Here is a 72,089-nt window from a genome sequence, read left to right as displayed (position 1 = left end):
TACACAGAGAAGTTTGCAATCCACACAAATGCATATAACTTCAGTGCATATAAGTTCAGTGCATATTATCAGTCTTCAATTCACACAGTTCATAGCACTACATAGTACATGGAATCCTTTAGATTGCAGTCACTACACACTCTAGTCCTTCACTAACTAGTCCCCATGGGTGTCCTGCACCACTGTATCACAGTCTCTACTAACAGCCATACATAGTCCTCGATATCCTCCGGGTCGCAGCCGGGCACCATATCCACCTGGTTGCAGCCGTTAAACACGCTGTGGATGTCAGGCCTATTGGCTCCACTCTGCACAGCAACAAGCACCAGCTCACTCTGGCCCTGACACACCTGAGACTCCTCAGACCTGCTCAGATCTTACTAACCCTTCCCTGCAGGGCTTTTATCACAGAAACCTGTGGCTTTCAGCCACATGGAAAACCTGGGTCTGGAATGGAACAGACCGCAACACTATCCTACTGCAATCTGTTTCATATGTAAGGGGGTGAACAGGAACAGTGTCATCCATCCAAAATACACTCTGAAGCCGGAACTATCTGGGCCGTCATCACTGTTGCAGGGGGATGACTTGCCTGGGCGGGGAGAGCTAGAGCACGTGACTGAAGGGGGCGTGCCCCTCCTTGAACGAGACCCATGATGGGTAGTGCAGCAGACCTGCCAACCACTCCTGAGCATTGTGATTCTGTACGAAGCCTTGTCACTCCTGCGGCCTGTACGGAGTGTTCTCCCGGTCTACCGCGTCACACTTTAGGAACCCACAGAAGGAACTGTATTCCCTCTCCAACGGACCCATGATCAACGTACCCAAATTCAATGGACCCAAGTTCAAGGGACCCAAGACCAACTGATCTGGATACTTCGGCACTGTCAGGAGACAGTGCATCTCATTTCTACACAGCAGAGCCAGAGACTTTGTTCACGGACTGCGACGCAGTCGGGAACTGTTCCAACCACTCTCCAACAAGAATTCCAATCGATAAGCCATTACCTTCACTTTTCCCCTTCTTGTTATGTTTATTGTATAGTTCACCATTTGCCTTAACACCTCCCTGTGTGGAGGTTTCCCTGAATTCATAAACAGTAATTGCTTAAGTAAACTTTTGTTAACCTCTTCTCTGCCTCCTGCTGTTCACTGCATCCGATGGACCTTAACAGTTTGGTGTAGTTGGCAGCATGCATTATCTCCTTGGGTGTTAGAATCTGTTCAGTTTGTGACTATCCGCCATTTTCTTGTAGTGTTCTGGCTAGGCCCGGATTGGTAATCTGGCGAACCGGGCAGATTCCCGGTGGGCTGGTGTTATGTTACACAGTGGGCCGCCGGCCCTTTAAAACATCTTACTAGAGGCCCTGTGCGTGCGTGCTTTCTCCTTGCAGGCACCGACAAGAGCCGCTGTGGCACTTGACAGACAGTACGTGCTTGCAGCGGCGGCCCTGTGTCAGTGTGTGCAAGCAGGTGTGCGCACACAGGGTATTTTGAAAAGGCCATCGCGGCGCGCGCAGGGCTCTTCAGTCTGACGCTGGCCAGTACCAGGCTACCAGCGTCAGAGCAGATTTTTTTTTCCCTGCGCTACTCACCACCAGCCCCAACCAGGGATCTGCTTCTCTGCAGAGGGGCATATGCCCCCCATGCGACTCCTCCAGCAGCTCTGCAGGGACACAAGACCAGCTGCTTCTTCCCCCGGGCCAGCACTGCCTATGTGCATGTATGCATGTGAGCATGTCTGCGAGTATGTCTATAAGCGTGTCTTTATGCATGTTGCAAGCGTGTCTGTGGGTGTGTCTTTAAGCATGTCTGCATGCATGTGTATAATCATTTCTATAAGCATGCCTGCAAGCTAGAATGCATGACTGCTTGCTTGCATGCGTGTTTGCTTGCGTGCATGTCTGCTTGTGTGTTTGCTTGTGTGTGTGTCTGCTTGCATGCGTGCGAGTCTCCGTGCGATTGTTTATAAGCATGTCTGTCTGTGTGTGTGCATTTATAAGCATGTCTATAAGCATATCTATGTACTTATCTAAGTGAGTGTGTGACCGTCTCTGTGTACATGTCTGCATGCATGTCTATGAGCGTGTCTGCGAGGGTGTCCCACTATACACTATATACACAGCTCCACTCTATATTCCTTACCACAGTATATATTGTGGAGCTGTGTATACTTCTGTCCTGTATACATGATGTAATTCTCAGTATCTGCACTAATTATGTGTGTGTCTGTGTGCATCTGTATGTATATATGTGTATATATATATATATATATATATATAATATATATATGTATAATCACTCTGATAAATTGTGGAAAGCGGTTGTCTCTTTATTAGCCCATGTGGCAACGTGTCAGATCCATAACATAACCTTTCTCTGCTGTGGAACTAAACTGTTGCAACATGGGCTAATAAAGAGTCCGCCCCTCCCCGCTTGCTCAGGGCCCCGGCACTTGCGATACTTACCTCTTCCCGCTCATCCGCTGCGGCGTCTTCTGACTGTGATGTTTCAGGTCAGAGGATGTGATGAGGTCACTTCTGTGCGCCCTCTACCTGAACAGTTAGGGTGTGTGCACACGCTGTGGATTCTGCTGTGGTTCCGCAGCGGATTTGGCCCTGCGGATCCACAGCAGTTTCTGCTGCGGTGCACACTACCATTATTCCCTATGGGAAATGGAAACCGCAGTGCAGATGCTGTGGAATTTTCCACCCGGATTTTCTGCAGTTTCTAAACCGCAGAAAGAATTGACATGTCAATTCTTTCTGCGGATTTCGCAGCGGTTTACCATCTCCTCCATTGTGGAGATGGTAAAACTGCAGGGCAAAACTGCAGGATAATCTGCAGATAAACAGGATCACAGTACAGTACCAGGGAGGAGACAGAGCGGATAATCAGGGCCAAGCAGAGATCAAAACCAAACAGACATAGGAGGTACCAGGCAGAATCCAAAGCGATATCCAGGGAACAGACCGAGTCATACACAGAGAATCAAGCAACCAGAACACAGCACTAACTGTAGAAAAATATATATATATATATCTTCTTGCACGGTTGAGAATCAAAAGTAAAGGCAATGTTGAATTGAGGATAAAATAAATCTTGTTTTTAATTGTTCATTTCAAAAAGTGATTACAAAAATGAAGAAAAGTAAGTTCATGACATGCAATAATTATTTGAAGAGAAAACGAGCATTGTTCTTACATATAGTCTTGAGCAGCTGTCCGGGTGTTCGAGAGTCTCAAGGGATATGAGATCTCCTGAACAAGAGTTAGGCCGGCTTTATATACTATTCTGACCTATAAACTACAACCACATAACTTTTTCCATATTAAGTGAACCGTAGTTATTTTAACAATATGCATACAGTTATTTATGCATTACCTTAGTCTGAGATATTTAAGCCTAAAGTCTGAGATCTTTAGAACCATTCATTATCTCTAAATAGTCACATTTTGACAGCTTTGACTATTTTGACCTATACATTTGACAAGAGAGACAACTGTGTGAGCCAAGGCACTCAGAATAAGTCAGTCACTTCTCTAAAGTAAGCAAAGCCTGTTAACTATATTCTGTATGAGAGAATTAATCCATATATTTTTTTATTATAGAAATACTGATATTTTACAGTCCCCCCTGATTATGATTTGAGACATATCATAATCAATCCTAACTCATTCTCTCACCATTCATATCACATTCATTCTTTATTCTGAAAACCTTGTATCACATCTGCCCTAAATGTCATCTGAATTTTCAAACCTATTGTAAAAACAAAAATTAGATCAGAGAGTTATATTTTTTCGTTTTAACATCTCTCTTAAAATATCATCTTCCTTTTTCATTTCTATCTTTATATTCTTATAAATTCTCCTAATTTTACATATAATAATTATTTGATATATTATACACAGCAAAACTATGATAAATAAAATAACAATCGGATTAGACAATACATTTCCTGCTGCCATTTTCGCTGAAGACTGTGACCAACTAGTTACAGATTTTCCTAAATTTCTCCACCAAGATGAGCCTGACATACTCGTCCATTCATGTTCAATATCATTTAGATTACCTTGTTCATGTCTAAATACAATTTCAGCTTCTTTTAATTGTTTTGTCAGCAGATTTAATAAACCCTTGTCTTTCTTTATTTCATTTGTCCACAAATCCCAAGGAAATTTATTGACTTGTGACAAATTGAACTGGATCGGAAGGATTTTCAGACGTCTTGAGCTTATTGACGTAATATTAATACTACCTTCCTTCTTTGTGAGAGTTTTAACATTTCCCTCAATACAATATAAACCCATTGTCAGATTTTCGACATGTACACAAGATGAGAAGAATGCAGAAACTGCTTCTTTTCCTGACATGACTTGGAAACAAGTTTTGTTAGCGCTTACTGGTGTCACCAAGTCATGTATCGTGTGGACATTCTCAACTCTGGCATGACAAGAAGTATGATTATGGAAACATGAATGATAAATGACTTTATCCTGTCCAGGTAGACACATTACCTTGGAAACAAAATTTAAGCATGACGAAATGTCTAATTGTTCAATGTTTGTACCATCAAATGCAAAATCTGTGTACTGTAATTGATAATATAACAATTGTGTAGGGCTGACAGGAATTCCCAGAACACCTATAGGAACCAGGGTTTCTTCTCTTCCTGACACTGGAATCAGTGATGTTCCTACACAAATGTTCTGTTCACATCCTAACCACTTATTTACCCACAAATCTGTATGGTTTAACGCAAAGTTATATTCTATGGGCAAATTTCTTATTAGCCCTAAAGGGGTAATTCCACTTTGTAAGGCTTGTGCAATCATTTTCAGATTGGTGGAATATTCAATCTGAATTTCTAGACATGTTTTGGCCACTTGAGATTCCTGTTCACTTTCCATTAAAGCTAAAGTAGCATCTTGAAGATGTGATACAGAAGATCCCAATACAGTAGCAGTGTTCAAAACCATCTTTTCAAGGACTTGATTCAAGCTTTTCTGAATCTTTACCCCTTTTCCTCCAATATACCCAATATTTTCCAGATCTGATTTAAGTGTATGAATGTCCATAGTGTTAATTAAACTTCCTACTGTTCCTAATCCCCCCAAAATACCTTCTAACACTCCCCTCTTACTTCTAACCTGTGTTGAAGTTCTTTTCCCAAACCATTGTTCTATTCCCATCTCCATGTTAGTGAGATGTGGTTGACACTGGGGATATCTAGAAGAGATTTTCCAGTTAGACATGTTAAAAGTCCATACCATGGTCAGAAACACTCCATCTCGTAACAGAGGTTTAGTTTGGAACTGATTGATCTGAAAAGGAGTAGATGGTTGAAATCTTGTCTGTGTGCATACATTATCTACTGCTGACCATATATTTACCTTTACATCTCTACATTGTTTGTAGTTATATTTCGTTAAAATGCAACATTGGTAAAGTCCAGAATCCTTAGTAGATGGATTATCTACAGAAAAAATAAAATCCTTATTTAACCATCTCACATTACCGGATTGACCTCTGTGTATAACATTTGTTGGACCATTTGAAAAACTTCCCAAAAATGATTTATCTTTGGTCCATATTAACAAAGATTCTGAAGGTAGCTCTAACCTCGTGCTGCATTTTAGTAATAAAGGAGACATATTTTCTTGACTATATACTGCTTGTGGTGTAACCCTTACTTCTGGAGCTATAGTATTTGAAACTGTAAAAACTACAGATACCTGTACTTGTACTGGTTCTCTGGTTATCTGAAAATTCCATGTTTTTACCCAATCCTCGTCTCCTTCTGTAATAGAAAGAAATGAAGGATCTAAAACTTTCCCAAAAAGTTGTGTCCTTAACCAAGCATCTGTTTTGGATGTTTCAACTTTCCCTTTTGCGATCATATCATTTGTAATATCTCCTGACCACACAGCTTTCTCTTCACCTCTTATCTCTATATTCCAGAATAACACATCTGTAGGACTACATTCCCATGTGCCTGTCTTATTATTGTGTATATAATCTCCTTGTAACTGTGTGAACTTCGTCTTAGGTCCTGTGGCTGCATGTAATATTATGTCAGTGTCATGTATAAAGTGTAGCTCAATACAGCATTTTGCACCAAAACCCATGCAAATGTTTCCAGTAATATCTACTGAATCGTCCGGTATGTCCTCATCTATTAAGCTTTGTAGATTCGTTCCTCTTGGTTTCCTTGGATGTAAAGTTCCTTTGAAAAGTTCCTTCACTTCACTAGTATTTGTTCCATGGTGTGAAATATCTTCAGCGTAGATCACAGTTGAAACAGTACAAAACAGCAGAAATGTGATTCCCATCAGATAGTAGCTTTTCCTGGGAAATTTCTTTTTCTCCTGAAGGATTGGTGTTGAATCCCTTCCGTCAAAGACGTGGAGTTTCATATTCCAGTTCTTATTGGAATCCATTTCTTCCTAAAAGAAATGCAGTATCATTATTTTGCAATATACAGTTTGCATTGATCAACATGTACCCACAATTTTTGTTGTCTGCGGGTATTTTTAACCACCTTAGATGCTCGTTGCACAAGAATCATCACTTGTCCCATGGTTTCGATAATTTCAAAGGGACCTTCCCAATTACTTTCCCAAGGTCCATTCTTCCTGAAAGTTTTAATCATCACTAGAGCCCCTTTCTTGAATTTGGATACATATGGTGGCTCCATTCTCTGCATTCTTGATGCAGCATGTGGAAGAATCGTTTTCAAATTTTCCTGCAACAATTGCAACCATTTGGACCTTGCAACAGCATCTTTTTGTGGTGTAGACAAAAATGGTTCATGAGGAAAAATCAATGGCATTTTTCTTCCTGTCATCAGTTCAAAAGGAGTAAACTGAGTTGTGGCAGAGGTTGTTCCTCTTACACTCAACAGTACAAAAGGTACTGCATCAACCCAAGTATTGCCTTTGTCCAATAACATCTTGGCAATTCTGGATTTTATTGTTCTATTCATCCTTTCCACAATACCAGCAGACTGTGGATGGTTGGGTACATGAAACTGTTGTCGTACCCCTAGAATAGCACAAACGGCTTGCATGATTTTTCCTGTAAAGTGACTTCCTCGATCAGAGGTGATCATTCTTGGGATCCCCCAAGTACAAAAGACATGATTAACTAATGCTCTAGCTGTAGACAAAGCATCATCTTTCCTGACAGGTAAAATTTCAACCCACTTAGAAAAAACATCTACTACAACCAATGCATACCTGAGACCATTTTTACCTGATGGTAACGGTCCAATGTAGTCGATTTGTAACGTAGACCATGGACCATCTGCAGGTGCGATTCGGAGTAGTGGCGGTTTCTGTCCTTTTGGTCTTGGATTAATTTGGGCACAAATGAGACATGATTGAACAACACTTTGCACTGTCTCTTCCATCTTTTCCCAGTAAAATTTCTCTCTGAGAATGCCTAACAATTTTTGTTGGCCCAAATGACCCAAACTTTCATGATTGTATTTTGTGAACTCAACCTGTAGATGTCTTGGGACAACAGGACGCAACTCCCCGTTTAAGTCATGACACAAAACCCCGTTTTCACAAACAAAGGGAGGTTTTGGATCAACCCGGGAAGCAACAAGAGATGAGTCTTTTCCTTGTTCTTCCGCAAAAGAAGGGATATGCGTGTCTGTTCTTTGAACTGCTGAAACCTCGAGAGGTTCAGGTTCAAACACCTCTTCTCCTGTCAGGGCTGCCTCTTTGGCTAGCATATCTGCGGTTGCATTTCCAACAGATAATTCATCATCAGATTTTTTATGGGCCGGAACCTTGACAATAGCAAAACCATTAGGGTTTTTTGATGCTATCCTGAAAATTGTCTTCAGTGTGTCACTGTGAACAAGAGTCTTATTAGATGAATCTACATAACCTCTTTTTTCCCAAACTGACAAGTAATCTGTCAGTGATCTTACAACATAAGAGCTATCACTGTAGATCACAATGGGACACTGATCATCTGCTTCATTCAGCTGTAGTACCATTTTTACTGCTTCTAGCTCTGCTCTTTGAGCTGAAAAATGACTCGGTAATTTGTGCTTCACAACCTGTCCTCTTTTGGGATAAAAAATGGCATATCCTGAATAATAGTGCCCATCTGAATAGAATCTGGAACCATCTACAAAAATTGGTTCGTCTGTTACCTCTGCTTTCCGTCTGAAAAGTGATGGACTTGGATCCTGAAAAGACTGTAAACAATCATGAGTTTGTCCTTCATATTGCATCAGCTGAGGAAGAACATATTTGGCCTTGTAATCTACCTCAATTTGTTTGGGAGACAATGACAATAACCAATGAGCAAATCTCTGATGTGACACACCTGGGATATTATTCTCAAAGAGAAGTTTTAGTGTAGAGTGAGGAGTTTGCAAAATGATTTTGTTGAACCCGACAATATGTTCGGTTGCTTTGACTGCAAAGTACACACCTACCAAGTGTCTTGCACAGGTCTCAAAACCTTTTTCAACAGGTGAGAGAAGTTTTGAAAAATAGCCCAAAATTCTCAACTCTTCTCCCTGTAATTGCAGCAATACAGCAGAAACAGATGTCTCTGAAGTGTGCACTTGCAAAGCAAATGGAGCCGAAGGATCTACTGTGGACAAAGCAGGTGCATTTTGTAAATTCATTTTCAATTGTTCAAATGAGGTTTGCTGTTCATCACCCCAAGGACCAAAGTAATCACTGTTTTCACCTTTCAAAAGATCATATAAAGATCTGGCCTTATCTGCAAAATTCTCAATGAAATCCCTTGAATAATTCATAAGACCTAAAAAATGTCTCAATGCCTTGTGTGATGTCGGAATTGGTAGGGAAGCAATTGCCTCAATTCTTTCCTGCAGTGGCTGCCTTTTTCCTGGACTCAACAGCACCCCTAAAAATCTGACCTCAGTCTGCATCAATTTGACCTTTTTGGTGTTCAATTTCAACCCTGCATCATGCAGCAACTCAAACAATTCTGTCAGAAGAGAAACATGTGTCTCTTTATCCTCTGTAGACAATAAAATATCATCCACATATTGCAGAATGCAATCAGGCCTCGAAAATCTGGATAATACCTTTGCCAATGCCTGATGAAAAACACTAGGTGACAAATGTGCTCCTTGAGGTAACCTGCAAAACAGATATTGCTCGTCCAAGAAAGTAAATGCAAACTTATACTGACAACTCTTTTCAAGAGGTATACTGAAAAAACCATTGCTAATGTCCAGTACAGAAAAGTATTTGGCCTTTGCATTTAACCTTGCCATCATGTCATGAGTATCTGCCACAATTGGTGCGACATTGGGTGTATGCTTATTGAACATCCGTAAATCCAATATCATTCGATAAGAACCATCAGATTTCAAAACACACCACAAAGGATTGTTACTTACAGAATTAGCCTTTCGGATAACACCTTGATCTAACAATTCCTGTATGATCTTTGACATAGAGTCAATTGATTCTGGAGGCAATTTATACTGACGCTGTGGCGGGGGATCACGCCCCTCCACATTCACGATAACGTCTTTCATTGTTCCAACCTGATTCCTGAACTGAGCCCAAAGAGAAGGAAAAAGCTGTACAATTTCTGTCAATACCTTGTCATCATTAGTGTCAGGCCACAAATGGTCAGATGACACCACATCATTCAAGCAAATACTTCCAACATGGCTATAATCATTAGGATCAATGACTACCGGTTTACAACCATTGGAATCTTTCCATATCACTTGATTTCCTAGGTCAACTACCCATCCGAATTTCTGCATAAAATCTGTGCCAAGTATATTTTCAGAATCACGACAATACCAGATGTCAATTTCTGTTTTGAAAGAACTAGGTATTTCCAAAGTCACATTGGGAACTAAGGTCGCTTTAGTTCCACCTTTTCCACTGAAACCGACAATTGTACAAACTGGTGAATCTGGGTTTAGCTTCAAATCAAGGTTTGTAACACTTAACTGAGCTCCTGTGTCAATGAGAAATACAACATTCTGGCCTGCTAAACTTACTTTGATAAATGGTCTTCCACAGTCATCCAATGTAAGTCGAGTCACAAATTCCAATGGATGTGGTTCAGGAATAGTCTGTGATTGTCAGAAAGATGAAGGAGATGGGAGAAGACCAGTGTCCTTTTTAAAAGACCTTGGAATTCTATCCCTTGACTCTGTTTCCTTCACTGTCATTTCTCTGATCTGTCTGATTAATGGTGCATATGGTGACTGTGTTTGTCTGTTGGCAGTATGAGCAGGTGCAGATGATTGTAATGCAGGTGCGGAAGGTGTGGTGTATGATTTTGGCATGAGTCCGTTTTCCCTTCCAAGCTTACCTGTTCCTTGTGTACCCATCTCTGATTCTGCTCTCAAAAATTTCCTGCACTGCCATTTCAAGTGTCCAGGTATACCACAAAAATAACAATGGATATTGTTCCTTTGTGTAGTATTTTTACCTCTATGCTCAATGTAATCCCTGCTCTTGGAGAATACTGTGGCTCTAGGTCTCAGCTGACTGTCTTCCTTCTCATGAACTACCGCTATTTTAGCCTTGACCTGATTTTGTTTCATGGATCTCCTTATTCTGTCAATAAAAACTGTTGCTTCTTGCAATGATGGCTGAGTGTTAGCCAATTGCACTGAGGCAGGATCTAAGTACTTGAACTTCTTTACAAAAAATTTGATCATGGATGCTGGCTCTTCGTGAGGCCTGAGATCCATTACCATCCTATAGGCCTGTTCAAACTTTACCAAAAAAGAGAATGGGTCTTCAGAAATATTTGTTTGTAAACTCCCTAAAATATCAACTGTAGGCATGTCTTCTCCGGTTGTAAACAATACTAATTGTCTAAGTCTGTCTTCTTTTGTACTATGTGCCATTTCATTCTCATCATTTAATCTGGGTGTGGTCTGTAATCTTTTTCCCATATGTGAAGGTAACCAAACTTTGAATATTTTATTCTTTTGCTCATCATTCAGATTGTATTTGTCTGTGTTTGATTCAAAAGTGTCCGCATTATAAAAGGCATCCATCTTATCATTGTAATTTGGAATGTCTTTTACAATTTTCATTAGCTGATCGTGTATTTTCAGATTAATGCGTGCTGCTCTGTCATGTAATTTTTTCCGTTGTAATTCTACTGCCTCTAATTCCTCTACTGAAGCATCTGGATTTTGCATATTTGGTACAAATGATGAAGCAGCAGCACTGTCCTCCTGTTTACCTGTTGATCTTGTGTTAGCAGAAACCCTTTTTATATCTTGTCGTAATTTAGACAATAACTCTGTCCTGGTATCTATTTGATCTTCCAATTGTTCTATATGCTCTGACAAAATCAAACAATTTGGACAATCAAAGTAATCCCCGTCAGACTCTTGTGTGTCACCTGGTGTGTCAATGTGATTAATGTCTTGTGTGACAATGCATGTTTTATAGGTGTTAGGTTCAGTTTTCTCAAAGACTAAGCTATTATACACATGGACTAGCTGCATAACATTCTGAAGTTTCCTTTGTAATTTTCTTACTGAGAAAAACCTTTTGTCAATTTTAACATTTTCTGCCTCACATTGATTATACAAACTAGACCATAATTGGGCATCCGTATGATTATGAACAAACTTGAAATCTATGTTACTTTTCTTAGCATAATCATGTATAAAATCCATTATATTTTTTCTCACCTATTGAGAGTCTTTCCCGTCAATGGATGGTCCTCTGTGTCCTTATGCAATCCTCAGATCTCCGTCTGGATGAGACGCATGCAGCTCTTTACGATCCTCACCCGTCGTCTTCAGGTTCAGTGTGATCCTTTGTGCCGTGAAATAGTGGAATTCCTGAGGAAGCTTGTACAACAGGTGGTTTTTTAGCAGAGTTCGTGCTCCCCCCTTGCACAATCGAGGAAGGAATGCCAGCCAAAATTAGCACAAAAGATCAGTCTGGCTAAGGCTCGCCAAAATGTAGAAAAATATATATATATATATCTTCTTGCACGGTTGAGAATCAAAAGTAAAGGCAATGTTGAATTGAGGATAAAATAAATCTTGTTTTTAATTGTTCATTTCAAAAAGTGATTACAAAAATGAAGAAAAGTAAGTTCATGACATGCAATAATTATTTGAAGAGAAAACGAGCATTGTTCTTACATATAGTCTTGAGCAGCTGTCCGGGTGTTCGAGAGTCTCAAGGGATATGAGATCTCCTGAACAAGAGTTAGGCCGGCTTTATATACTATTCTGACCTATAAACTACAACCACATATGGTGGCTTGCCACTATGTTCATAACTTTTTCCATATTAAGTGAACCGTAGTTATTTTAACAATATGCATACAGTTATTTATGCATTACCTTAGTCTGAGATATTTAAGCCTAAAGTCTGAGATCTTTAGAACCATTCATTATCTCTAAATAGTCACATTTTGACAGCTTTGACTATTTTGACCTATACATTTGACAAGAGAGACAACTGTGTGAGCCAAGGCACTCAGAATAAGTCAGTCACTTCTCTAAAGTAAGCAAAGCCTGTTAACTATATTCTGTATGAGAGAATTAATCCATATATTTTTTTATTATAGAAATACTGATATTTTACACTAACACACTCAGGGGTCACCACACAATGCCAAGGGCGAAAGTATAACTGACAGGGATGAGGCTATAAGAAGCCTCCCCCAGAACCAGGGAGAGGCCACAATCATAGCCCCAGGTGTGCAGGTAAGCCTGCATCGGGATCACAACCTTTAACCCCAGAAATGCCAGTCATCAGCACTGGTTCCAAACATTAACCCCACGTGTGCGAGTCAAACCCGCACTGAGATCATGACAGTACCCCCCTCTCAACGGGGGGCCTCTGGACCCCCAGGCTTGCCCGGGTACTTAGCATGGAAAGCCCATACCAGGCGATCAGCATGCATCAACCGGGCCGGTACCCAGGACCTGTCCTCCGGTCCATACCCCTTCCAATGAACCAGGTACTGTACCAACCGCCATACCAACCTGGAATCTACGATATGACCAACCTCGTACTCCACCTGCCCCTCGACCAAAACAGGAGGAGCGGCAGACTTGGAGTCTCCCCGGACTGCTTCAAAAGGTTTCAGTAGAGATTTGTGGAAGACGTTAGGGATCTTGAAAGAAGGTGGAAGGCACAGCCTATACGCCACTGGATTTATTTTTTCCACAATCTTGTATGGGCCAATGAATTTGGGTCCTAACTTGGCTGACGGAATCTTTAACTTAATGTTTCGCGTGGAGAGCCAAACTTTCTCTCCCACCCGAAACATGGGACCAGGTGTTCGTTTCCTGTCCGCGAAAAACTTATACCTGCCTTGAGACCTGGATATACGCCGCTGGACTTCTACCCATGTATCTTTTAACCGCTGAACAGAGTCCTCAGCCCCGGGGCACCCCGAATCCAGACGAGAAAACTCACCAAAATGAGGACTGAACCCATAGTTAATCAAGAAAGGGGACCTACCAGTGGATTGACTCACCCGACTATTGAAGGCAAATTCAGCCAACGGCAGTGCATCGCACCAGTCACTCTGTCTAGCAGAGGTTAGACACCTGAGGATCTGTTCCAGGGACTGGTTAGTGCGCTCCGTCTGCCCATTGCTCTCAGGATGGTATGCCGACGAAAAGGACAGAGACATACCTAATTTTTTGCAGAAAGCACGCCAAAACTTAGCCACAAACTGCACACCACGATCAGACACCACATTCAGGGGTACCCCATGCAACCGGATCACATGCTGCACAAACAACCTGGACAACGTCTCAGCTGACGGTAGTGCGGACAGGGGTACGAAATGAGCCTGCTTAGAAAACCTGTCCACCACTACCCATACCACTGTATTACCCTTAGATGGAGGGAGACTGGTAACAAAATCCATGGATAAGTGAGTCCATGGCCTTTCGGGCACTGCCAAGGGTATCAGCTCCCCTGCCGGCCGGCTATGAGAGCTTTTAGAACGAGCGCAGACCCCACAACCAGCAATGAATTTTTTTATGTCCGAACCAAGGGTAGGCCACCAAAAGATCCTAGCCACTGCCAGACGTGTGGCTGAAATACCAGGGTGAGCACTCAGCTTGGATTCATGGAACTCCTGCAAGAGTTTCAGGCGAAGTTGCTCTGGGACAAACAACTTCCCCTCCGGCTTGGCCGCCGAGGCCTGCGACTGGGCCCCCTGAATCTCCCGTTCCAATTCAGATGAGACCTCTGCTATCACAACCCCAGGGTGAAGAATGGAGGACGGTGGCTCAGGGGGCGACACCGGCTGAAAACTGCGTGATAAGGCGTCAGCCTTGACATTCTTAGACCCTGGACGAAATGTAATTGTAAAAAAAAAAACTGAAAGGTTCAGTTATAATGTCAGAGACACCGCACTACACTTGCTCATAGAGCCAGTGCGCGTGTCCTGAGTACAGAAGCAGTGCTAAGAGTTACCTGGGGAGCAGGGCAGCAGAGGTGACCAGGCGTGCTTCAACTAATAGTGTCAGAGAAGCCAGAGAAGTCAGATTATGGCAAAGCAGAAGTCATGCACAGTTAGACCAGCGAGGTACAGGAGGGGTAAACAGACGGGAGGTCAGACAAAGCAAAAGGTCATACACAGGATCACAGTACAGTACCAGGGAGGAGACAGAGCAGATAATCAGGGCCAAGCAGAGATCAAAACCAAACAGACATAGGAGGTACCAGGCAGAATCCAAAGCGATATCCAGGGAACAGACCGAGTCATACACAGAGAATCAAGCAACCAGAACACAGCACTAACACACTCAGGGGTCACCACACAATGCCAAGGGCGAAAGTATAACTGACAGGGATGGGAGCGTCCTGAGGCTATAAGAAGCCTCCCCCAGAACCAGGGAGAGGCCACAATCATAGCCCCAGGTGTGCAGGTAAGCCTGCATCGGGATCACAACCTTTAACCCCAGAAATGCCAGTCATCAGCACTGGTTCCAAACATTAACCCCACGTGTGCGAGTCAAACCCGCAATGAGATCATGACAGGTTCATTATTCTGTATGGAGCATTATATGGGGCTCATTATTCTGTACGGAGCATTATATGGGGCTCATTATTCTGTAGGGAGCATTATATGGGGCTCATTATTCTGTATGGAGCAATATATGGGCCTCTTTATTCTGTATGAAGCATTATATGGGACTCATTAGTCTGTATGAACAATATATGGGCCTCATTATTCTGTATGGAGCATTACATGGGGCTCATTATTCTGCATGGCGCATTATATGGGGCTCATTATTCTGTTTGAAGCATTATATGGGTCTCATTATTCTGAATGGAGCATTATATGGGGCTCATTATTCTGTATGGAGCAATATATGGGCCTCATTATTCTGTATGGAGCATTATATGGGGCTCATTATTCTGTATGGAGGACTATGTGATACCCATAATACTGTATGGAGCATTATATGGGGCTCTGTTATGAATGGTTCACCGAGGAGGAAAAAATAAACAACAAGCTAAGTCTCAGATAACCAGAGAAGTTGGTAACTATGCAGATTGCAGATCCCTGAACTTAACCGCACAACTAGCAGCAGTCGTGGAGCGTTCCTACGATGGTCCTAGACGCCTCGTCACAACTGGAGAGCTACATAAGCCTAAAGCAGGAAAAGAGGAAAACTAACTGCCCCAGAGCAGACCCCAAAGGAAAGACAGCCCCCCACAAGTATTGACGGTGAAACAAGATGAAATTACAAAGACAGGAAAATAGGCTGAGGAAATGATGGGGCCCGGCTAACTAAAAAGGACAGGAAAGGAAAGACACTGTCTGCAATCTGCCAAAAAAATTTTGTATACAAAAACACATGGAGTAAAGACATCCACCAAAAAAAATATATATAAAAAATAATTTTATTCTGAAAAATAATACTATAGACAATAAAGTACATAAAGACGGGTCACATAATAAAAGAGCTCCATATGATAAGGAATTCAGGTACAGAAAAAACAGACATGTAGCAATACTAACAGCAATGGAATGTGTATAATGGATATGCAGAGATAAGTAAAGTGCCAGTGCTTAAAATCTTACTTTCAGATATCCAGAGAATCCCACAGAGTGACCCCCTCATAGTAATAAACCATCACAGCATAATAGCTCAAAATCTTAGTCTGGAGGCCACATAATGAAAAACCTGTTCAAAACCGCTTACCCATAGCTAATTAGTATGCCACACGTGTAGCCCCTACGCGCGTTTCGCGTGGGCTTCATCGGGGGGCTATGATGGCATGTTCTGTCCCACTCTCCCTTAAATCACCCCATCACAGCTGTGGAGAATCATCATAGATGGCGCATGTCATCACAACGGGACCCGGAGTTCGCGTCAACACACGGCGCCAAAATGGCGGTGCGGCTCACCCAGAACAACTGGTGACGTCACTGAACCGCACACGTCATCAAACGGCGCCGGAAGTGGCGCGCCGGTTATCTCAGTGTGTAGGACATGCACACTGATGATCTCCCAAGGCTGAGCACCAGAACAGCAGATGAAGTCATCGGACCGCCCACACAACACAGCGGCACCCAAAGACGACGCATCCATCGTCTCAGAACATGCTCCACCCATCCAGCGGTACAATCTAGTAACTAGAATCCAAAAACGCATCTCCAACAACAGTAAAGGAGATCTATAGATTATGAATCAATGCAATATTATATGCACCGCTGAACAAGATATAGAGTATAATATTCACAAGACAGTAGCGCATCCGTGCACAATTAGCCCAGTCCAGACCATTATAGACACGAAAGATACAAAATATATATATGAAAAATAAAAAATAAAAAATATAATAATAAAGAATATAAAATATATAGAATATAAGTGTTAAATACATAAGTGTATGATACCATATACACTAGAGACACGAGGTGAGAAAAACCTCAATATATATGAATACAGCTTTTTCACAAAACTATCCCACAAAATTATACAATAACATTATATATATATAATGTGAAAAGAATTCATTTAGAATATAAATAGATACCATAAGTGAAGTGAAAACTTAAAAAGTGAAATACAAATATATATTAGGACCACAATAAAGTGGAAACTCTACCAAATAGTGCAAAAAAAAACCAAAAAACACAATTGTGCATATATATATATAGAAAGATCGTGAATATATGGTCCAGGCGCTCCAACATGTGTGAAAGACTTCTTCCCGAAACCGTTGCTCGATGTCAGGGGTCCAGGAGGGAGGATGCTCACAAATGTTCATTCTCATATGGCAATAAACTAAAAAAGATACAGAACATACAAAATAAAAATAAATCCAAAAAACACAAATATTATAAAAAGGAGGAAAAACTAATTTGCTCGTTTAAGCCTTTCGGTGTTACAGTGTCCAAAACTGCAATCCACTTGCATTCTCTCTGGGTAAGGAATCGCACCGCATCGCCACCTCTAATACCCAATTGGATACAGTCAATCCCATATATCTGCAAGTCATTTGGATTACAGTTATGTCTCAGTTTAAAGTGCCGGGGAAGCGACTTAAGTCCACAAACATCATCCACATCACGGGCGGCCATAATGTCCCTAACATGTTCACGTGTCCTTACTCGTAACTCACGTGATGTCAATCCTACATATATTAGGTTACACTTGCACTTTGCGTAGTAAACAACATGTGTAGTTGTACATGTAATGAACATGTTGATGTTAAAGGTTTTAGAGCCGTCCGAAGATGTGAATGATGTGGCCCGTACATGGTTTTTACATGCCAGACAGTTTTTACATGGAAAAAACCCCTTCCTCCTATCTGCATTTCCAAATAAGGATGGGGACCTAGTCACATAGTGACTATTCACTAGCATGTCTTTGAGATTTCGACTACGACGGGCCGTCATTTGAGGCACCACTGATAAATTTTTACTGAGAGTTTGGTCTGTCATAAGTATCGGCCAATGCTTTTTAAGGATCATACGCATTGTTTCCCACTGTTGGTTTAATGTAGAAATAAACCTTAACTCAGCATCACATTTCTTTTTCTTATTCCGTGGGACTAAAAGATTCCTTCTCTCGGATTTCCTCGCTCTAGTATAGCCTCTCTTAATACTCCGCCTGCTGTACCCACGCTCTTTAAATCTGTCTCCCAGGTCAATGGCCTGCCGCTCAAATAGGTACCACGCGTTTGTAAGTAAAGCGGAACCATCCAAGTATATTGGGAGAAGCATGTGCGCCGTCGCAAAACAAACCCCTCTCCCAGAAACCGAGAAAGAGGTTTGCATACGAGGGCGCACATGCAGCTCCCATTGCGGTACCACGCGTTTGTAAGTAATATCTATCCTTGAATGTGAAAAAATTATGGGTAAGAATGAACCGCAACAACTCCAACACCAGTCCCCTCAGATCAGCATCCAAATTACTTGCCTCAAGATAAAATTGAGCAGCTCGTATACCATCTTCATGAGAAATGCTCGTATACAAAGACTCTACGTCTGCTACCACAAATAGCATATCAGGTTCGAGGAACAATCCATCAACACGTTTCAGGACGTCCATAGTGTCTCTGACATAGGAGGGCAAAGTCTCCACCTGTGGTCTAAGATAATAATCAATAAATTTACATATTGGGTCACACAGCCCTCCTATGCCAGAGACAATAGGACGCCCAGGAGGTGAGATAGAGTCCTTGTGGACCTTGGGTAACAGATAGAACGTGGGTACAACAGGGAACCTTACAGACAGTCCATCAAGGATTTTCTTAGAGATGATTCCTCTCTCATGTGCAATCTCCAAAATATTAATCAAAGCACCCTTAAAGGTGACAAGTGGATTTGTTGTGAGTTGGGCGTATGTATCCCTATCTTTGAGCTGTCTGAATGCTTCCCTCTCATATTTCTCTACCGGCCAGACCACCACATTCCCCCCCTTGTCTGCTGGTTTAATGACCACGTCAGACAGTTTTCTCAGGTCATTAAGAGCCTTTCTTTGTTGGTGAGATAAATTATCTCTAGCTCTATTGTTCTTAATTTTACGGAAATCCTCCACCACCAACCGTGTGAAGATCTCCACCTGTGGACAAATAGACAAGGGAGGGAACGTGGTGGATTTGGGGCAGACTTGAGGAAAAGAGATACCTGAAATACCAGCAGTAGACTCTCTCTCCAATTCCTCCAATACTTCCAGGGCCTCTTGTTCTGATATTACCCCTCCCAAATCATCAGAATTTCTGGAGTGAAGCTTTTTCAACACCAGCTTACGGGAAAATAGGTGTAGATCTTTTAGCGCTGTGAAGAAATTGAAATTGTTACATGGAGAAAAAGACAAACCCAACTCAAGAACTTCTATCTGCGTTTTAGTTAGAATATGTGATGACAAGTTAATTACCTGCAAGGCATTAGTTTTAGCTTTTTTATCAGCAGGGGGAGAGGATAGATTTTTACGTTTAGAATTGTTCTTAAAGCTACCCGACCGAGGGTCCTTGAAAAAGTCTCTTCTGTCCCACGGAATTTTTGAATGGTCAGAACCCTGAGGTCTTTCCTCAGTCGATGAGACAGATGAAAAGGAGACAGAGCGTGTTCTAGACCGTGATCTAAAAGTTGAATTATTTTTGCTATTCCACCTATAAACCCGACCATTTTGTGAATCAGCCACATCACGCTGATATTTCTTTGTCTTATTCTGTACTATCTCTTTTTCCCATTTGAGTGACTCTACATCTAATTCATTTTTATATCTCAACACTTCCTCTGGAGTGAGTTGTTGATTCATCTCATCCTGAACTACCTTGAGTTCTTCATCTAGTTCCTCCATTTTAGTTTGATTAGATTTCACTAATAATTCCATAAATGTTTTTGAACACAATGATGCTGCATCTTCCCATGATTTAATAAAAACCTCCTCATTTACAGGAAAAGAAGGGAAGACTTGAACTCTTAGTCCTCTCGGAATCAGACCACACGTAATATACTTCTCCAAAAATGCTTTGTTCCACCATAAACGGGCTCTTTTGAGCAACAGTTCCTTATATTTTCTAAAAAGTTCTCCACCATTTTTGGATTTACAGTCATTAGCAGCACCTGAACCCTCATCAAATACTCTGTCGAGTTGTGTGCGCCACGCTTTCACGCGCTCGCGAAAGTCCATCTGTCCCAAGATGGAAACTGTGAAAACACAGACAATGATAATAGCAAACAAGATTTCAAGGGCAGTGAACATATAATTATAGGTGGCCCTGACCCATGGTGACCACCCCATAACATGCACTAGCTGTGGAAAAACTCCCAATACTTTGTATACAAAAACACATGGAGTAAAGACATCCACCAAAAAAAATATATATAAAAAATAATTTTATTCTGAAAAATAATACTATAGACAATAAAGTACATAAAGACGGGTCACATAATAAAAGAGCTCCATATGATAAGGAATTCAGGTACAGAAAAAACAGACATGTAGCAATACTAACAGCAATGGAATGTGTATAATGGATATGCAGAGATAAGTAAAGTGCCAGTGCTTAAAATCTTACTTTCAGATATCCAGAGAATCCCACAGAGTGACCCCCTCATAGTAATAAACCATCATAGCATAATAGCTCAAAATCTTAGTCTGGAGGCCACATAATGAAAAACCTGTTCAAAACCGCTTACCCATAGCTAATTAGTATGCCACACGTGTAGCCCCTACGCGCGTTTCGCGTGGGCTTCGTCGGGGGGCTATGATGGCATGTTCTGTCCCACTCTCCCTTAAATCACCCCATCACAGCTGTGGAGAATCATCATAGATGGCGCATGTCATCACAACGGGACCCGGAGTTCGCGTCAACACACGGCGCCAAAATGGCGGTGCGGCTCACCCAGAACAACTGGTGACGTCACTGAACCGCACACGTCATCAAACGGCGCCGGAAGTGGCGCGCCGGTTATCTCAGTGTGTAGGACATGCGCACTGATGATCTCCCAAGGCTGAGCACCAGAACAGCAGATGAAGTCATCGGACCGCCCACACAACACAGCGGCACCCAAAGACGACGCATCCATCGTCTCAGAACATGCTCCACCCATCCAGCGGTACAATCTAGTAACTAGAATCCAAAAACGCATCTCCAACAACAGTAAAGGAGATCTATAGATTATGAATCAATGCAATATTATATGCACCGCTGAACAAGATATAGAGTATAATATTCACAAGACAGTAGCGCATCCGTGCACAATTAGCCCAGTCCAGACCATTATAGACACGAAAGATACAAAATATATATATGAAAAATAAAAAATAAAAAATATAATAATAAAGAATATAAAATATATAGAATATAAGTGTTAAATACATAAGTGTATGATACCATATACACTAGAGACACGAGGTGAGAAAAACCTCAATATATATGAATACAGCTTTTTCACAAAACTATCCCACAAAATTATACAATAACATTATATATATATAATGTGAAAAGAATTCATTTAGAATATAAATAGATACCATAAGTGAAGTGAAAACTTAAAAAGTGAAATACAAATATATATTAGGACCACAATAAAGTGGAAACTCTACCAAATAGTGCAAAAAAAAACAAAAAAACACAATTGTGCATATATATATAGAAAGATCGTGAATATATGGTCCAGGCGCTCCAACATGTGTGAAAGACTTCTTCCCGAAACCGTTGCTCGATGTCAGGGGTCCAGGAGGGAGGATGCTCACAAATGTTCATTCTCATATGGCAATAAACTAAAAAAGATACAGAACATACAAAATAAAAATAAATCCAAAAAACACAAATATTATAAAAAGGAGGAAAAACTAATTTGCTCGTTTAAGCCTTTCGGTGTTACAGTGTCCAAAACTGCAATCCACTTGCATTCTCTCTGGGTAAGGAATCGCACCGCATCGCCACCTCTAATACCCAATTGGATACAGTCAATCCCATATATCTGCAAGTCATTTGGATTACAGTTATGTCTCAGTTTAAAGTGCCGGGGAAGCGACTTAAGTCCACAAACATCATCCACATCACGGGCGGCCATAATGTCCCTAACATGTTCACGTGTCCTTACTCGTAACTCACGTGATGTCAATCCTACATATATTAGGTTACACTTGCACTTTGCGTAGTAAACAACATGTGTAGTTGTACATGTAATGAACATGTTGATGTTAAAGGTTTTAGAGCCGTCCGAAGATGTGAATGATGTGGCCCGTACATGGTTTTTACATGCCAGACAGTTTTTACATGGAAAAAACCCCTTCCTCCTATCTGCATTTCCAAATAAGGATGGGGACCTAGTCACATAGTGACTATTCACTAGCATGTCTTTGAGATTTCGACTACGACGGGCCGTCATTTGAGGCACCACTGATAAATTTTTACTGAGAGTTTGGTCTGTCATAAGTATCGGCCAATGCTTTTTAAGGATCATACGCATTGTTTCCCACTGTTGGTTTAATGTAGAAATAAACCTTAACTCAGCATCACATTTCTTTTTCTTATTCCGTGGGACTAAAAGATTCCTTCTCTCGGATTTCCTCGCTCTAGTATAGCCTCTCTTAATACTCCGCCTGCTGTACCCACGCTCTTTAAATCTGTCTCCCAGGTCAATGGCCTGCCGCTCAAATAGGTACCACGCGTTTGTAAGTAAAGCGGAACCATCCAAGTATATTGGGAGAAGCATGTGCGCCGTCGCAAAACAAACCCCTCTCCCAGAAACCGAGAAAGAGGTTTGCATACGAGGGCGCACATGCAGCTCCCATTGCGGTACCACGCGTTTGTAAGTAATATCTATCCTTGAATGTGAAAAAATTATGGGTAAGAATGAACCGCAACAACTCCAACACCAGTCCCCTCAGATCAGCATCCAAATTACTTGCCTCAAGATAAAATTGAGCAGCTCGTATACCATCTTCATGAGAAATGCTCGTATACAAAGACTCTACGTCTGCTACCACAAATAGCATATCAGGTTCGAGGAACAATCCATCAACACGTTTCAGGACGTCCATAGTGTCTCTGACATAGGAGGGCAAAGTCTCCACCTGTGGTCTAAGATAATAATCAATAAATTTACATATTGGGTCACACAGCCCTCCTATGCCAGAGACAATAGGACGCCCAGGAGGTGAGATAGAGTCCTTGTGGACCTTGGGTAACAGATAGAACGTGGGTACAACAGGGAACCTTACAGACAGTCCATCAAGGATTTTCTTAGAGATGATTCCTCTCTCATGTGCAATCTCCAAAATATTAATCAAAGCACCCTTAAAGGTGACAAGTGGATTTGTTGTGAGTTGGGCGTATGTATCCCTATCTTTGAGCTGTCTGAATGCTTCCCTCTCATATTTCTCTACCGGCCAGACCACCACATTCCCCCCCTTGTCCGCTGGTTTAATGACCACGTCAGACAGTTTTCTCAGGTCATTAAGAGCCTTTCTTTGTTGGTGAGATAAATTATCTCTAGCTCTATTGTTCTTAATTTTACGGAAATCCTCCACCACCAACCGTGTGAAGATCTCCACCTGTGGACAAATAGACAAGGGAGGGAACGTGGTGGATTTGGGGCAGACTTGAGGAAAAGAGATACCTGAAATACCAGCAGTAGACTCTCTCTCCAATTCCTCCAATACTTCCAGGGCCTCTTGTTCTGATATTACCCCTCCCAAATCATCAGAATTTCTGGAGTGAAGCTTTTTCAACACCAGCTTACGGGAAAATAGGTGTAGATCTTTTAGCGCTGTGAAGAAATTGAAATTGTTACATGGAGAAAAAGACAAACCCAACTCAAGAACTTCTATCTGCGTTTTAGTTAGAATATGTGATGACAAGTTAATTACCTGCAAGGCATTAGTTTTAGCTTTTTTATCAGCAGGGGGAGAGGATAGATTTTTACGTTTAGAATTGTTCTTAAAGCTACCCGACCGAGGGTCCTTGAAAAAGTCTCTTCTGTCCCACCGAATTTTTGAATGGTCAGAACCCTGAGGTCTTTCCTCAGTCGATGAGACAGATGAAAAGGAGACAGAGCGTGTTCTAGACCGTGATCTAAAAGTTGAATTATTTTTGCTATTCCACCTATAAACCCGACCATTTTGTGAATCAGCCACATCACGCTGATATTTCTTTGTCTTATTCTGTACTATCTCTTTTTCCCATTTGAGTGACTCTACATCTAATTCATTTTTATATCTCAACACTTCCTCTGGAGTGAGTTGTTGATTCATCTCATCCTGAACTACCTTGAGTTCTTCATCTAGTTCCTCCATTTTAGTTTGATTAGATTTCACTAATAATTCCATAAATGTTTTTGAACACAATGATGCTGCATCTTCCCATGATTTAATAAAAACCTCCTCATTTACAGGAAAAGAAGGGAAGACTTGAACTCTTAGTCCTCTCGGAATCAGACCACACGTAATATACTTCTCCAAAAATGCTTTGTTCCACCATAAACGGGCTCTTTTGAGCAACAGTTCCTTATATTTTCTAAAAAGTTCTCCACCATTTTTGGATTTACAGTCATTAGCAGCACCTGAACCCTCATCAAATACTCTGTCGAGTTGTGTGCGCCACGCTTTCACGCGCTCGCGAAAGTCCATCTGTCCCAAGATGGAAACTGTGAAAACACAGACAATGATAATAGCAAACAAGATTTCAAGGGCAGTGAACATATAATTATAGGTGGCCCTGACCCATGGTGACCACCCCATAACATGCACTAGCTGTGGAAAAACTCCCAATACTTTGTATACAAAAACACATGGAGTAAAGACATCCACCAAAAAAAATATATATAAAAAATAATTTTATTCTGAAAAATAATACTATAGACAATAAAGTACATAAAGACGGGTCACATAATAAAAGAGCTCCATATGATAAGGAATTCAGGTACAGAAAAAACAGACATGTAGCAATACTAACAGCAATGGAATGTGTATAATGGATATGCAGAGATAAGTAAAGTGCCAGTGCTTAAAATCTTACTTTCAGATATCCAGAGAATCCCACAGAGTGACCCCCTCATAGTAATAAACCATCACAGCATAATAGCTCAAAATCTTAGTCTGGAGGCCACATAATGAAAAACCTGTTCAAAACCGCTTACCCATAGCTAATTAGTATGCCACACGTGTAGCCCCTACGCGCGTTTCGCGTGGGCTTCGTCGGGGGGCTATGATGGCATGTTCTGTCCCACTCTCCCTTAAATCACCCCATCACAGCTGTGGAGAATCATCATAGATGGCGCATGTCATCACAACGGGACCCGGAGTTCGCGTCAACACACGGCGCCAAAATGGCGGTGCGGCTCACCCAGAACAACTGGTGACGTCACTGAACCGCACACGTCATCAAACGGCGCCGGAAGTGGCGCGCCGGTTATCTCAGTGTGTAGGACATGCGCACTGATGATCTCCCAAGGCTGAGCACCAGAACAGCAGATGAAGTCATCGGACCGCCCACACAACACAGCGGCACCCAAAGACGACGCATCCATCGTCTCAGAACATGCGCTCCACCCATCCAGCGGTACAATCTAGTAACTAGAATCCAAAAACGCATCTCCAACAACAGTAAAGGAGATCTATAGATTATGAATCAATGCAATATTATATGCACCGCTGAACAAGATATAGAGTATAATATTCACAAGACAGTAGCGCATCCGTGCACAATTAGCCCAGTCCAGACCATTATAGACACGAAAGATACAAAATATATATATGAAAAATAAAAAATATAATAATAAAGAATATAAAATATATAGAATATAAGTGTTAAATACATAAGTGTATGATACCATATACACTAGAGACACGAGGTGAGAAAAACCTCAATATATACCCATAATTTTTTCACATTCAAGGATAGATATTACTTACAAACGCGTGGTACCGCAATGGGAGCGGCATGTGCGCCCTCGTATGCAAACCTCTTTCTCGGTTTCTGGGAGAGGGGTTTGTTTTGCGACGGCGCACATGCTTCTCCCAATATACTTGGATGGTTCCGCTTTATAGACGACATATTGTTTATTTGGCAGGGTACCACTGATGAACTACACTCATTTATGGGGGGTCTGAATCGCAACGACTCCAACATCAGGCTTACCTATAATTTCCATCATGAGAAGATATCCTTTTTAGATATTGAGCTCAGGGTGCATTCTGATGGTTCTGTTCATACAGACATGTTTCGTAAAGAAACTGCAGTTAATGCATTACTACATGCCTCGTCTGCACACCTGGGCTCAACTATTAAGGCTATCCCAGTAGGCCAATTTCTCCGGGCCCGGAGGATTTGTTCATCGGACAGCCTATTTGAGCGGCAGGCCATTGACCTGGGAGACAGATTAAAAGAGCGTGGGTACAGCAGGCGGAGTATTAAGAGAGGCTATACTAGAGCGAGGAAATCCGAGAGAAGGAATCTTTTAGTCCCACGGAATAAGAAAAAGAAATGTGATGCTGAGTTAAGGTTTATTTCTACATTAAACCAACAGTGGGAAACAATGCGTATGATCCTTAAAAAGCATTGGCCGATACTTATGACAGACCAAACTCTCAGTAAAAATTTATCAGTGGTGCCTCAAATGACGGCCCGTCGTAGTCGAAATCTCAAAGACATGCTAGTGAATAGTCACTATGTGACTAGGTCCCCATCCTTATTTGGAAATGCAGATAGGAGGAAGGGGTTTTTTCCATGTAAAAACTGTCTGGCATGTAAAAACCATGTACGGGCCACATCATTCACATCTTCGGACGGCTCTAAAACCTTTAACATCAACATGTTCATTACATGTACAACTACACATGTTGTTTACTACGCAAAGTGCAAGTGTAACCTAATATATGTAGGATTGACATCACGTGAGTTACGAGTAAGGACACGTGAACATGTTAGGGACATTATGGCCGCCCGTGATGTGGATGATGTTTGTGGACTTAAGTCGCTTCCCCGGCACTTTAAACTGAGACATAACTGTAATCCAAATGACTTGCAGATATATGGGATTGACTGTATCCAATTGGGTATTAGAGGTGGCGATGCGGTGCGATTCCTTACCCAGAGAGAATGCAAGTGGATTGCAGTTTTGGACACTGTAACACCGAAAGGCTTAAACGAGCAAATTAGTTTTTCCTCCTTTTTATAATATTTGTGTTTTTTGGATTTATTTTTATTTTGTATGTTCTGTATCTTTTTTAGTTTATTGCCATATGAGAATGAACATTTGTGAGCATCCTCCCTCCTGGACCCCTGACATCGAGCAACGGTTTCGGGAAGAAGTCTTTCACACATGTTGGAGCGCCTGGACCATATATTCACGATCTTTCTATATATATATGCACAATTGTGTTTTTTTGTTTTTTTTTGCACTATTTGGTAGAGTTTCCACTTTATTGTGGTCCTAATATATATTTGTATTTCACTTTTTAAGTTTTCACTTCACTTATGGTATCTATTTATATTCTAAATGAATTCTTTTCACATTATATATATATAATGTTATTGTATAATTTTGTGGGATAGTTTTGTGAAAAAGCTGTATTCATATATATTGAGGTTTTTCTCACCTCGTGTCTCTAGTGTATATGGTATCATACACTTATGTATTTAACACTTATATTCTATATATTTTATATTCTTTATTATTATATTTTTTATTTTTTATTTTTCATATATATATTTTGTATCTTTCGTGTCTATAATGGTCTGGACTGGGCTAATTGTGCACGGATGCGCTACTGTCTTGTGAATATTATACTCTATATCTTGTTCAGCGGTGCATATAATATTGCATTGATTCATAATCTATAGATCTCCTTTACTGTTGTTGGAGATGCGTTTTTGGATTCTAGTTACTAGATTGTACCGCTGGATGGGTGGAGCATGTTCTGAGACGATGGATGCGTCGTCTTTGGGTGCCGCTGTGTTGTGTGGGCGGTCCGATGACTTCATCTGCTGTTCTGGTGCTCAGCCTTGGGAGATCATCAGTGCGCATGTCCTACACACTGAGATAACCGGCGCGCCACTTCCGGCGCCGTTTGATGACGTGTGCGGTTCAGTGACGTCACCAGTTGTTCTGGGTGAGCCGCACCGCCATTTTGGCGCCGTGTGTTGACGCGAACTCCGGGTCCCGTTGTGATGACATGCGCCATCTATGATGATTCTCCACAGCTGTGATGGGGTGATTTAAGGGAGAGTGGGACAGAACATGCCATCATAGCCCCCCGACGAAGCCCACGCGAAACGCGCGTAGGGGCTACACGTGTGGCATACTAATTAGCTATGGGTAAGCGGTTTTGAACAGGTTTTTCATTATGTGGCCTCCAGACTAAGATTTTGAGCTATTATGCTATGATGGTTTATTACTATGAGGGGGTCACTCTGTGGGATTCTCTGGATATCTGAAAGTAAGATTTTAAGCACTGGCACTTTACTTATCTCTGCATATCCATTATACACATTCCATTGCTGTTAGTATTGCTACATGTCTGTTTTTTCTGTACCTGAATTCCTTATCATATGGAGCTCTTTTATTATGTGACCCGTCTTTATGTACTTTATTGTCTATAGTATTATTTTTCAGAATAAAATTATTTTTTATATATATTTTTTTTGGTGGATGTCTTTACTCCATGTGTTTTTGTATACAAAGTATTGGGAGTTTTTCCACAGCTAGTGCATGTTATGGGGTGGTCACCATGGGTCAGGGCCACCTATAATTATATGTTCACTGCCCTTGAAATCTTGTTTGCTCTAATCTGCCAAAAAAAACCTACAAAAATATTGTCCAACACTTCTGATAGCAAAATTAACCCTGAAGTCACTAGGCTTATAAACCTATATCAGCACTCTGAAATATTCTGAGACAGAGCAAAAAAGAGGCCAATCTAATAAGGAGAAAAAAGCAGATTGGCAAATACTGATTAATAGGAGTGGAAATTCAGCATAGCCCCAGCAGGGGCAAGCTGATTACACAAAAAACTGAATTGACCAACAAGCGCAAGTGTGAACATTAGCAAAAACAAACTTAACTTGAGAAGACTGGAAGAGAGCTGAAGTCCAGGACCTGAGAAGCAGATTGAATCACCAGCACCCGGATAGGGCATTGGCTGTCTTATATCCAGTCTGATACTCCAGAGATCCAATCGTTATCTTCCTCATCTGGTGGTAGATCACTACCACTTAAACCAACAGCACTACCTCCTATCACCACCAGAGGGAGAACGGAAGGGGAACTCTCAACTTGTGGAGCAGAAAATGAGTTCATGACAGGGCTCATTATTCTGTATGGAGCATTATATGGGACATAATTATTCTGTTTGAAGCATTATATGGGTCTCATTATTCTGAATGGAGCATTATATGGGGCTCATTATTCTGTATGGAGCAATATATGGGCCTCATTATTCTGTATGGAGCATTATATGGGGCTCATTATTCTGTATGGAGGACTATGTGATACCCATAATACTGTATGGAGCATTATATGGGGCTCTGTTATGAATGGTTCACCGAGGAGGAAAAAATAAACAACAAGCTAAGTCTCAGATAACCAGAGAAGTTGGTAACTATGCAGATTGCAGATCCCTGAACTTAACCGCACAACTAGCAGCAGTCGTGGAGCGTTCCTACGATGGTCCTAGATGCCTCGTCACAACCGGAGAGCTACATAAGCCTAAAGCAGGAAAAGAGGAAAACTAACTGCCCCAGAGCAGACCCCAAAGGAAAGACAGCCCCCCACAAGTATTGACGGTGAAACAAGATGAAATTACAAAGGCAGGAAAATAGGCTGAGGAAATGATGGGGCCCGGCTAACTAAAAAGGACAGGAAAGGAAAGACACTGTCTGCAATCTGCCAAAAAAAACCTACAAAAATATTGTCCAACACTTCTGATAGCAAAATTAACCCTGAAGTCACTAGGCTTCTAAACCTATATCAGCACTCTGAAATATTCTGAGACAGAGCAAAAAAGAGGCCAATCTAATAAGGAGCAAAAAGCAGATTGGCAAATACTGATTAATAGGAGTGGAAATTCAGCATAGCCCCAGCAGGGGCAAGCTGATTACACAAAAAACTGAATTGACCAACAAGCGCAAGTGTGAACATTAGCAAAAACAAACTTAACTTGAGAAGACTGGAAGAGAGCTGAAGTCCAGGACCTGAGAAGCAGATTGAATCACCAGCACCCGGATAGGGCGTTGGCTGTCTTATATCCAGTCTGATACTCCAGAGATCCAATCGTTATCTTCCTCATCTGGTGGTAGATCACTACCACTTAAACCAACAGCACTACCTCCTGTCACCACCAGAGGGAGAACGGAAGGGGAACTCTCAACTTGTGGAGCAGGAAATGAGTTCATGACAGGGCTCATTATTCTGTATGGAGCATTATATGGGGCACATTATTCTGTATGGAGCATTATATGGGGCTCATTATTCTGTGTGGAGCATTTTATGGGGCTCATTATTCTGTGTGGAGCATTATATGGGGATCATTATTCTGTGTGGAGCATTTTATGGGGCTCATTATTCTGTATGGAGCATTATATGGGGATCATTATTCTGTATGGAGAATTATATGGGACTCATACTGTATGGAGCAATATATGGGAACTCATTATTCTGTATGGAGCAATATGTGGGCCTCATTACACTGAATGGAGGACTATGTGGTATCCATAATATTGTATGAAGCATTATATGGGGCTCATTATTCCATATGGAGCAATATATGGGGTTTATTATTCTGTATGGAGCATTATATGGGGCTCATTATTCTGTATGGAGCATTATATGGGGCTCATTATTCCATATGGAGCAATATATTGGGTTCATTATTCTGTATGGAGCATTATATGGGGCTCATTATTCTGTACGGAGCATTATATGGGGCTCATTATTCTGTAGGGATCATTATATGGGGCTCATTATTCTGTATTGAGCAATATATGGGCCTCTTTATTCTGTATGGAGCATTATATGGGCCTCATTATTCTGTATGGAGCATTACATGGGGCTCATTATTCTGCATGGCGCATTATATGAAGCTCATTATTCTGTTTGAAGCATTATATGGGGCTCATTATTCTGTATGGAGCATTATATGGGGCTCATTATTCTGTATGGAGCATTATATGGGGCTCATTATTCTGTATGGAGCATTACATGGGACCTATTATTCTGTCTGGAGCAATGTATGGGCCTCATTACACTGTATGGAGGACTATGTGGCACCCATAATACTGTATGGAGCATTATATGGGGCTCATAATTCTGTATGGAGCATTATATGGGGCTCATTATTCTGTATGGAGCATTAAAGGGGGCTCATTATTCTGTATGGAGCATTATATGGGGCTCATTATTTTGTATGGAGCAATATATGGTCCTCATTATTCTGTATGGAGCATTATATGGGACTCATTATTCTGTATGGAGCAATATATGGGCCTCATTACACTGTATGGAGGACTATGTGGTACCCAAAAAACTGTATGGAGCATTATATGGGGGTCATTATTCTGTATGGAGCATTAGATGGTGCTCATTATTCTGTATCGAGCATTATATGGGGCTCATTATTCTGTATGGAGCAATATATGGGCCTCATTACACTTTATGGAGTACTATGTGGTACCCATAATACTGTATGGAGCATTATATGGGGCTCATTACTATGTATGCAGCATTAGATGGGGCTCATTATTCTGTATGAAGCCTAATATGGGGCTCATTATTCTGTGTGGAGCATTTCATGGGGCTCATTATTCTGTATGGAGCATTATATGAGCTCATTATTCTGTGTGGAGCATTTTATGGGGCTCATTATTCTGCATGGTACATTATATAGGGATCATTATTCAGTATGGAGTACTATATGGGACTCATTATTCTGTATGGAACAATATATGGGCCTCATTATTCTGTATGGAACATTACATGGGGCTCATTATTCTGCATGGCACATAATATGGGGCTCATTATTCTGTGTGGAGCATTTTATGGGGACTCATTATTCTGTATGGAGCAATATGTGGGCCTCATTATTCTGTATGGAGCATTATATGGGACTCATTCTGTATGGAACAATATATGGGCCTCATTATTCTGTATGGAGCATTACATGGGGATCATTATTCTGCATGGCGCTTTACGTGGGGCTCATTATTCTGTTTGAAGCATTATATGGGGCTCATTATTCTGTATGGAACATTATATGGGGCTCATTCTTCTGTATGGAACATTATATGGGGCTCATTATTCTGTATGGAGCATTATATGGGGCTCATTCTTCTGTATGGAACATTATATGGGGCTCATTATTCTGTTCGGAGCATTTTATGGGGCTCATTATTCTGTATGGAGCAATATATGGGCCTCATTATTCTGTATGGAGCATTTTATGGGATTCATTATTCTGTATGGAGCAATATATGGGCCTCATTACACTGTATGGAGGACTATGTGGTACCCATAATACTGTATGGAGCATTATATGGGGCTCATTATTCTGTATGGAGCATTATATGGGGCTCATTATTCTGTGTGGAGCATTTTATGGGGCTCATTATTCTGTATGGAGCAATATATGGGGACTCATTATTCTGTATGGATCAATATGTGGGCCTCATTACACTGAATGGAGGATTATGTGGTACCCATAATATTGTATGGATCATTAATGGGCTCATAATTCTGTATGGAGCAATATATGGGGTTCATTATTCTGTATGGAGCATGATATGGGGCTCATTACTCTGTATGGAGGACTATACTGTCCGGTTTCTGACCTATTGGAGAATGTACAATAGTTATCATCCATGTAATGTAAGAAGTGAAATCTTTGGCATTGTATACCTATATTTCTCTGCTGTATCTGTGCATTATGAATTGCGGTATGTGTTAAAGGGGCCACTGAGACTTTCACCCGGGGCCCTCAAAAACCTGAAGCCGGCCCTGTATGACTTGCACACTGCCCACTTCTCCTGTCTTGTTGTCAAAGAGGCGACATTGGACTTTGGGAGAGTCAATATTGGTTTAGTATTTTAAATATTACTATGGCCAAATAAAAATAAAATATTGGAAAAGCGGTTTAAATGCATTATCCCATTAAATCCCCTCTCCTCTGGATAGGGGATAACTTTTCAATTGCTGGATATCCGATTGCTGGAATCCCATGATCCTGAAAATTGGAACTATGTAGAGCAGCATATAAATGCAGCTGTGGTCGCTCATATGCAGTGTGGCGCCATTCACATGCGGCTCTTGAAATGTCTCCTTTTCGAAGATTGAGGAGCATGACAAAGTAAAGTAAAATTCAATGATCGAGGTGAGGAGTGTTATAGTGTGCGGGCTGGTGGGGTTTGTGTGGCAGGGCTGCTTTTTTGTCCCAGTCCAGCCCTGGTTCTGGCTGCTGGTCTTTTTCCTCTGGTGCTGGTTTGTCTTGGGTCAGGTGATTGTATCACCCTTTATTAACCTGCACATGTCTCCCGTTCCTTGCTGGACAACTGTTAATTCGCTTGAGTTCTGGCTTGGAGCTTTGCTTTGCCTTCTCTGTTTTTAATTAGTGCAGTACTGGGACCTCTGGTTCTGCTAATCTTAGTTTCTGTTTTCAGTTTGGTTCTGAAGTTGTTTTCTGCTAGGAGGTGACCCGTTTTTGTACCCAGTCCTTAGATCTTTCAGGGACCCCCTTCCCCCTATCTATAGGTCTTCGCTTGAGATTAACTTAGGATCGTTGGTGGGTCTATTCGCAGGAATGGGTCGCCCACTCCATCATAGGGTATCAGCCTAGTCATAGTGCAGGGTCAGTTTTCCCCCCTCCTACCCTATTCCTGTGCTGCAGAACTGTATCAGTTTGTCCAGCCCGAGAAAGTTGGAAAAAAAAAAAACCCTCCCGGATTTCTGTAAAATGAACAGCGTTCAGGATCTTGCTCAACGCCTGCAACGGTTAACGTTGGAAATTTCCAGCTTACAACAGCATATGAGCACAGGAGTTCGCCCTGAAGAGCCTAAGGTGGGTTTGCCTGAATGTTTTTTTGGTAAATGACAGGAATTTTTTTGTTTAAAAATGCATGGTTACTTTATTTTCGGCTTAGACCCAGGTCTTCAGGGGCTGAATTACAGCGTGTGGGGATTATTATGTCCTTATTGCGAGGGGAGCCACAAGTTTGGGCATTTTCATTGCGTCCAGAGAACACTTGATTGGTGTCAGTAGAAACGTTTTTTTCTGCTATGGGGTTAATATATGACGATTTGGATCGGGTCGCTACAGCCGAGGCTAAACTCAGAGGGTTGAAACAGGGTTCTGGTGACGCTGAGGGATATTGTACCCAGTACAGACCATGGTCTGCAGAAGTCAGCTGGAATGATCCAGCACCCAAGAGTAGAGATGAGCGACTTTGCCTTTTTTAGGGTCGAGTCGGGTTTCATGAAACACAACTTTCGCAAAAGTCGGATCGAACGAAATCGGCCGATTATAGGGAAAAGTCGGAGGCAGACTGAAACACCAAAGCCAATGCAAGTCAATGGGGAAACAAAGTCTTCAAGGAGTGGAGGACAGTAAACACATAGACAGTGCCCATTTCAATGCCCAAAACATCAATTATTATTACTGAAGCTTGTCAACCTTAATTTACTTCATAATAATAGTTACGCATTGAAAACTGGGGGTTATTTGGCTAAAGTTGTGGGGGGGGTAGTGCTGGCTCCATGTTTTTGTGTGGCCCGGGCCAAAGAGTGGGCCTCTTTAACATATACCACAATTCATGATGCTCCGATACGGCAGAGAAATATTGGTATAGTACAATGAAAAATAATTCACTTCTTACATGACATGACTGATATCTATTTTAAATTGTACAATAGCTCAAAAAAAGGACAGTATATTACTCCATACAGTATTATGGCCACCACATTATGCGCCATACAGAATAATGAGCCCCATATATTTCTCCATACAGAATAATTGGTCACATATACTGTTCCACACAGTATATGATGAGCTCCACATAATGCTACAGTACATGATGGTCCCTATGGACGATGCTCCAGTATGTTAAGGGCCCAAATAATGCTCCATATATATTGGGCCCCATTTCTAATGCTCCAGTGTATAATGTGCCCCATAGATGCTGCTCCAGTGTCTGATATGCCCCATTTAGAATGCTCCAGTATATGATGGGCCGCATGGATGATGCTCCAGTGTCTTATGGGTCCAAATAATGCTCCATATATAAGGGGCTCCATTTCTAATGCTCAAGTGTATAATGGGCCCTGTAAATGCTGCTCCAGTGTCTGATGTCCCCCATTTGGAATGCTCCAGTATATGATGGGCCTCATGGATGATGCTCCAGTGTATGATGATCCCTAATAATGCTCCATATATAATGGGCTCCATTTCTAATGCTCCAGTGTATAATGGGCCTCATAAATGCTGCTCCAGTGTCTGATGTCTCCCATTTGGAATGCTCCATTATATGATGGGCCCCATTTTTATTGAACCCAGGCATGGTATGTGAAAAGAGCTCCATGGAGTAATCTGAATTGTGTGCTGCTGCATCCTTCACTTTTGGTGTGGGTGAAGGACACAAGGAAAGGGGTTGCTCCTGACCAGAAGCCTGCACTGATGACTCAGTGCTTCCAATTTTTGAAACTTCAGAAGAGGAGGCGATAGAGCTGGAGGCTATTTCAGCAATGTAAGCGCCAAAAACAGTTCCTGATGCTCTGACTTTGAAAGCAGTCTACCTCGCTATCCTATCCCTTTGTAATCCCTATCCTATTCCTTTGTTTTGTACCCCTTCCCTTCCCTTATAAAAATTCTTTAATAATCTAATAAAGATTATCTAATATATAAAGCTCAAAGTGTATGTATGTATGTATGTGTGTTTGTGTATGTCCGGGATAGGCATCCGCACCATCGCAGCTACAGCCACAAAATTTTGCACAGTCACACGTCTGGACCCCGAGAGCGTCCTAAGCTATGTTGTGAGGTGAAATTTAAACCCCGCGTGTTCCAATTCACCAAACAATTTTGCCCCTATCTACATACCGGGGAAAAAGTGTGTGCGCGTCAAGCCCCGCCCTATCTACATACTGGGGAAAAAGTGTGTGCGTATCAAGCCCCACCCCTCATTATGATGTCATAATGGATGCCATGGCAACGCTGATTCATCATAGGTTGCAAGCCCCGCCGCTCATTATGATGTCATAATGGTTGACTATGGGATGGAGGATGTGTGATGGGTATATGGGCACTGGACTATGGGATGTAGGATATGTATGACGAGTATATGGGCACGGGACTATGGGATGGCGGATATGTATGATGGGTATATGGGCATGGAACTATGTGATGGAGGATGTGTGATGGGTATATGGGCACTGGACTATGGGATGTAGGATTTGTATGACGAGTATATGGGCACAGGACTATGGGATGGCGGATATGTATGATGGGTATATGGGCATGGAACTATGTGATGGAGGATGTGTGATGGGTATATGGGCACTGGACTATGGGATGTAGGATATGTATGATGGGTATATGGGCATGGGACTATGGGAAGGCGGATATGTATGATGGGTATATGGGCACGGGCCTATGGGATGGTGGATATGTATGATGGGTATATGGGCACGGGACTATGGGATGGTGGATATGTATGATGGGTATATGGGCACGGGACTATGGGATGGAGGATAATTATAATTTGCTATAACTAACCACAGTTAGTTACTATGCCCGGGCAGCGTTGGGCTCTTCAGCTAGTTGAAAAATAAAAGAAGTCTACCTACTCCCAGAAAAGGGAGCCTTACAGGCCTTCCTGAGCTAAACCATGACGCAGGCTCAACACCTCCTGCCTTAGCTGCTATTGTGTTTTTGGCACTACCAGCAGATGCACCATCAGTATCAGGTGGCCCCCCACACCCACGTCCGTGTCCTCTTCCACCATACTTCCTCATATTTTGGAAAATGGACCCAGAATACCAGCAGATATATGGTACTGTATCAGAAGCGTACAGCTCTACACAGTCTAGGGATAACAGTAAATCTCCGTATATATTTCATGAGTCCTACACAGATGCTCACAGGCTCAATATGGATTACACAATAAAATAAAAAGTTGAAAAAGGGTACAGCATCACCAGATACAAGATATATATAGTATAGTGTAAACATTCTGAATCTCCGTATATATTTCAGGAGGCAGACACAAACGCTCTCAGGCCCAGTATGGATCACACAAGAATATGAAAAGCTGTAAATGGATAATGTAACACAAGTGTACAGCTGTATACAGTGTTGGGGTAATCTTAAAGCTCCAAATATATTTCCGAAGTAGCAGACATACGTTCACAGGCTCATTATGGATTACACCAGAATCTAAATAGCAAAAAAGGTTACTGTATCAGAAGCGTACAGCTGTATACAGTGCTAGCCAAATCTGAAATCTCGGTATATATTTCCAGAGTCACCCTCAGACGCTCACTCAGTCTGGGTTTGACCATAATAAAAAATGTTGTAAAAAAGGTACTGGATAACAAGATAGCAAGTATATATATTATAGGGTACAATCAGTATGGAATTGACCGTAATACTAAATGTCGAAAAAAGGTACTGTATAGCAAGATATAAGCTGTATCGAATATAGGGTAAAAATTGGTATCTCCGATTCACCGTATATATAGAAGGCATAAACCACACACGCTCACTCAATATAGATAATACCATAATAAAACATTTTGAACAAAGGTACTGTATCAGCACATACCAGGTGTATCCAGTCTAGGGGTAATTGTAAATTTCCGTCTATAATTCCGGAGTCAGACACAGACACTCACAGGCTCAGTATGTATTACACCAGAATTTAAAAAGTAGAAAAAGGGAAAGGTATTCGAAGCGTACACCAGTATACAGTGTTGTGGTACTTTTAAATCTTCGTATATATTTCAATCTTAGTAAGCCAGTCCAGACTCTCCGCTACTGGAAACTACATGGATACAAGTACACACGGAAAGTCGAGTGTTAGCAGAAATTTGTGAATTACTCATCGCGGGAAAACCTCCCGGTTGATGTTGCAGAGGCGATGCAGACCCTCAGTTACTGTGTCTGTGGAGACAGCGAAAACAGTTCTTTGTGAAGAAAGGATTGCTTTATCGCAGTAGCATGGATCACATCGCCGTTACTCGTCTCCATCAAATTGTGATCACAGGGAGAGATGTAGACATGGTCCTCACTGCCTATCATGATGTGTCTGGTCATATTGGAGTGCAAAAGACAAAAGCCACAGGCCGTAGGCGATTCTATTGGATTGGCATGAGAGGAGACATTGAAAAATGGTGGCAGGAATGTCACACGTCTGTGACTATCACAACTGTGAAAGGTGATCATAAATCACCACTGCATCCACTTGTAAGTTGACGTCCATTACAAATGGTAGCCATTGATCATCTGAAGGTAGAAGCCAGCAGGACAGGCCATAGCTACATCTTAACCACCATCGATCAATACACCAAATTTCTAGTGGCCGTCCCTGTGAAGGATTTAACTGCCCAGACTACACAGCGGTGGAGCACGGAGAGGTAAGTATTGCAACTTGCAAGTGCTGTGGCCATGACCAAGCAGGGGGGCACACTCGTGGGCGAAGGTACTGGCACAGGGCCCCTCATAGTACGCTGGTGTGTCTGACGGTGAGTGGGCCCTGTGCCAGTGACGTCGGCCATCAGTGGGCCCATCCACCTGTTCAGAGCAACGGCACTTGCCCGGGTGTGCCAGGTGTTGACCCCAGCCCTTGGGGGGTGGTGGGCAGCCCAGTTAGGGAGGTTTAAAAAATGGCATAAGTTGATGTGTAGGCTGGACATTCAGCAGCTGCAAATGGTGGAATTGGGCAAGTCCGAGGAAGTGGAGGACAAAAGCGAGGCAGTTTTCTGGCAACCTGTGTGTCATCAGGGGAAGGTGTGACAAAATCCTTTGAAACCCATGCATGGTTCATTTTAATGAAGGTTAGATCAGCAATATTTTGGGTCGACAGACGGGTCCTTTTTTCTGTCAGGATTGATCCAGCAGCACTGAAGACTCTTTCAGATAACACACTAGCAGCAGGGCAAGCAAGCTCCTGTAAGGCATATTGTGCCAATTCAGGCCAGGTGTCCAATTTAGAGGCCCAATAGTCAAAGGGGAATGACCTGTGAGGGAGAACATTGATATGAGAGAAGTAGTTTGTAACCATAGTTGACAACTGCTGTCTCCTGTCACTTTTAATCGATGCAGTATTAGCAGTCGTATGAACGGTACTTGAGAAATCAGTCCACAACATGGTCATGAAACCCCTGTCTCCAATGTCACTTTGGCTGTGTGCACCATGAACACCTCTTCCATTGTGCCCACAACGGCTCGTGGGAGAACTAGCACCACTGCTGTGTGCTGGGAAAGCCTCAAACAAACGGTTTACCAGAGTTTCTTGTTTGTTAGCCAATATTATCTCTAGGTTCTCCTGTGGCATGATGTTGTGTAATTTTCCTTTGTAGCGTGGATCGAGGATGCTGGCCAGCCAGTAGTCATCATCCTTCATCATTTTGGCAATGCAGGGGTCCCTTTTTAGGATCCGCAAGGCATAATCGCACATGTGGGCCAATGTTCCAGGTGTCAATAATGTACTGCCACTGCTCGGTGGAGGAGCACATTCTGGCAAATCCACATCCCTACAGTCATGCACAAACCCTATACCTGACCTTGGAACGCCAACATTTTCTCTTGCCCCATGAGAAGCATCCTCCTGCCCAAAATAATCATCCCCCTCATCCTCCTCCTCCTCTTCTTCCTCCACCTCGTCCAGGACAGTTCCCTGACCAGACAATGGCTGACTGTCAGAAAGGCTTCCCTCCTCCTCCTCCTGTTCCCCCTCCTCTGCTGCAGACGCCAGATCCTTAATGTGCGTCAAACTTTGCATGAGCAGACGCATAAGTGGGATGCTCATGCTTATGATGGAGTCATCTGCGCTTACCAGCCGTGTGCATTCCTCAAAACACTGAAGGACTTTACAGAGGTCTTTCAGCTTTGACCACTGCACACCCGACAATTCCATGTCTTCCCTCAAACTGCCTGCCCGTGTATCCTCCCACAAATGCATTACAGCCTGCTTCTGTTCGCAAAGCCTCTCAACCATGTGCAGGGTCGAGTTCCACCTTGTAGCAACGTCTATGATTAGGCGGTGCTTGGGGAGGTGGAGCAATCGCTGCAGCTTCTGCATACCACTGGAGTGTACGGCCGAGCGACGGATGTGCGAGCGCAGTCTTTGCATCTTATGGAGCAGGGATGTTAACTCCGGATAATTATTAAGGAACTGCACCACCAGGTTCAAAGTGTGAGCCAGTCAAGGTATGTGTGTGAGTTTTGCAAGGGCTATGGCTGCCACAAAACTGACTACCTTGCCTGGCTCAAGATGTAGACTGCCCAGCCATGACTCAGTTTGTCACTGCAAGTATTCGGCCAGTACCTCTCTGTTGTCGCCCAAAGACATCATCTTTAACACAGCCTGCTGACACTTACCACTAGCTGTTCCATAGTGGGACACCTCATGTGCAACACTGCCAGCTGCGGATGGAGTGCTCGTGTGACTGCACTCTGTGGACAAGCTTATGGAGGAGGAGGGTCGAAAGCCTACAGCCAACTGTTTCCTATACCGTGGGCTAGGCAGCACTGTTCCACCGCCGCTGTCTCCTGTGGAGCCTGCATCCACCACATTAACCCAGTGCGCAGTGATGGATACATAACGGCCCTGGCCATGCCTCCTGGACCATGCAACTGTTGTGAGATGCACCTTTCCACTCACTGATTGCTTGAGTGCATGGACAATGCGGTCTTTCATATGCAGGTGGAGGGCTGGGATGACTTTTTGAGAAAAGAAGTACCGACTGGGTAGGTCATAGCGTGGGACTGCTTAGGCCATGAGCTCACGGAAAGCTTCGCTTTCAAACAAACGGTAGGGCATCATTTCTAATGAGATTAATTTGGCAATGTAGGCGTTCAAACACAGTGTGCGCGGATGAGAGGATGAGTACTTTTTTGTCCTACTCAGAGTGTCTGGTAGTGTGAGCTGGACTGGAGAACTGCATATGGGGGAAGTAGCGGTGGACCGGACGGAGTGAGAGGGGGTTGGTGGTGATGGCCTAGATTCAGTGTTGTGTTGCAAAACCATTGTGATTCCCTGAGTGCTTTGGCCTTGCGACGGCACCTCAACATTTAGTGCTGGTGGTGTGCTTAACGGTGGCAGTGATCTTACAGTGGGGGAAGCGATGGAGCGTTGCTGGCTACCTTCAGTCGGAGCAGGTGCACATGTGCTACCTGAGGTTTTGTAGTCCGTCCACGCTTGCAAGTGCATGTTGGTTAAATGTCTAAGCATGCAACTGGTATTCAAATTTCTGAGTTGTTTACCTTGGCTAAAGGTCCTTCCGCACTTCTTACAGGTAACCTTTGCCTCTTCAGTAGAATTTTGGACAAAGAAGTGCCACACTGCACTCTTCCTACTATGGTATACATTTTCTGGCCTTGCATGCTGTGCTAAGTTGACCGTCTGGCCATGCTGTCCTGCAACTCTTTTAGTTTTTGGTCCACGTTTTTGGACAGCTACAGGCCTGCCAGATAACTGCTGCTGTGATGTAAGTGACTGCTGCAGATCCTTCTCCTTATCTGAACTATTGCCAGCGCCACCCTCCTCCCCAATGGATGCCAATCCGGGTCAAGAACTGGGTCATCCATCACCTCCTCTTCAAAGTCATCTGCACCTTCCTCTTTACCTTTCTCTGTGTCACCGTGTAAGGTGGTATAGTATGCGGGAAGGGGCACCTGAGATTCATCAGGGTCAAATTCTGGCTCAGTAGACAGCAAGGGCAATGTAGTGCTCTGGGTCAATGTACCAGCAGAATCATCTAGCAGTGACTGTGCATCAGTGCACTCCATGTCAGATTCATCTTGGACTGGGGAATTCAGGATTTGACCGGATATCCCAGGCATGGTATGTGAAAAGAGCTCCATAGAGTAATCTGAAGTGTGGGCTGCCGCATCCTTAACTTTTGGTGGGGGTGAAGGACACAAGGAAAGGTGTTTTTCCTGACCAGAACCCTGCACTGACGACTCCGTGCTTGCAGGTTTCGAGCGTTCAGAAGAGAAGGCAATAGAGCTGGTGGCTGTTTCAGCAATGTACGCCAAAACCTGTTCCTGATTATCCGGCTTTAAGCGGTTTTTCTACTCCAAGAAAAGGGAACCTTACAGGCCTTCTTGGGCCACACGATGACGCAGGCTCATCACCTCCTACCTTAGGTGCTATTGTGCTTTTGCCAGAACCAGCCGATGCACCGCCACCATCAGTACCAGCTGCGCCCCCCTGCCCACATCCGCGGCCTCTTCCACCATACTTCCTCATGTTTGGGAAAATGTACCAAAAATACCAGCAGAGAGATGGTACTGTATCATGAGCGTCCAGCTGTGTAATGTATTAGAAAAATTAAATCTATGTATATATTTTGTTAGTCACAGACGCTCTCCCAGTATGTATTTGACCATAATCCAACAAGCAGATATACGGTACTGTATCAGAAGTGTACAGCTGTATACGTTTTTTTGTGTAACTAACAATCTCCGTATATGTATTTACGGAGTGTCACACACACACGCTGACTCTGTATAGATGTGATTGTAATGCGAGCAGCAGATATATAATACTGTTTGAGAATAGGACAGCTCAATACGGTGTATGGAGAAATGGAAATCTCCGTATATATATTTACGAAGTGTCACACACACACGCTGACTCTGCGTAGATGTGACCGTAATGCGAACGGCAGCTATACAATACTGTTTGAGAATTGAACAGCGCTATACAGTGTCTGTATGGAAAATTGTAAATCTCCGTCTATTTTTATACGGAGTGACACACGCTGTCTTTGTATAGTTTTGACTGCAATCAAACAGCAGATATACGAAACTGATTGAAAAGTGGACATCTCTATACGGTGTAGGTCTGGAAAAATGGAAAATCTCCTCTCTTTGTTTTTCCATAGTCACACACAGATAGCTTGTATTTGTCCGTGATACCAGCCGGTACACGGTAGTGTGTGGGGATAGCATAGACCGCTATACGGTGTATGTATGGAAAATTTTAAATCTCCGTCTATTTTTATATGGAGTGACACATGCTGTCTCTGTACAGTTTTGACCGTTATCAAACAGCGGATATACGAAACTGTTTGAAAAGCGGACAGCTCTATACGGTGTAGGTCTGGAAAAATGGAAAATCTCCTCTGTTTGTTTTTCCAGAGTCACACACAGATAACTTGTATTTGTCCGTGATACCAGACAGTACACGGTAGTGTGTGAGGAGCGTACACTACTAAACAGTGTGTGAAAAAATAAACTCTCGGTAACTGACCATAACAAAATAATAAAAGTTGGAGTTCTTTGAAAAAAGCAGTTTGAACAGCAGTGTGCACACAGCAATGCAGCTATCAGGTAGCCTTAAAAGGTAGCCTAATCACCACCAGCGCTGCTGCACACAACAAAAATCTTCCCCTTTCACTGCACACTAACTGTACAGTGAAAAGTGCTATCAGCAGAAGCAATTTTTTTCTTCTTCCCTGCCTAACGCTCTCCCTATTCAGAATCAGCAGCAGCACCTCTCCCTATTCTAAGATCGGCAGAAGTAAGATGGCGGTTAGCAGTCACGGCCTTTTATAGCCACTGTGACGCCACACAAAGCCAGCCAATCACTTCAATGCCATTCTCTAAGATGGTGGTGGCCGTTGCCCACAGTGTGAGTCCTCCATCATTGGCTGAGAAAAGGCGCTGGAAGCATTATTTGAAACGCGACTTTGGCGCTCGGGTCGGCGAAACCCGACTTTAGCTAAAGTCAGCGACTTTTGAATTTGACCCACCCATTTCGCTCAACTCTACTCAAGAGTTAGTTTTTAGCCATCAGGGTGGATAGAAGATTGAGAGACCAGCAGAATGAGGAGTAGGCTTCAATTCTGCTGTGTCCTGTCTCTCGAGAGACCCCAGTGGACTATGGGGAACCGATGCAACTTGAGGCAATGTTCTCTCATTCCCAGGAAATGGAGAGAAGGTTCTCTGAGGGGCTATGCCTTTATTGTGGTAAGACTGGACATTTTATCAAGCAATGTGAAGGTCGCATAAATCAGGAAAAGAAAAAAAATGGGGTCAGAGTAACCCTCCCGTTCGTATTGCAATTTTACTGTCCGCAGGAGTTTCTTTTTCTGGTAGTTCTATCTGTCATGGTCATACTATGGATTTTCAAGTGATGGTGGACTGTGGGTCTGCACTGAATTTGATCGATCAACAATTTCTTGACAAGTATAAGATTGAGTCTGTACCTTTATCATCCCCTTTTCCTGTAGTAGCGATTGATAACACTCCGCTAGAGCATGGGTGCGTTTCTCAAAAGGTCACCGGGTTTCCACTCACTGTGAATATGGAGCACCAGGAATCTTTAGATTTGTTTGTACTTGATAAATTGCCTTTTACAATCGTCTGGGGGTTACCCTGGTTAAAAATGCACAATCCTGTACTGGACTGGTCGTCAAATACTATAAGACCCTGGGGTCAGGGGTGTTATGGGAAATGTTGTGATGTACACATCGCTGCTGTGGTGAAAAATGAGCTACCTGAAGCCATTCAGGAATCCCGGAAAGTATTTTCTGAAGTTGAGTCACAAGCTCTACCATCGCATAGAGATTATGATTGCGCTATTGAGTTCGTCCCAGGTGCTACTCTCCCTAAGAGTCGTTTATTTAATCTGACGATTCCTGAGAGGGAGGCCTTAAAGGAATACCTAGACTAGTCTTGCTGCAGGTCATATAAGACCCTCCAAGTCCCCTGTGGCTGTGGGATTCTTTTTTGTCAAAAAGAAAGATGGGGGTCTTAGGCCGTGTCTGCATTTCAGGGAGATTAATAAGATTACTGTGCGCAATCCTTACCCCTTGCTACTAATTCCGGATTTGTTTAACCCATTAGTTGGAGCGAAGTGGTTCTCTAAGATTGATCTCCGTGGGGCATATAATCTGCTGAGGACAACAGAAGGCGATGAATGGAAAGCAGCCTTTAATACCCCAGAAGGTCATTTTGAGTGTCTAGCAATGACTTTCGGCCTTACTAATGCTCCGGCGTTCTTTCAAAATTTCATCAATGACATTCTGAGGCCGTTGATCGGTAAGAGTGTTATCATTTATTTGGATGATATTTTGATCTACTCGCCCGATCTGGAGTCGCATTGGCAGAGAGTCCGCAAGGTTCTGCAGATTGAGAGAAAACACACTCTTTATTAAACTGGAGAAATGTGAGTTTGAGGTACAGAAAAATAGCTTTTTGGGGTACATTGTTTCCAGTGATGGGTTTGAGATGGACCCGGTGAAGGTTCAGGTGGTATTGGAGTGGCCTAGACCTGAATGCTTGAAGTCAATTCAGAGATTCTTGGGGTTTGCTAATTATTACAGAAAATTCATAAAGAATTTTTTTGTTATCGCCAAACCCCTTACTGATCTGACAAAGAAGGGTGCCAATACTGTCAAATGATCCCCTGAGTCTGTTAAGGCCTTTGAGCATCTCAAGGAGAAGTTTAGCTCTACTCCTGTTTTGATCCAGACAGATGAGACTAAGCCCTTTCTTGTAGAGGTGGATGCCTCATCAGTAGGAGTGGGGGCTGTTCTGTCACAGGAGGGAGAGGATGGGGTACATCCCTGTGTGTTCTTTTCTAAGAAATTTTTGGTGGCGGAACTCAACTAAGATGTTGGGAACTGAGAATTGCTGGCTATTAAGCTTGTGTTTAAGCATTGGCGACATTTTTTGGAGGGCGCTAGACATCCTTTACAAGTTTTTACTGATCATAAGAATCTGATCTATCTGGATGCTGCTAAGAGAAATCGTCAAGTGGGTGCGTCAGTGTACCGTGTGCGCTAGGTCTAAGGCTTCTCATGCTCCAGTGGCAGGGTTGCTGTGCCCGTTAGAGGTTCCTAGTTCCCCATGGACGCATCTTCCAATGGATTTTATCACCAACCTGCCGGTCTCTGAAGGTTTTTCTGTCATCTGGGTTGGACCATTTTAGTAAGATGTGTTATCTGGTCCCGTTCAATAAATTACCCTGCGCTAAGGCACTTGCCAGGGCATTTGAGAAAGAGATTGTCACACTCACGGACATTGTCTCCGATAGGGGACCACAGTTTGTGGCTCGATTTTGGCGTGCCTTTTATGACAGGCTTAAGGTTCATTTGTCATTTTCCTCGAGTTATCATCCAGAGTCCAATGGACAGACAGAGAGGAAGAACCAGGACATTGAGCATTTTTTGAGCTGTTTTGAATCAGACAATCAGGAGATGTGGTCGGAATATCTACCATTAGCTGAGTTTGCAGTCAACAATCATATGTCTTCTTTGGCTGGGTGTTCTCCTTTTTTTTTTGTTGTACCGGGAAGCATCCATCTTTCGGTCCTTTTTCTAGGATTGAGGTAGCGGTGCCTGAGGAGGAGAGTTTTTCTGGAAATTTGGAAAGGGTTTGGACCAGTGTGCGCCATAATCTGAATCAGGCTAATAGGAGGTCTAAGAAATATTTTGACAAGGGAGCTGAGGTTTGTTGTTGGGGACATGGTTTGGTTGTCCTCTAGGAATCTGGGTTTAAAGATCCCTTCTAAAAAGTTGGGGCCTAAGTTTGTAGGACCCTTCAAAGTGGTTCAGATTGTCAACTCGGCAGCGGTCAGATTGGACATTCCTTCGCCCTGGAAAATTAATTCAGTTTTTCATGTATCTTTGCTGAAGAAAGTTGACACTCCGGATAAGGTGGCTATGCCGTCTGCTCCTCCAATTGATGAGGAATGTGAGTTTGAGATTTCACGTATTCTTGATTTCATGTGGCACAGAGGAGGCTTACAGTATCTCGTGTCCTGGAAGGGTTTCGGTCCCGAGGACAATTCCTGGGTGAAAGCTGTGGACGTCTCTGCCTCAAGATTAATTAAGGCTTTTCACAGGAGATTTACGAATAAGGCTCGGGCCTAGAGGATTCAGGGGATCCTCGTTAAAGGGGAGGAACTGTTAGAATCTGTTCAGTTTGTGACTATCTGCCATTTTCTTGTAGTGTTCTGGCTGCTGGTCTTTTTCCTCTGGTGCTGGTTTGTCTTGGGTCAGGTGATTGTATCACCCTTTATTAACCTGCACCTGTCTCCCATTCCTTGCTGGACAACAGTGTTAATTCACTTGAGTTCTGACTTGGAGCTTTGCTTTGCCTTCTCTTTGTTTAATTAGTGCAGTACTGGGACCTCTGGTTCTGCTAGTCTTAGTTTCTGTTTTCAGTTTGGTTCTGCAGCCTTCTCTTTGTTTTCTACCAGGAGGTGACCAGTTTTTATACCCAGTCCTTAGATCTTTCAGGAACCCCCTTCCCCCTATCTATAGGTCTTCACTTGAGATTAAGCTAGGATCGTCGGTGGGTCTATTCGCAGGAATGGGTCACCCACTCCATCGTAGGGTATCAGCCTAGTTGTATTGCAGGGTCAGTTTTACCCCCTCCTACCCTATTCCTGTGCTGCAGAACCGTAACATTGGGGACCATATTAAGCAATTTGCCCAAATTTATGGGGTCCAACACCATGTTGGACCGATTGCATGAGAGGTATGTTAAGAATGCACTCGATGTCTCCCGCGCTAGAGGCTGAGGTGGCAATTATGGCCCTGGATGGAGAGGCTAGGGACTCCGTGATGCTGCGCACCCCCCGGGACCGTGACATATTGACCAAAGTACTGCAGATTTTGGAAGCAACTCCTGGGGACCCCACTAACGTAGGGGAACTTAGGACTCGCCTTTTATGCAAAGGGAGAGAGAGAAGGTGAAGCAGTATATGAATACCCTACAAGAGTTGCATACCGCCATTGTTAGAAAGGATGGAGTGGGAATAGGGCCGATGGATGTTCTGCTGCATGATTCATTGGTGACTGGGCTATGGGACGTCCTGACCAAACAGACCCTGAGAAATCTGGTACGGGTGGACCTCGCATCACTTTTGCTGACATAGGGAGTGAAGCCCGCTTATGTGAACAAGAGCAGAGGGTGACGGTCCCAGTAGGGAAGGTCCAGAGTGGGGAAGCAACGGCGAATGCTGTCACTGAACCCCACTGGGTTGAAGAGATGAGGAAAGAGCTGCTGAATATCCAAGGGGAATTGGCTGAGATGAAGGAAAAAGCTGAAACTGGTCCGAGCGCCAGTACTGAGGCCAGAAGGTCTCGCTGGCCGAGGTCTGTCACCTGTTTCAACAGTGGAGAGATAGGGCACCTAGCTTGGGAAAACCCGCGGTGGGGTGGACCTCGCCTTTGCCGGTCGTTAAACTAAAGGGCTCCAAGCCTGAGAGACGTCGCACGGAGCCAGAATGGAAAGGAAGGAGTAGTGAAAGTCTCACAAACCTAGTGTCCACCTGCCCACTAATCTGGGCTGAATTTGATGGGTGAGCAGTGTGTTGTCTGGTGGATACGAGGTCTCAGGTGACCACGATGCCCAAGGCCTATTTCCATCGACATTTTCCGGAGACTCTACGGCCCGAGTGGGGCCCGGTAGTAAAGCTGACGGTAGCAAATCACCTGCCCATCTCAGTCGCAGGGGTGGTGTGGATGCAAATTTCTCTGTGTGGCAAAGACCTCGGACGGAATGGTGTCGTGTTGACTCAGGGCGAAGCCGGTCTCAGTCTTACCATCACTCTGGGGATGAATGTTCTGAACGAATTCGGGAAATTGCTCCTGGATGAATCCACTCACTTATCCCTGAAACAGTGGAGCACTCATACTCACAGCAGCAAGTATTTCAATGACTGCTTCATGCCGCCCAGGCTCAGGAGTCATCCAGCCATGGAGAAACGTTGGGGACGGTGACAGTGCCGAACTCTGCTAAACTCAGCCTACCACCGGGGGAAACCGTACTGACCCTGCCTTTTCTTTTCGATCCCACACCCCGCTGGAGGGGGTGGAGGTACAATTAGAACCAGGGGCATACATAGAAATCATGGGGCCCCATGGCAAAAGTCTGAATGGGCCCCCCCAAAAAAAAAAATCAACTGGTGCTCTTAACTCCAGGCATGCATGTTATCAGTCAAACATCCAGCCACAGAGGATGTCAGGAGAGTCAGCCACAGCAGCATACAGGATATCAGCTGAGCTATCCACAGGAGCACAGAGGATGTCAGGAGAGCCAGCCACAGCAGCACAGAGGATGTCAGGAGAGCTAGCTACAGCAGAACAAAAGATGTCAGGAGAGTCAGCCACAAAAGCACAGAGGATGTCAGGAGAGACAGCCACAGCAGCACAGAGGATCTCAGGAAAGACAACCACAGCAGCACAGAGGATGTCAGAAGAGCCAGCCACAGCAGCACAAAGGATGTCAGGAGAACCAGTCACAGCAGCACAGAGGATGTCAGGAGAGCCAGCCACAGCAGCATACAGGATATCAGGAGAGCTATCCACAGCAGCACAGAGGATGTCAGGAAAGCCAGCCACAGCAGCACAGATGATGTCAAGAGAGGCCCAGCCACAGAAGCACAGAGGATATCAGGAGAGCTAGCCACAGCAGAACAAAGGGTGTCAGGGGAGCCAGCCACAGAAGCACAGAGGATGTCTTGAGAACCTGCCACAACAGAATGGAGGATGTCAGGAAAGCCAGCTACAAAGGCACAGAGGATGTCAAGAGAGCCAGCCACAGCAGCATACAGGATATCAGGAGAGCTATCCACAGCAGCACAGAGGATGTCAGGAGAGCCAGCCGCAGCAGCACAGAGGATGTCAGGAGAGCTAGCCACAGCAGAACAAAGGATGTCAGGAGAGCCAGCCACAGCAGAATGGAAGCTGTCAGGAAAGCCAGAGATAAAAGCACAGAGGATGTCAGGAGAGACAGCCACAGCAGCACAGAGGATCTCAGGAGAGACAACCACAGCAGCACAGAGGATGTCAGAAGAGCCAGCCCAAGAAGCACAAAGCATGTCAGGGGAACCAGCCACAGCAGCACAGAGGATATCAGGAGAGCCATCTACAGCAGCACAGAGGATGTCAGGAGAGCCTACCAAAGCATCACAGAGGATGTCAGGAGAGCCTGCCACAGCAGCACAAAGGATTTCAGGAGAGGCCCGGCCACAGAAGCACAGAGGATGTCTTGAGAGCCTGCCACAGCAGAACAGAGGATGTCAAGAAAGCCAGCCACAAAAGCACAGAGAATGTCAGGAGAGCTAGCCACAGCAAAACAAAGGATATTAGGAGAGCCGGGCACAAAAGCACAGAGGATGTCAGGAGAGCCAGCCACAGCAGCACAAGGGATGTCAGTAGAGGAAGCCACTGCAGCACAGAGTATGTCAGGAGAGGCAGCCACAGCAGCACAGATGACGTCAGGAGAGGCCCAGCCACAGAAGCACAGAGGAATCCACACACACACACCTTCAGTGCATGCAGGGCCCTCTCCACCCTCCACAGTGCGTGCAGCCAGTCCCCCCTCCCTAAGGTGCAAAGTGCCAGGCTGTCAGCACAGTGAGGGGACACATTTAACAAAAAAAATCCACCCCCAGCTGGGCTCACCGTCTTGTGTGTGTGTCCACCCTCTCCCTGAGTGAGAGAGGCTCATGAATGTTTTCTGCTTCCTGCTTCCTGTAATGCGCGTGTGCTGCTCTCTGGCTGCCAGGAGGCGTGGTGTTCTTATGCAAATCCAGCCAGAGACTTCAGCCAACTGCTGACCAGGAAACAAGGAAAGGGGAGCTTCAAGGGGGTATACAGCGGCCGGTGGCTGTCGCTTACATTTAATTAAAGGAGATAGTACTGTGTCAGCACAGCACAGCTGCCAAACTGCAGTGGCCGTTGCGGGCCCCCTCACCCATCCGGGCCCCCTCACCTGTCCGGCCCCATAGCAGCTGCGTGGTCTGCTACTATTGACGGTATGCCACTGGCTAGAACCCCCTGTGACTGAACCACTGCCAGCCGGACTGTTGGTGGCACGAACTCTGGCTGTTGTGCAAGATGGAACTGTACTTGTACGCTGCGTTAACTTGACCGATCAAGAAGTAGCACTGCCACCAAGGAGCGAAGTAGCATGGATAGTGGGGATGCCTGAGGAAATCGTTCTGCCCCAGGCAGTACAGTTGTCAGTTAAACAGGAAGACCCCTGGTCAGTGACAGTCACCACGTCTCCAACGCTGAAGTCCCAATACATCCACGAGTGGCGCCGCATATTACAACAGATGCGTGCCAAACTGTCCGAACTCACACCTGTGCAAGTTCAACAAGTGGAGGCAGTGTTAGGGCAATACAGATCCGTGTTTGCAAGTCATGAGGATGACTTTGGCTGTAACACGGGTATCACTCACGAAATACCAACAGGGAACACAGCGCCTATCAGAGAGCGTTACAGGCAAATTCCCCCTCAGTTATACCAGGAAGTTCGAGATATTGCTCGGTCAGATGCTACAAGCAGGTGTCATCAGAGAAAGCAAAAGTCTGTGGGCGGCCCCCATCGTGCTGGTGCAAAAGAAGGTTGGGACATTGACGTTCTGTGTAGACTATCATAAGCTTAACATCTGCACCGTGCTGGACTCATATCCTCTGCCTCGGATTGAAGAGTCCTTGTCTGCTTTGGGGAAAGCCAAATTCTTCTCGACGTTGGATCTCGCTAGCGGGTACTGGCAAGTACCCATGTCGGAGAAGGACCCGGCGAAAACGGCTTTCATTCTACCTATGGGACTCTTCGAATTCAACAGGATGCCCTTTGGCCTGGCCAACGCCCCCTAGCTGAAACAGGGGTTACTGCCTCAAACTACTTTTTGTGTTTTATTAGACAAATTATCATATAATTGAAACAGTTCATGGTCAGGTTTTCTAATATCACATAGCATTGACAAGAGTGAGGTCATGTTACAGGGGTTATATAGGACGTTTGTTTCATTTTCCAAATGGTGCCAGGCACTTATTGCTAACTATTTACCAGTGCTGCCCTGCAATGATCTCTGCTGGCTCAGAAGAGTCGTCACTGACCATTCCTGCTGGCTCCTATCCTGCTTGTTGTGAAGTCGCAGAGTAGATCCTTCTCGTTCACTCTGCTCTTTTCCACAAAACAGCACTGATAACATTATGTTCCTTCATAGCCGGCTCCTTACTGCGTTAAGCTAAGCTGGATATCAATTAATAGGATGTCGGCATTGATGCCCCATTGACAGAGCAGAGCGCAAGAAAAGGAACTGATCTGTTGATGTGATGTCACAGGAAGCAGGAGAATAACCAGCAGGACCGGTCTGAGACCACTCTGAGCCGGGAAAGCCCATCCCAAGGAGTTTTGCAATTACCTGCTGATAAGTGCTTAGTCCAACAGGAAAGAAAAAAGTTCCAGATAAATCCTTTAAAGCAGAAGGTCCTCTCAGTTAATAAATCCTGAATATCACATTTCAATAGCTGGTTATAACAATATCCAAACCAATTTATAAAAAAAAATTCAACATTCACTGCCAGAAAACAATACAAAGGCTAGAAATGACAGTGCACCCTTTAGATCGAATGTAAGAAAGGATTGCTGGAATTTATATTAAAAGCTGCAATTTTCTCCTTTTCTGGCTCCTTGTGTGTAGGAGGAGATTCTAAATTGAGTAATATTAGAAGTTTTAATTACATTTTAGAGGGAAGAATGTTATACACATCTTGTCAGTGATTTAAAATGTTAAACTTTGAAGACTTTTGCCTCACAGAACATTTCAAAAGTCTCTTTATTTCCTTTGACAGTCTCTTTGGTGACTATAATTAAGAGCTGACTTGCTCCTCAAGAATTGATGGAAACAGGAGGCGTATCTAGAACACGTACTGATTTATTGCAAACACAAAACCCAATGGTTAGTTGCTCCTCGTATGAAATTAAAGGGTTGGTCAAAACAAAACAAGAGATATTCAGGGCAGCTTACTTACTTACTGGATAGCCTCCCACTATAGGTAGTCTACGATCGAAATCTAATATCATACTGTAAATGTATTAAAATTCCAGTTGCAATAAAGTGTTAAAAAGCTTGTTCCATCTAGTCCACCGGATACGCCATAAATGTATGATAGATACAGGTCCCACTGCTGGGGTTAAATGAGTCTAACTCTTTTCTGCAAACAGATATCTCTTTGCATCCCTTTCCTCAAATCAACCATTCAAGAAGTCTCGAAAGGACTAATGGGCCACACTGCGGACTCATTAGACATTTTCCGCTACTAGCAAATCTGGCAAAGTATTACATAAGCTATTTCAATACTTTGATTTGGAAGGGAAGTAGTTCAGCAAATGTAAGCAACTTTGTCCCAGAACTTTTCCATCATTTTCCTACTAGGTAGAAGGAAGATTATACAGCGTTCGTGTCAGAACTATGATTAGAAGAAAATGTTTACTGTGATAATCCTCATGATAACAAATGTCCATATTTTTATGGAAATCACTTACAGAAAACCCATGCAGTTACCATGCATTGCTACTAATCAGGACAGAAAGATTTTATGTGGCCACTGGGGATGTATACTGCTTTGACTTTCAAAAAGAAAAGCTTCACTTCAAAACCACATACATTGTCAACATTTGGTTGATGATGCCTGACTGAAGCAAATGTTATACTACATCATTTCAGATCTCAGTTCTGTCATTCATTGCTGCTATACAGTGACATAATATAGTCTAGCTTGAACAGTCAATATTTGGCAAGAACATAATTTTCTTTTGCTGCCACCCCAATATTAGCAAAATCTTTAACATTTCTAAATAAGGACTCGGATCACACAATGCTATGTACTTAGTGGCCAGTTTACCATGATCTTCTACTTTATTGGCTACCATTTGCCTATACCCATACATTCCAATATTCATTATTATATTATATGGAAAAGGAGTTCTTCTCTTTGGACAATGTCATTTTGTTAAGGCCCCGACACACTAAACGATGCACCAGCGATCCCGACAATGATACGACCTTGTCAGGATCGCTGGTGCCTCGCTACATGATCGCTGGTGACCTGTCAAACAGGCAGGCTCACCAGCGATCAGGACCAGCGAGGACGCTGGTATCCAAGGTAAATATCGGGTAACTAACCGAGCGTGTCGCTTAGTTACCCGCGGTGTACCTTAGATACCTGCGTGTTGGCACTGAGAGCTGGTATCTAAGGTACATAGCGGGTAACTAAGCACGCACGTCACTTAGTTACCCGCTGTGTACCTTGGGTACCAGCTCCCTGCACGAGCACGCAGGTATCTAAGGTACACAGCGAGTAACTAAGTGACGGCGTGCGCTTAGTTACCCGATATTTACCTTAGATACCAGCTCCCAGCATCTGCTTACAGCGCTGGGAGCTCGCTGATCGTTGCTCTCCCGCTGCCACACGCAGCGATGCGTGCTGGCCAGTGGGAGACTAACGATCAAAAAACGGCCCAGGACATTCGTGCACGATCAGCTATACCCGGTGGGGGGGGGCGGTCGCTGATGCGTGCCACACACAGTGAGATCTCTGACGAGATTGCTGATGCATCACAAAATCAGTGATCTCGCTAGGGATCTCGCTGTGTGTGACGGGGCCTTTAGACGAGCCCCTGATGTGCTGATCACAGGTTAGCGCTTCTGGGAGCCCAGCAATCAGTGGTAATCTCTAGTCTAGGGGAACCTGGAAGCAAGAAATGAAATTAGTTTTCCTACAGCACCTATGCAGGATTTTTAAGTGCCAAAAGTCTAAGGACTTTTTAAACACATTTCCTGGCTCATAGATGATGATTGTGTACAGGGGGGGCCTCTCTACCTCAGCATTCCCTAATAATGTATTTTAAAATGGGTTTTCTAAACAAGATAACAATCTTAAGAAAGACCCCTGTGTTGCTCAATATGTCGTGTCTACGTAACTGGTACCACCAATGTGAAGCTCTATGGATACAGACAATTCTCTTCATTTATGTGGATTGGATTAATGCACCATTTTTTTTATGCAAATAGTCTCTTCAGAGAGGAAGAGGACTAGAACTTTTTTTTTTACAAACTTTGGATTTATATTTCACCACTTAGTTAAAAAAAACCTAATCATATTTGGTATCTACAAACTCGTAGTGACCTGGAGAATCAAAATTGCAGGTCAGTTTTAGCATTTATAGAACGTTGTAAAAAAAAATTGTTGAATTGCAATTTTTATCTTGCAATTTCACCAAACATGGAATTTTTTTTCCCGTTTTCCAGTACATGATATGGTAAAACCAAATGGTGTCGTTCAAAAGTACAATTTGTCCAGCCAAAAAACAAGTCCTCACATGGCCATAATGATGGAAAAATTAAAAAAAATGTTATGGCTCTGGGAAGAGGGGAAGCAAAAAGCTAAAAAAGGAAAAACCCAAAGTGGTAAAAGGGTTAAATACAAAAATGTTTGCTCCTTAGAGCACTGTTTCTTGTCTATGGCCAATCTAATGACCCCCCATGCTTAGACAAATCATTCTATTGCGCTTTACGATCACATGAATGTTCAGTTCCAGCAGTTTATATAAAGGTTCACTCTAAAAACTGTAAAAACTGCCGGCAATAATATCTTCATAATAATAACCATTATAAAATAATGTCTTCCAGATCATAATAAGCCCTTCTCTATATGTAACTTCATATAGTACAGCATACAAACAGATGGGAATGACTGAGTGCTGCAACATTCAGCTAAAATGTGAGCTTTGGATAACAAGCGCAGTGTAACTACAAATTCCATCCTCTGGACGTCATCAAAATGTGACCGGGAATAAAGTCACAAATGAAATAAACCTTAATGCTTTCTGTAAAATCTTACATTCAAACATGAAAGTGATATTTGGGTATTTTTTATTGATTCGATGACTGATGATTTTTAGATTTTATAGTCAGCTGCTAACAGAATAAAAATGTGTTATTTCAGGCAAGTTTTATTCCAGTTATTTCTCTTTTACATGTGAGTTTTTGGTACATGTGCTGTCTGTTGACCATTTTTTGTGGACCAATTGTCTCCCTCAAAAATGGAGACATGTCCGACTTTGATTCATATTACTGATCAAACTCACCAATGCAGGTCAGGGCTCTGCGAAGAACAAAACATGTATAGGACATGGTTGTCATCCTTCTGATGCTCATACTTTGCAGTTTATTGGACAGGGGAAATTAGGAATTATAAGAAAAAAAACAAAGAAAACAAGGATTGTAAAAACTGACACATGGACCAAAAATGGATCCAGTTCACTGAAATTGTTTTTTCATGTATGAGAAAAAAAACTGATGTGTGCAGCTGGCCTTAGCTGAAATGTTAAGAATGTGATATATTGAATGTCATTGGTTTGCAGAGCTCCTGATAACTTTCTTAATAAATACTTGTATTCCTGTATAACTGTTATTGATGCTATTGAGAAAGTATAAACAAACAAACAAAATTTGAAAATGGCGCCCGCCGCGCCTGCACGGTAGCATCTATCGGTGTGTATAGAGAACCGACAGCTGCTACTGCACAGGCAGCGCCATCTTGCTGGAGAAGAAAAAAAATTTCTTTCTCCAAGATGGCACTGCCCACACCTGCGAAGTATTAGCTGTTGGAGATCCTTAGATTTACTTCCTCAGGAACCTCAATAACAGGCTTTACTAGGACGCTAAAAACGCCGGCACCTGTGTAGGGAAGGTGACCTGACGTACGGACGGACGTGTCAGAATGGAGAAAGATAGGTATGCACAGTGTAGGTAGGTGTCAGTTATTATAGAGGGGAAACATTTAGGAAAGTGTAGTGGACGTGCAGTACCTTGGGTGGACATTAGATGGCAGGGAGGAGTGTGAGCAAAGGACTTTACAGCAGCTTAGGGCTTTAGAAACCGTTGGTCATGGGGGGCGTGGTGACAGTTAGAGTGACAGTTTCAAGGAACCGGGGGAGTTATAAATACTGAGGGAGGGTTCCAGAAGGTTCCAGTCCCCAGGGGGAGCTCAGGTGACAGGAGGACTACGCCAGTCTGTGTACCCTGAGGAGAATCCGACCAAGGGGACTGAGGAGAGGAAATGTCAGGGGGGTGGTCCTGACAGGAAAGGACCGCAGCAGAGACGAGGCTCTGGGTGAAGGACACCGTATGTAACACGACGACTGAGCAGTAGAAGCGCTGTTGGTTTACGGGCCTAAGGCGGCCACAGTGACGGACCTGTCAGGAGCGTCGACAGTAAAGGAGGGGACGGTGTGTGCAGACACGTCCCTAGTGTACGGGTTGAGAAGCGGCTCTGGAAACGGAGGGCTGCGAGGTGTGCCGTCAGTCGGACGGCCAGCGTGAATAAACTTGGACCTGTTGCACCCAGAATCTGCCTACATCGTGTCTCTGTTATCATCTCTGCGCGGTAAGAAGTGGGACCACCCCCTACCCCCCCAGCTCGCCCGACCCCCCACCGACCCTACATTTGGCGTAGTCGGCAGGATGGCCGCCGCTAATACCTCATCTTCTGCGGCAGACCTGCCTCAAAGAATGGAAAAGGACTCGGACTACTCAGTTTGGATTACAATTACCGGTGGATTACGATTGGCTTACCAGTGGATTACAAATGAGGAGCGCAGTGATGAATCTGTGTGGCCAGTAGAGGATCCGGGGCGGTACCAGGGACAGTGCAGTATGGCGGTGCTCCTTCAACGCAGAGGCGAGGTCCGGGTGTTCGCAGTTGTTCAGAATGGACTGGGACCCCCTCCAACGTACCCCCGTGGACAGCAGTATGTGCCCGGAGGCCGACGTTTCCATATATTGGACCCTGACAGGTGGGTGGAGAGGCCTGCCAACACCCCACCCCACAGAGGGAGTGATACCGAAGAAAATCCTGGGAGCGACTGTTTGGCGCCATTCGATTGCTGCCCACCGGACGGTATGAGACGCTGCGGATGTCGGGGCATTGGCCGCCTAGAATGGCAGTGGCGGCAGGAGAACGAACTGAGACAGAAGACGTCATCTTCGGGTCCATGGGCAAGAAGAGGAATCTGTGCGGAGCCCGTGCGGAACCAGAAGGAGCGGCCGCCATTGATACCGGCGGAGAGTCTCCCCGCGGAGCCCCTGAGTCTGGAAGCTAGGCCCGCTGAGCAGCGAGTTGGAGAGCGGAGGCTGCGGGATGAGCCGTGCGGTGGTGTGACGGAGGCCGTGGCGCCGGGGAAGGTGAGAGTTCCCCCGGCCCTGCCGGCGGCTTCACAAGCGGCCCCTATCATTTTGCCACAACACGCAGCCTCCAGTGTACCGGAAGGCCCGGCTGCGGAGGGCCCTATGCTATACGTGGAATTGAGCAAGGCCCTAGCTCCCGTTCCCGAGCCTTCCCACCCGGAGTCACCAGGGCGGAGCTTATTTACAGAAGGCGCGGTTGCGCTCCATCGGCCGGTGTCAGCCTCATCACCCGAACCGGCCGTTACTCCGGCTTTGCTGGAAGTTGTGGATGCGGCCTACCCTGCGGCCGCGGTAATGCCAGTATTGGAACCGGCTAGGGTCTGTTTAACGGGCCCTGTGGACCAGCCCTCCGGAATCACGGCTGCTCCCATCCGCTACCCGGCCCCAGCGGCTGCTGGGCCACAGATATCATCGACCGCCTCTGCCCCGCGCCCTTTCTCGGCAAGGTCCCGCCCACCGGACTCTGGGACTGGCGCGGTACCCTCCGTTTGGGTTGCGGAGGTGGTAAAACAAAAGAAGGTTCGAGAGCAGGAGGTATGGAGCCTGCTTCATTCAAAAGGGGAGGCTGGCATGGCGGTGGAAAGATCCCGGGGGCGGCTGGTGTACACCAATGTGGCCCGGGGGTATGGCTTCATACGTGATCAGACTGGTCAGAAGGTATACGTGAACGTAGCCTCCATACGCCACGGCCGTGCCCTGGAAATAGGGGACTTTGTCTCTTATTATAAAGAATACTGCCCCTGCGGGTATTATGCGGTGGCAGTACTGGCAGTACCTGAGGAACGCAAACCCCCGTAAAGAGGACTGTATTGGACACTCCCTTCACCCCAGGAGTTCCACGGCTGTGGGCCCCTTGCTACCGGCCATCAGGAGATGGCCTGGACTGTCAGAGTCTGAAAGAACAGTTCTAGTTTTAAAAAAAAAAATGTTTTATGTGATTAAGCTGTTTTTTTTAGAATGTTCCTCTTACAGGATGTTATAAAAAGAGAAAAGAGCCAGCACTGCCAGTGGTCAGAACGCATAACATGAGGTGCATATGCACATATCTTACTGCATTCAAAATGAGACATTTAGCAAAATATTGATCAATATATTGAGCCACCCCGCCACGCCAAGGCAATCTCATATGGGGGGTCCTACTCTACATTTGTATTTATTCACTGTGCCATTGCGGCCTCCTAAATGTTTTAAAAGCAAGACCATATCAAATGCAATCCATACCTGAAGCATGACTGCATCACTCCCGTGCAGCCAGATGGAGCAGGTGCAGATGAAGGCCAACCAGGTCTGAACACAGACATCTCAGGTTTGACCTCCACACACTGCCTGACCAGCAAACACAGATGAAGGGCAATGCAGGCTCAGACATGGATGCAAAAATAAATAAAGCCTGGGGCAGGGCGGGGCTGCCGTGAGTGTGCACAGCAGCCTAGATCAATCACAATAAACACAGAAAAGATGGCGAACATGACCCAGCGTGCACGGCAACAGTGGTGGTCAGCCACAAAACCAATTTGCAATAAAAAGAGAAAAGAGCCAGCACTGCCAGTGGTCAGAACGCATAACATGAGGTGCATATGCACATATCTTACTGCATTCAAAATGAGACATTTAGCAAAATATTGATCAATATATTGAGCCACCCCGCCACGCCAAGGCAATCTCATATGGGGGGTCCTACTCTACATTTGTATTTATTCACTGTGCCATTGCGGCCTCCTAAATGTTTTAAAAGCAAGACCATATCAAATGCAATCCATACCTGAAGCATGACTGCATCACTCCCGTGCAGCCAGATGGAGCAGGTGCAGATGAAGGCCAACCAGGTCTGAACACAGACATCTCAGGTTTGACCTCCACACACTGCCTGACCAGCAAACACAGATGAAGGGCAATGCAGGCTCAGACATGGATGCAAAAATAAATAAAGCCTGGGGCAGGGCGGGGCTGCCGTGAGTGTGCACAGCAGCCTAGATCAATCACAATAAACACAGAAAAGATGGCGAACATGACCCAGCGTGCACGGCAACAGTGGTGGTCAGCCACAAAACCAATTTGCAATAAAAAGAGAAAAGAGCCAGCACTGCCAGTGGTCAGAACGCATAACATGAGGTGCATATGCACATATCTTACTGCATTCAAAATGAGACATTTAGCAAAATATTGATCAATATATTGAGCCACCCCGCCACGCCAAGGCAATCTCATATGGGGGGTCCTACTCTACATTTGTATTTATTCACTGTGCCATTGCGGCCTCCTAAATGTTTTAAAAGCAAGACCATATCAAATGCAATCCATACCTGAAGCATGACTGCATCACTCCCGTGCAGCCAGATGGAGCAGGTGCAGATGAAGGCCAACCAGGTCTGAACACAGACATCTCAGGTTTGACCTCCACACACTGCCTGACCAGCAAACACAGATGAAGGGCAATGCAGGCTCAGACATGGATGCAAAAATAAATAAAGCCTGGGGCAGGGCGGGGCTGCCATGAGTGTGCACAGCAGCCTAGATCAATCACAATAAACACAGAAAAGATGGCGAACATGACCCAGCGTGCACGGCAACAGTGGTGGTCAGCCACAAAACCAATTTGCAATAAAAAGAGAAAAGAGCCAGCACTGCCAGTGGTCAGAACGCATAACATGAGGTGCATATGCACATATCTTACTGCATTCAAAATGAGACATTTAGCAAAATATTGATCAATATATTGAGCCACCCCGCCACGCCAAGGCAATCTCATATGGGGGTCCTACTCTACATTTGTATTTATTCACTGTGCCATTGCGGCCTCCTAAATGTTTTAAAAGCAAGACCATATCAAATGCAATCCATACCTGAAGCATGACTGCATCACTCCCGTGCAGCCAGATGGAGCAGGTGCAGATGAAGGCCAACCAGGTCTGAACACAGACATCTCAGGTTTGACCTCCACACACTGCCTGACCAGCAAACACAGATGAAGGGCAATGCAGGCTCAGACATGGATGCAAAAATAAATAAAGCCTGGGGCAGGGCGGGGCTGCCGTGAGTGTGCACAGCAGCCTAGATCAATCACAATAAACACAGAAAAGATGGCGAACATGACCCAGCGTGCACGGCAACAGTGGTGGTCAGCCACAAAACCAATTTGCAATAAAAAGAGAAAAGAGCCAGCACTGCCAGTGGTCAGAACGCATAACATGAGGTGCATATTCACATATCTTACTGCATTCAAAATGAGACATTTAGCAAAATATTGATCAATATATTGAGCCACCCCGCCACGCCAAGGCAATCTCATATGGGGGGTCCTACTCTACATTTGTATTTATTCACTGTGCCATTGCGGCCTCCTAAATGTTTTAAAAGCAAGACCATATCAAATGCAATCCATACCTGAAGCATGACTGCATCACTCCCGTGCAGCCAGATGGAGCAGGTGCAGATGAAGGCCAACCAGGTCTGAACACAGACATCTCAGGTTTGACCTCCACACACTGCCTGACCAGCAAACACAGATGAAGGGCAATGCAGGCTCAGACATGGATGCAAAAATAAATAAAGCCTGGGGCAGGGCGGGGCTGCCGTGAGTGTGCACAGCAGCCTAGATCAATCACAATAAACACAGAAAAGATGGCGAACATGACTCAGCGTGCACGGCAACAGTGGTGGTCAGCCACAAAACCAATTTGCAATAAAAAGAGAAAAGAGCCAGCACTGCCAGTGGTCAGAACGCATAACATGAGGTGCATATGCACATATCTTACTGCATTCAAAATGAGACATTTAGCAAAATATTGATCAATATATTGAGCCACCCCGCCACGCCAAGGCAAGGCAATTTTTAGAATGTTCCTCTTACAGGATGTTATTTTACTGATTTGGAAACTTGACAGAACGGGGATATGAAGACAAGAGGGAGTGTTCATGTCCAAGGAAGGGGGAGGGAAAAGGAGTACTGGCGATGTTTATTGTTGAACGTTGAGTTTTAAAGCAAAAGAAAATGAAAAAAAAATAATATAAAAATGGGTACTTGTGCCATCATAAAGTTGTTTATTGTATGATATGCCAAAGTAAAATGCAACAGGTCCGGGTAAGGGAAGGTCTGCGGGACCAAATGAAAGTGTGAGATCCGGTAGGGATCTAAGAGTTGAGGTCTGGGAGACCGGGACGCCGACCATGACATGTAATTGAAAGAAGGAAAATGAGTTGGAAGACGTGAGAGAGACAGCCGTCCTAGGTCAGGTCCCCAACACCACGGACACCCCTGAAGAAGGAAAGGCGGGCGCCGGCAATGATCTGGTAGGTGTGTGGCCTCAATCATGGCGTACCGAATAGTGAAAGGTGACAGAAGGGGAGAGTAGGGGAAAGATACACGCCGTAGAGAGAATACGGGTGTACCTTGCCCAATGTGAAAGACGTTGTCATGTGGCGTGCACGCTGGTGAGTAGCAGTAGGCTGCTCAGAGCATAGTGCTCCCAGTAAGGTTCGGCCCCCGCAGATAGTGGGTTTGGCTCAACAGCTGGTCCGACAACAGAATGTAGGTGTAGCTTCAGAACGACAAAGGCAGGGAAGACGATTGTCGAGGACGACAATGGACAAAGGAAGGGGGAGTGTAGGGAAGGTGACCTGACGTACGGACGGACGTGTCAGAATGGAGAAAGATAGGTATGCACAGTGTAGGTAGGTGTCAGTTATTATAGAGGGGAAACAGCTAGGAAAGTGTAGTGGACGTGCAGTACCTTGGGTGGACATTAGATGGCAGGGAGGAGTGTGAGCAAAGGACTTTACAGCAGCTTAGGGCTTTAGAAACCGTTGGTCATGGGGGGCGTGGTGACAGTTAGAGTGACAGTTTCAAGGAACCGGGAGAGTTATAAATACTGAGGGAGGGTTCCAGAAGGTTCCAGTCCCCAGGGGGAGCTCAGGTGACAGGAGGACTACGCCAGTCTGTGTGCCCTGAGGAGAATCCGACCAAGGGGACTGAGGAGAGGAAACGTCAGGGGGGTGGTCCTGACAGGAAAGGACCGCAGCAGAGACGAGGCTCTGGGTGAAGGACACCGTATGTAACACGACGACTGAGCAGTAGAGGCGCTGTTGGTTTACGGGCCTAAGGTGGCCACAGTGACGGACCTGTCAGGAGCGTCGACAGTAAAGGAGGGGACGGTGTGTGCAGACACGTCCCTAGTGTACGGGTTGAGAAGCGGCTCTGGAAACGGAGGGCCGCGAGGTGTGCCGTCAGTCGGACGGCCAGCGTGAATAAACTTGGACCTGTTGCACCCAGAATCTGCCTCCATCGTGTCTCTGTTATCATCTCTGCGTGGTAAGAAGTGGGACCACCCCCTACCCCCCCAGCTCGCCCGACCCCCCACCGACCCTACACCTGCTTGCAGAGGGTTTTTTTTTTTCATCAGTATGTTTGGTATTCAATGTGTAAACTAGGCGTTAGGTCAGTGAGGGATCAGTGACCTGTCAGCAGTCTGCCTTATGAATACCTAATTAGAGCACCACATGAAGACCCCCACAGGCCACCCCAGAGAACGGGCATATCTTTAACACAAAATAAAGATTAAACAACAACCACAAGACGGATTTCATCACCAGGTATCATTGTAAGGCCAGGGTCACTCTTGTGAGTGTGATGCAAGAAACTCGCGCAAGTCTCTCGCATCAATACACAGCACTGACGCCGGCACTCGGACCGGAGTGTGCATCTACACAAAAATACATGCAGCCGCAAACTCCGGTCCCGAGTGCCGGCGGCAGTGCCAGATATTGATGCGAGAGACTCGCACGAGTTTCTCACATTGTACCTGCAAGATTGACCCCGGCCTAATCAGTATAACGGCGCCAACCTGACAGTGTCTGTAGGTTACTGTGCACAATCCTGCTGACAGGTTCCCTTTAATTGTAGAGTTCTGTGGAATATGTTGGTGCTATATAAAATTATTATTATTTTGTCAACCTACATGTAAGTTTGATTCTGTCCACAAACTTCTCCTCCCTATCATTCTTGCACTAGCCTACTCTCATATCTACCTTCTACTCTAAAATGAAGTTAAATCAGTCACCAGGCTTTTGCCACCTAACCTGACGCTCCCGAGGAAGCGGTACTCTAACCGCGAAACGCGCGTTGTGGTCTTTTGACCAGCACGTGTGTCACATCAAGCCATGATGGGTTTGTGTCTTCAGTTTATCTGAGCTGTCCACTATGCATATTTAATATAGCTTCACTTTCCTCCATCCTTGTGTATGGATATTAGTATCTGTCATCATGCACTTATTTGTCCCTCATTAGTTTATAATCCATATGAGTTAACCCTCTGCAGCAGAACCTTTATGTGGTTGTTCCTGGCATGATTAAGCCTACGTAGGCAACTCTGCAAATACAGTCCACTGGGGCCTCCTTGTGTCTGCGCCAGCCACATACACTGCTGCAGTAAAGTATTACTGATTTGATATATATTGGACAGCATGCAATAATTTACCATTGGAGGATCTATTTTGCTACTTATAGATGCATTGTCAGCTCTGATGTATGAACATACACTTTCCTGACCTACTCATGTTTCAGTAGGTTTTTCATTTGGATGCTGAGATTTATGGTAGTGTTTTTGTGTGGCTATACAGGCAACTTTGCATATACTTTCTGCTGGGGTCTTTTCATGACCGTATCAGCCACACACACTGCTGTAGTAAAAGATTACAGATCTGGTATACACTGGGCAAAGTGCAATAATTCATATAATATCTAACAATTGAGGTACTATTTTGACATCCATAGATGAATTGTTAGTTTCAATGTATAAATATACCATCATTTTATCCACTTACCCCTCTATAGGCTGTCCACTTGGACGTTGAGATTATTATTCAGGTGCTGGTCTATTTTCTATTGGTTCTGGGCCACTTATTTATATGATGCCTTATCCACTGTTACAATGAACTCGTCATGTTCTCTTATATGTGTCTTTTTGCTATAATAAAAATCTAACTTTATTTAACATAGCTCTGGACTCCATTTTTCTCCTGTTTTTCACTAACCTTACAGAACTACAGTATGATGTACGAATCGAGACCCTGATTCCAGCAATGTGTCACTTGGCTGATTAACTTTTTATAAAAGCACTGTTTTATCAATAGGAAATTATCACTAAAGGACTACTTGATCTGCTGTTATGTAGCCCAACCTCACCCCACCATTGATTGGCAGATTTCTGCCTATGCACAGCGTACACAGAAAGCTGCCAATCAGTGGTGTGGTCAGGGTCATGCGAAGCTCAGTAGTTAAAGAACTGGTAGATCTGCAGAAAGGAAAACCATTTTTAATCAAAACTTCAGCAACCAGTAAAGTAAGTGATACGTTGCTGGAAGCAGGGTCTCCACCTCTACATCACTGCTGCTCTCAGATTGAGTAGCAAATCCCTAGTGACATATTTCCTTTAACCTTCTACAATGCAAAGTACCATGAAATACGACAGCAATAAATAAGAAATAAAGGAGTCACAGCTGCAATGCAAGTGCTTTAGTTATGACCAATCACCCCAAGGAAAACAGTCATTTACCTTAACGCATGTTCTACATTTCAGCAGAATCATTCAGGACTCAGACATGGTGGGAGAATGAACTATTTTATTTTGGACATACAGCATCCATTACTTGCATAATTACAACATGGAGGATTACAGGAAAGTAGTGACACAAAGAGATCACACAGTAAACTAACAAATAGCACAGTGCTGACTGCTCAACACAGTCCCACAGCATAAGCCTGCAGCTGTTGTATAATCAAATACTGCAGGCTCTTTAAATTTGCACCACTTTTGAATATGTTTCCTATATAACAGGTCTCTGCTCTGATTAAACAATTATAAGATATGACATACTGGATCTGGGATTGATCAACATACATTTAGTCCCTCCTCTGAGAACCTATACTTATGGATGTTGGGTGTCTTTTGGTCACTTGTGGCCATTTAGCATCAGCAAAAAACACCTGAGACAATTGTTGTCTAATAGTTTAGATTAGTATTATTTATTATAATATTACCATTTATTCCATAGCGCTTTACATGTGAGGAGGGGTATACATAATAAAAAACAAGTGTAGTATGTAACGTGCTGCTGCAGTGTAATACAGCGCAACCTCCACCAGGGGGTGGTGGTGAGGGAAGAGAGGTTGCACACACACAGCGTAGTAACACAGAGCAACAGCACTGGTGTCACAGGTAATGAAAGAGTAGTTAGACTAGCCAAAGTCAGCAACCGTCAGGAGCAGAAGTACCAAGAGAGAAAGCAAGTGCGTAGTCAGGGACGAGCAAGAAGTCAGGACCTACCAGGAACGTGGTATCAGAAACATAAGACGTAAGCCGTTGTCAGGGTACAAGCCAGAGGGTCCAAAAGCCAGTCGGAAAGCGTGGTATCAGAAACGGAAAAACCAGAAGCAGAGTCCAGAGATCAAGCCAGTCATACACAAGTCCAGGTAATCAGGGGCAGAAGGAACACTAAAGGAATACAGGTCAGAGGCACTAGCTTGGAAGCTTGCAGTATAGCTGACACTGGCTCGCATGCTGCAGAGGACTGAAATAGCCCAGCCAGCGCCAGAATGAGGCAGAGGGGATTAACCCTCGCATGACCAGTCCAAAGAGAAGACAGCAGAAAACAAACTCTGGACTGGATCATGACATAGCAATCTTAAATAATGCAAGTCACAACTGGTACAGGTGGAGAGAGGACCCTGCCTGCGAGGGCTCACAATCTACATGGGCTTAGTGGGGATACAATATGTGAGGGTAGAACTGTTCAGGCAGCAGTATAGTGGAATGAGGGTTACTGCAGATTGTAGGCTTGTTGGAAGCGGCCGGTCTTCAAGTTCCTTTTGAAGGTTTTCATGGTAGTCGAGAGTCTGATATGCTGGGGTAGAGAGTTCCAGAGTAGGGGGGATGCACAGGAGAAATCTTGTATGGGACTGTGGGAAGAGGAGATAAGAGGGAAGTAGAGGAGGAGAGCTTGTGAGGATCAGAGGTTGTGTGCGGGTAAGTACCGGGAGATTGAGACAGGTTACAATATGCTTTTACAGGGGAGGTCCCACAAACAACATACAGTGGGGCAAAAAAGTATTTAGTCAGTCAGCAATAGTGCAAGTTCCACCACTTAAAAAGATGAGAGGCGTCTGTAATTTACATCTTAGGTAGACCTCAACTATGGGAGACAAACTGAGAAAAAAAAAATCCAGAAAATCACATTGTCTGTTTTTTTTTCATTTTATTTGCATATTATGGTGGAAAATAAGTATTTGGTCAGAAACAAGCAATCAAGATTTCTGGCTCTCACAGACCTGTAACTTCTTCTTTAAGAGTCTCCTCTTTCCTCCACTCATTACCTGTAGTAGTGGCACCTGTTTAAACTTGTTATCAGTATAAAAAGACACCTGTGCACACCCTCAAACAGTCTGACTCCAAACTCCACTATGGTGAAGACCAAAGAGCTGTCAAAGGACACCAGAAACAAAATTGTAGCCCTGCACCAGGCTGGGAAGACTGAATCTGCAATAGCCAACCAGCTTGGAGTGAAGAAATCAACTGTGGGAGCAATAATTAGAAAATGGAAGACATACAAGACCACTGATAATCTCCCTCGATCTGGTGCTCCACGCAAAATCCCACCCCGTGGGGTCAGAATGATCACAAGAACGGTGAGCAAAAATCCCAGAACCACGCGGGGGGACCTAGTGAATGAACTGCAGAGAGCTGGGACCAATGTAACAAGGCCTACCATAAGTAACACACTACGCCACCATGGACTCAGATCCTGCAGTGCCCGACGTTTCCCACTGCTTAAGCCTGTACATGTCCGGGCCCGTCTGAAGTTTGCTAGAGAGCATTTGGATGATCCAGAGGAGTTTTGGGAGAATGTCCTATGGTCTGATGAAACCAAACTGGAACTGTTTGGTAGAAACACAACTTGTCGTGTTTGGAGGAAAAAGAATACTGAGTTGCATCCATCAAACACCATACCTACTGTAAAGCATGGTGGTGGAAACATCATGCTTTGGGGCTGTTTCTCTGCAAAGGGGCCAGGACGACTGATCCGGGTACATGAAAGAATGAATGGGGCCATGTATCGTGAGATTTTGAGTGCAAACCTCCTTCCATCAGCAAGGGCATTGAAGATGAAACGTGGCTGGGTCTTTCAACATGACAATGATCCAAAGCACACCGCCAGGGCAATGAAGGAGTGGCTTCGTAAGAAGCATTTCAAGGTCCTGGAGTGGCCTAGCCAGTCTCCAGATCTCAACCCTATAGAAAACCTTTGGAGGGAGTTGAAAGTCCGTGTTGCCAAGCGAAAAGCCAAAAACATCACTGCTCTAGAGGAGATCTGCATGGAGGAATGGGCCAACATACCAACAACAGTGTGTGGCAACCTTGTGAAGACTTACAGAAAACGTTTGACCTCTGTCATTGCCAACAAAGGATATATCACAAAGTATTGAGATGAAATTTTGTTTCTGACCAAATACTTATTTTCCACCATAATATGCAAATAAAATGATAAAAAAACAGACAATGTGATTTTCTGGATTTTTTTTTCTCAGTTTGTCTCCCATAGTTGAGGTCTACCTCTGATGTAAATTACAGACGCCTCTCATCTTTTTAAGTGGTGGAACTTGCACTATTGCTGACTGACTAAATACTTTTTTGCCCCACTGTACATGCCTCAACATTGGAATAGTGGAGTTCTGGAAATCACAGGATCGATAGCCATGTTAAGGATATGAGAATGAGAGCCATGAATAGAAATGTGTAGGGAAGGTGACCTGATGGACGGACTGACTGGTCAGGTTTCAAAGGGGTTTGCACTTGTCAGGCAGGATGTCAGTTATGACAGAAGGGAAAACAGCTAGAAAAGTGTAGGTGATGTGCAGTACCTGGAATTGACATTAGAGGGCAGGGAGGAGTGTGAGCATAGGACTTGACATCAGCTTAGGGCTAAGAAACCGTTGGTCATGGGGTTCAGAGATACAGGGAACCGGGAAAGCTATAAATTTGATAGGAGGGTTCCAGAAGATTCCAGTCCCCAGGGGGAGCTCAAGTGACGAGAAGACTGTGACAGTTGGTGCACTGTGAGGAAAAACCTAACCAGGGGACTGAGGAGAAAGGAAGTCAGGGGGGTGGTCCTAACATGAAGTACCGCAGTACAGACGAGGCCCCGGGGAAACACATACCGAGTTGAAGACGATACCTGACCAGAAAAATTACTGTTGGTGTTCGGGCCTAAGGCGGCCACAGTGACCGAGCTGACAGGAACGTCGTTAAGCGAAAAGGGACGGTACGTGTATTTATGTCCCTGGTGATAAGTACGGTGGGTGTGTAACGGGGCCTGGACACGGAGGGCCGTGAAGAGAATTTGCGGTGTATCGTGAGGGCCGTCAGTCGGACAGCGGGAAATAAACTTGGACCTGTTGCACCCGAAATCTGCCTCCATCTTTTGTATGTTCGTCACTGAGTGGTATACAGAGGGACCACCCCCCCCAGCCCGGCCTACCGACCCTGCCACAATGAATGCACTTGGGCTTATAAATCAACAAGATCTACTGCTAGCAGCTCCCTTTGCAGTTGTCGACCAATGACGTTCCTGATGTGCTCAATTGAAGACGAGCCCAGAGATACTGCAGGCCATGGTAGCACAAGTAGGTCATGCAGGCTACTCATAGTAGCATGGACAACATGCAACCTGGTGTTGACATGTGGAAAAACAGCTCTTGGAAAACTTTGGAGATATGGCTTTAGCACTGGATCCATGAGTGATTTATTCTATTCTGCAATTGAAATTGGACATCATATAACAAGTGCAAGCCATCAAACAATCTCTACACAAACCATCAGAAGGAATTCACTCACAATGATAGCTAAAAACAGAAAACTGAACAGGAGTATGACTTGAAAACATGCATGTTGTAAAGGCATTAACTCAGAGCCAAAAATAAAATTGATGGCACAAGGAGTGTATAGCAACATAACACAATTTTATTCACAATCAAAGGATATTACATAAAACCATATTCATGTGTACATATATAGATGCCTCAAAAACAAACTAGGAAAAAATCGCATGCAGCTAAGTTGGACACAAAGAATACTACATTACATGAAGTAGATGCTGCATAGTACAACTCATGACAGCCATAGTATGGTTACATTAGACCAATAATACAAAAATTACCATAATCCAAAGTGATGATATAAATGCCAAAATAGCCTCACTTTTTATACTGGCAATAGTGCCCGGACCATAAAATACTTAATGCTTTTTTGTGACATATTTGTACTTCCTGACAGTGGTAAAATTTATTTGATATAACTTACGTTTATTTGTGAAAAAAATTGGAAATTGTGAAAACTTTTAATTTTTATGCCCTTAAATCAGAGTCATGTCTCACAAACTAGTTAATAAATAAAATTTCTCACATGTCTACTTTACATCTACACAATTTTTGAAACATAATTTTTTTAGAAAGGTATAAGGGTTAAAAGTTGACCAGTAGAGATGAGCGACTTTGCCTTTTTTAGGGTCGAGTCGGGTTTCATGAAACCTGACTTTCTCAAAAGTCGAGTCGAACGAAATCGGCCAACTATAGGGAAAAGTCGGGGTCCGACTGAAACATGAAATCCAATGCAAGCCAATGGGGAAGCAAAGTCGTCAGGGAGTGGAGGACAGTAAACACACCTACAGTGCCCATTTCAATGCCAACAACATCAATTCTTATTACTCAAGCTTGTCAACCTTAATTTACTTTATAATAATAGTAACACATTGAAAACTGGGGGTTAATTGGCTAAAGTTGTGGGGGGTAGGGCTGGCTCCAGGTTTTCGTGTGGCCTGGGCCAAAGAGTGTGCCTCTTTAAAATATACCACAATTCATGATGCTCCGATACGGCAGAGAAATATTGGTATAGTACAATGAAAAATACTTCACTTCTTACATGACATGACTGATATCTATTTTAAATTCTGCAATAGCTCAAAAAACGGACATTATATTACTCCATACAGTATTATGGCCACCACATAGTGCGCCATACAGAATAATGAGCCCTATATATTTCTCCATACAGAATAATTGGTCCCATATAATGTTCCATACAGTATATGACGAGCTCCACATAATGCTACAGTATATGTTAGTCCCCATGGATGATGCTCCACTGTCTTAAGGGCCCAAATAATGCTCCATACATAATGGGCCCCATTTCTAATGCTCCAGTGTATAATGTGCCCCATAAATGCTGCTCCAGTGTATGATGTCCCCCATTTGGAATGCTCCAGTATATGATGGGCCTCATGGATCATGCTCCAGTGTATGATGGGCCCCATTTCTCATTCTCCAGTGTATAGTGCTCCCCAAAAATTGCTCCCAACCTTTAAAAAAGTTAAATACCTCTCCTCGCTGGGCACTGCTCTACTCTGCACTCCTCAGCGTCAACATCTTCCAGCTCTCTGCACTTGGACTGTTTAGGCAGAGGACATACAGGCATAATGTCATCGCACTCTCTGACCTGAATATCACTGTCAGGAAACGCGGAAGATGTCACGGCGGTGGAGCAGGGAGAGGTAAGTATTGCAAGTGCTGTGGCCATGAGCAAGCAGGGGGGCCACTCTTGGGCAATGGCACTGGCACAGAGCCCTTCATAGTACGCCGGTGTGTCTGACGGCGAGTGGGCCCTCCCACCGGCAGAGACACTTTTGCGTACTATGAGGGGCCCTGTGCCAGTGCCATCGCAAATGAGTATGCCCCCCTGTCATGAACTCATTTTCTGCTCCACCAGTTGAGAGTTCCCCTTCCGTTCTCCCTCTGGTGGTGACAGGAGGTAGTGCGGTTGGTTTAAGTGGTAGTGATCTGCCACCTGATGAGGAAGATAACGATTGGATCTCTGG

At 44.1% G+C, this 72,089-nt stretch overlaps 1 protein-coding gene and 1 long non-coding RNA gene across 2 annotated transcripts; both read right to left on the bottom strand.

Annotated features, from left to right (window-relative positions):
• Nucleotides 1-3,084: 3,084 nt before the first annotated feature.
• On the bottom strand, nucleotides 3,085-12,590 carry LOC141092658 (uncharacterized). The gene is made up of 2 exons (XM_073579009.1): nucleotides 11,687-12,590; nucleotides 3,085-6,449 (listed from the first exon to the last, which is right to left on the bottom strand). The coding sequence occupies exon 2, from the start codon at nucleotides 6,441-6,443 to the stop codon at nucleotides 3,786-3,788; it is 2,658 nt and encodes an 885-aa protein (XP_073435110.1). The 5' UTR covers nucleotides 6,444-6,449; nucleotides 11,687-12,590; the 3' UTR covers nucleotides 3,085-3,785.
• An 8,747-nt stretch (nucleotides 12,591-21,337) lies between these two features.
• On the bottom strand, nucleotides 21,338-59,509 carry LOC141092781 (uncharacterized). The gene is made up of 3 exons (XR_012232913.1): nucleotides 59,391-59,509; nucleotides 23,578-23,727; nucleotides 21,338-21,730 (listed from the first exon to the last, which is right to left on the bottom strand). It is a non-coding gene; the product is annotated as an uncharacterized lncRNA (long non-coding RNA).
• Between the last annotated feature and the right edge of the window lie 12,580 nt (nucleotides 59,510-72,089).

The sequence above is a fragment of the Dendrobates tinctorius genome, unplaced genomic scaffold (genome assembly GCF_039654945.1).
Source record: "Dendrobates tinctorius isolate UK_male_01 unplaced genomic scaffold, ASM3965494v1 ptg000060l, whole genome shotgun sequence".
NCBI classification, from domain to species: Eukaryota; Metazoa; Chordata; class Amphibia; order Anura; family Dendrobatidae; genus Dendrobates; species Dendrobates tinctorius.
This window is presented reverse-complemented; position numbering and strand designations above follow the sequence as displayed.

Excerpts from the sequence above, each read along its gene's own strand:
- LOC141092658 (XM_073579009.1), bottom strand. The coding sequence starts at position 6,443 with ATGGATTCCAATAAGAACTGGAATATGAAACTCCACGTCTTTGACGGA.